General features: G+C 36.4%; 2 protein-coding genes and 1 long non-coding RNA gene across 3 annotated transcripts; all 3 read left to right on the top strand.

The window, feature by feature from the left end:
- Window positions 1-28,942: 28,942 nt before the first annotated feature.
- On the top strand, window positions 28,943-32,063 carry LOC132859274 (shaker-related potassium channel tsha2-like). Its single transcript, XM_060889965.1, has one exon. The coding sequence runs from the start codon at window positions 29,619-29,621 to the stop codon at window positions 31,062-31,064; it is 1,446 nt and encodes a 481-aa protein (XP_060745948.1). The 5' UTR covers window positions 28,943-29,618; the 3' UTR covers window positions 31,065-32,063.
- Window positions 32,064-32,148: 85 nt separating this feature from the next.
- LOC132859277 (uncharacterized) lies at window positions 32,149-45,544 on the top strand. The gene is made up of 2 exons (XR_009649725.1): window positions 32,149-32,945; window positions 40,283-45,544. It is a non-coding gene; the product is annotated as an uncharacterized LOC132859277 (long non-coding RNA).
- Window positions 45,545-57,909: 12,365 nt separating this feature from the next.
- kcna1b (potassium voltage-gated channel, shaker-related subfamily, member 1b) lies at window positions 57,910-60,648 on the top strand. Its single transcript, XM_060889964.1, has 2 exons — window positions 57,910-58,456; window positions 58,935-60,648. Exon 2 carries the CDS (start codon window positions 59,142-59,144, stop codon window positions 60,624-60,626), a length of 1,485 nt encoding a protein of 494 aa, XP_060745947.1. The 5' UTR covers window positions 57,910-58,456; window positions 58,935-59,141; the 3' UTR covers window positions 60,627-60,648.
- Window positions 60,649-72,089: the final 11,441 nt, after the last annotated feature.

Below are 72,089 nucleotides of genomic sequence, written 5' to 3'. Positions count from 1 at the left end.
CCTGATGATCTGTTGGAAAGAAATACTAATCGATAACTGTGTTACAACAATATACTGTATATGTTATATACAGGCACATGCTGCATTACACACATCACCTGAGGCACAGACTGCTTGATAGGAGAATGATTTTTCTGTTGCTTAACATAACATTGTTCTAGAATCAGGAACATGTAAGAATGTGGAAACGCTGACAAAACCAACCAAAATAAAACAAGGAGTATTCCGATTTTTTGTAAACCCAAGCATGCGACTGGAAAGGACAAAATTTTTATTTGTCCATATAATACCACTGTAATATGATCAGTATTGATATACACTGTTTGCCGTATATAAATAAAGTAACATATATATTTAAATAATGAACTGATTGATTTCATACTTTGACCTTTACTAGCTCTGACCAATGAAACACACAAAACCCTCAGCACTGATGGCTGATACTCCCAACTCCAAGATCAATCCACAACAGAATCAATATATAGAACAAAAGCAAATTATTATAAAAGCTATAAGTGGTTAAGGTCAGTTTAGCATCACTGAGTTTTCCACAGCAGACCTTACTAACCGCAAGGCTTTGATGCTGCTAATTTTAGCAACACCCCAACAACGAAGAAACACTGCTAATCCCACATCAGTGTTGTGTTGCTGTCCAAACATGTATGAGATGTTTAAACGGCTTATCAGATCCGGTCATGATTATCTTATAACATGAGCTAAGACTGTTGGCATGCATAATGCAAAACACCTCACCAACGGCTTTATGGCTTCTTGGTTATCTAAGCTGGTAGAAAGTGCACCAGATGGTACCAGTCTCAGAGCTGTTGTCTTAAGGTGAGGTCTATCAGAGACCATTAGAGTAAGCGGTGTGCAATAAATTAATGTTTATAAATGCAGATCAGTGATAAGAAAAGGAACCAGGAACCATAGCAGTGACATACTGTAAAATTATGAATTGTGCAATCCCAACTCTATCACCACCACCAAGATCAGATGGGAATAAGGGGAATAAAAATGGGTGTATGCTGGAGACATCAGGACATCATAATAACAGCACTGATGTATGAAGGGGAAAATGCACATTTAGCTGCAAAATAAGTCATCTGTCTGAAACAATGGATGGATGCTGCCTGGAAATTGAAGCTTGTCTGGCTCAAAATAACAGGCTGATCATTACCACCATTTTCTATCATCCCAGAGAGCAGCGCAGGTGCCAGTGGATTAATAATGATGCGCAGGATATCCACAGTTGTGCAAAACAACAGCTTGAAATCTTGAATTATATACATACAATCGGTGCTTAAAGAAATCCATGGTATAAATGATGTGGCAATAACATGGTCAAGCTTTGTAAAAGAGACCTTTTGTATCTCTGTTGACCCAAAAAGGTTGTGTGCTTTAAAAAATAAAGTAAAAAAGGCGAGTACTCTCTCCAACACTATCAGGTCTCTTGAGATGTTTTTGGCAGCCTTTTTTATTCACCACTGTTGCATCTCAAAAGTGAGGAAGTGATTTTCGACAAAAGGTCTCGTTTTTCCTTACTTCCTCACCACCCCCGCCTCTGTGCTTTACTTTCCCTATGCTGCAAATGAGCTTCTCTCTGACATTTAGCATTTTGAAATGTTGCCAGTTTAGCTGTCTAGTAATATTTGCGTGGCTGTCTGATTCTGTCCCTCAGTGCCGACTGCCCAGATTCAGCTCCAGACGTTGCTCATTGTGACCTAGAGATGAGGGAAGAAAGCTCCGAGCTTAGCTCCAATCAGTAGAGTCAAATCTCTTGGCAGTGGAGAAGAATGTGGAAAAAAATCCAAAACAAATGTGAAAGCATGTTTCAAGTAAGAAATAAATGACTACTCTTTCTGTAAATCTTTTAATCTATATGTGGTACTATATATTGAATATACTGAATTATATACTGAAACTTGGCAAGTATGCACTTGTTGGAATGAAGCTGTTTTTTTTGTTGTTGTTTTTTTTTAGCAACATCTGTGTAAGATGCACATAAGATATGTTGGTCTCATGGAAATTTCCATTGGTCAGGCTCTCAAAGGTCTCCTGAAAAAACACAAGTGATATTTTGACAACTTGTAACTTCTTATAATAACAAGATTTTGACTCATGAATGTGGACAAAAATACAATCCATTTCCCTGTAGGAGAGCTGCAATTTAATTGCTATAATAACTTTCAGTGTAGGAGAAAAGTCAATTCTAATGTACTGCTCAGGAAAAACAGTATACAATGAAAGTCAGATTTATTAAATAACATTTAGCAATACAACAAAGAAAATATTGTAAATATCACACATGAAAAGTGCCATAGTGAAAACATGTCTTTATTATCCAGAAGTATGTCATTGTCACTATTATGAAACCATTAGGGTTAGTCTTATGGCATGGAGTCTAATCATACAGACATAAAATTATTTTGTATACACATAAAAAATGTTCTACAGATAGGCAGAATTTTGCATCCTATATATTTTTAACATTCCATATCATTAACATCATTCCATATCTCTTTCAAATAGAAATCATGGTCAACAGAAAAGCTACACTTGATATTATCCTTCATATGAACTTTTACTCAAACCAGGGAATAAAAAATATATTGTTTTGAGTTTATTCTTTCTGTATTTTTTTTTTAATTAGATAATGTCCAATAACCTCCCACCAGGACAGAAATTGGGAAGGACAATGAATGCATGAATGAATTGGGAATGAATGTGAGCTTGGTTTATTCATTTCTAACATGTCCTTCATTTTTATGTATTATGATATGTGTAGAAATCCACTTCTTTCATATTTATTATGCTTACTATAGTATTTAACATAAACCTTCTCAATCACTTAAATTAAAATTACATTAATTAAATAAATTGTCCCTAAAGGTCACTTAATCGAGGGCTGTTCCTTGATAGCATCCTTCTTAGGTTAATAAGCACATTAGATATCCAATAAAATGAAGCTATTGAAATTAGCCACAGCTAAGACATTAAGGACACATGATATTTCTCTTCCTGCACAGTGACTAACCTTCTGCAGCTATAGATTGATCCTACATAGATACAGTACCATAAAGACTAAAAAACAGATAAAAAGACTCAGAAACAGATCATCTCTACTTAATACAATATATTTGTTCATAAACCTGCTGCAGTAATCTTAAAGACATCACTTTTCTCACCCCATGATTAACTTAAATATGCTCATGGACACACGTAGTACTATTTGGCTTTTCAGCATATTGTTGTAGCAGAGTAATGTTTTATATTCTCGCTATCTACGGTGTAGTTTCAGTCAGAAGACGATGAGTTCCTTTAGGTTATTCCTCAGTTTTTCCCTTTCCCTTTAACTTCTTAGAGCTTGAAAGCTAAATCCAGATTTCTGTAACAGTGCTATACAAATAAAATGGTCCTCCCTTAGTTGCCTATTTTGCAAAGCTGCCGCAAATAAATTTGTCATGCGACTGCTGCTTTAGTCTTGTGGTGAGTGACCTGACCAGCAATTTAGTGGCAAATTCACAATCAATGGCATGTGCTAAAAAGTCATCTGATTGATGGGCTCTGACCCCATTTAGAGATTAATAATAAACTAGTGAGAGAAAGGACCGCACAGACACACAATACAAATGTCTAGAACATTTAATTAGATCTAGGCAATCTTTCCTCCTGTTTTGGACTGCACATATGTCTGCACATACTATACTGTATTGAGTTAAGACAAAAAGAAAAAACAACCATAAGTATGCAAGGAATAGTAGTCATCCATGCCAGTGTACCTCATTAACTTTTTGACAGCATGACGCAGAGGGCTGATTTAAGAAGGAAATGAATGAAGGGCAAAGCAACAATGCAGAGCAATGGGGAGCCAATGAGAATTATTTATCATATGAGAGAAAAACTGTCACTGGATCACCCTTCGATGCAAGCCCTCTTGGTGCACAATGACCCAAATGTTCTACATTTATCTCTTTGCGTGTGAATTAGCAAACAATGCAATTTGCACGTTTGTCTGCCAAAAACACAGCTATATTAACAGGTGCATACTTAGCAGGTAGGTACAGACACAGAGGGTGAATTTCTTCTGGCACAACATCGAGTACTAAGCCAGACTGCCCCTCTCTGTCTAGACAATCTCCAGTCTCCAAGCTTAACACATGGAAATGCTTTCTATTTCCACATTTAGTTAGCATTAACGTTGACTAGAGTAATGATTTTATAAATCACTGGTAGGTTTGCCGAACACATGAGATGACAAAATATTTTATGGGAACGAGAGAATATTTTTTGGCAGATTATTCAGGATTGCCATTGCAAATGTAAAAAAAAAAATATTAAATATTAATAATATTCATATTATATTATATTAATATAATTATAGTTTTATAGTAATTAAACTGTGATTGGCTGCTGTGTACAGGGACATTATTCTGCCCAATTATAATACCCTAATACAAATTTTGTTTAAAAATTCTATGTAAATTTAATGCAAATATATATATAATTAAATCAAACTGTGGAAAATATTGATCATAAAATATTCTTATTTGTTATATTATTAGTATATTAAAATATAATAATATATTAAAATATTATTGTTTGTTGAACTTCTTTTGTCCAATGATGTGAGCTATAATTATTTGTCAATAGATAATCCGCCACCACCCGTCGAAATAGGCTACACAAATGGCACATTACAGTAATCAAGGGCATAACGTGCTATGAGGTAAACAAATGTGTCAAAACAAAAAGACATTTTGAAAGATCTTTATTAATATTTTATACACTTTATACTCTGAAACAAAACACAGTAAGAGTGTATTGTCAGTCCCCTACTGTGAAGTGCTTTTTTTGCATGTTTTTACAGGCTGATTAAGATGAATGAAGCTGAAAGTCTGATTGAAGCGAGCTACCTTTATGGTATAATGGAGATGCTGAAGGGTTTAAGTGTTTAAAAGAAATCCCCATGAGGAAGTAAATCAAGTAGAACCATCTCCATCGTAAGTTATGAGCGAGTCTCAAGAGTGAATCATGCCACCCTCTCTGTAGACTGCAAAACAGACACTATGAACCAATTCCATTTAACATGCTTTCTTTACTCTTATTTTAACTGGAATACTGGTATCTTAGGCTACAGTGGGCAAGTGGGTGTAAGTGTATTAAAACTGAACTTTTAAATATTGGGGAATTTTCCAGTAATCATCTGCCCATTTTCTTTTGCCCTTGTGCCCACTTTAGCCTCAGATTCCTGTTCTTGGCTGACAGGAATAGATCCTGATACAATGAACAATGTAAATGCCTTCTGCTGCATATTGTTGTGCATTCTGAGATGCTTTTCTGCTCACCACATTTACAATATTTACATTTCTGGCATTTAGCAGACAGAGTGACTTACATTTTATTTTAGTTTATACAACTGAATAATTGAGGGTTAAGGGCCTTGCTCAGGGGCCCAACAGTGGACCTGGGATTCAAACTCGTGACCTTCAAATCAGTAGTCCAACACCTTAACCACAGAGCTACCACATCCCTACATACCACGTGTGTAAAGCATGGTTATTTGAGCTACCATAGCCTTCCTGTCAGTTTGAACCAGTCTGTTTGCACCATAGAACTGCCACTCATAGGATATTTTTTGTTTTTCACACCATTCTGTATAAACCCTATAGACTGTTGTGTGTGTGAATCCCAGGAGATCAGCCATTTCTGAAATATCCAAGCCTGCCTTGAAATACACAAGCCACGATCCCACGCTCCCTCTGATCCTCTAGCACTGCTCAACTGCTCCCACCATCTCTCAGGATATAAGGAAGGTATACATCAAGAATCTTCTCTGTTCTGGTATCCAACTTGTGGAATGAACTTACCAGATATCTTAAGACCTACCTCTTCCTAGTGTACTTAAACTAGCACTATGTCTGCATGTTGTTCTTGCTGTATTACTTCCCAAGAGAGTTTTAGACTGATAGTATTCTTAGTCTGTGACCTAGTGAACCAATATTGATGTAATCATTGATAGAGACTTCAAAAGCACTTTAATGTAAGCCACTCCTCTGGATAAGAGAGTCTGCTGAATGTATGCAGATAAATAATAAGAAACAAAAAACTACAATCATTACATGCCGGATTAGACAAAAAATGAGAACATGACTTGCCACAGCAGTTCCTTCTCCTTTTCCTTAAAGCTTTATGGTATCACAGTCTGATGGAGACACTATGTGAGAAATACATCTTACCACTTGTAAAATGACAAATTATGCTATTTATTTGCTGTGTATCATTATTTACACTATTTATCATTATTTATTTATCAGCTATGTATATGTAAAAGGGGTGTTAAAAAAACACTAGCTCTATGCCAAACACAAGCCAAAATCAAACTAATAAAGCGAGAGCACAGAAAAAATAACCATAAGAGGGAATGTTGGTCACTTTGCCTGGAGAGCACATGGCCTCTGTCAGTTGGACTCAGCATTCAGTGCAAGCTCCTAAAAAGAACAGACCAGCTCACTTCCTCAACCAAAGGTATCTTCTTGAGAAAAGAGAATGAGAAAAGAAGGCATGAAAAAAAAGGCATTCCTTCTAACAAACTGCAGCTCATCTCTTCCAACAATCAAACTAACACACAGATAATGGAACGTGGTGGATATAGATTTGTAATTGATTGGACATTCGAGTAGAGTAACTCATTTCCAATAAATACTCTAATGTTGTGTTTCACTAACGTGCATCTATTTATACAGCTGTTTAGGGGAAATGTGAAGCAGTAAACTCATATGCTCTGAGCACCCAGTGTGCAAAAGTTGGCTATAAAATGAGAGCTATTAAATGAGCAAGTAAATTCGTTATCAAATTTACACACTGCATATTATAAGTTATGCACAGACTCAGAACAGATGACATGTCTGTTCTGAATTTGATGAGAGGGGAATAAACACTTAGTCCTCTGTCCAATCATCTTTAAATTTTTTTTGTTTTCAATTCAAGGCATGTTGTCAGTTCTTTTTCAGAAAGGATAAATTGAAATATAAATCTCTCTTCTTTCTTACTTAATGTCTCTATCCCCATGGCTATTCTCTAGGCTAATTATCTGCATTCAGCTAAATAATTTACATAAATGCATGTCTAAATGCATGGAATCAACAAGAGGAAACATTGTCTGCAATAGAGGATCTGCTACAGAAGATAATAAGACAAAAAAACAAAAACTGCTTGACATGTTAGTAATAAAACATACAGTATAGTCCTACAGTTTGTCCTGAAGACTTTCCCATGAGTCCCATGATGGAAAATCTAATGATGACTGAAACAAAGCACTGACAGTAGAGACTCCTTCCTTAAATATTAAACAAACATCTACTTTAAAGCTCCAGCATATCAATGATTTACTATTATCCATTTACTATTAGATTAAATGGTGTTTCCACCATACAGTACAAGTGTCACTATGAATGTGTTGCTATTATAGAATCAGTAAAGTATTAGAATGAGTGCTGCAATATAAACTTATGAAATTTCATTATTCATTGGTTCCAATTCATTGGTGCATGTGTTATGGTCTTGTTATGGAATATGGAACATGTAGCAGTTAACATAAGTGTGAATATTAACAGTGCCTCTTTGTATAAATTAAAGCTAATGTTTTTGTACATTTTACACCAAATAGCATAGACTTCTCCAATGCATGCTACATTTAAGATATAAATGAGAAAATCTTAATAACAGACACAACATACAGACACCGATTTGCAATTTGTTTTGACATCATTTAATGAATTCACTTTAGACATTAGATACTTGACTAAATAACACACTAATTGTTGTCGATCCAGCAAAGCTACTATTAAAAATTAATGCACTTAATCAGCAAACAATTAACAATCACTACACAATCACCAAAATGATCATTTTAATGCATGACAAGTCACTGAAACATGAGTCAGAACTCTTATGTCCAATATTAAACATTTCCTTGGTGCACTTTGAATGGAAAACTCATCATGGCTAATTAAGAAATCTTTCCTAGTTACCCACTGCATTTTTATACACAGTCTCTATTACATGTAATGCTACACTGACTGCCAGAGTCATGTCTGAGGTGCCAGATCCAAGTCATCTCAAAGCAGTTGCCCTGCTTACTTCTTAATGTCTGGAGAGTGTAAAGCAAACTGGATGGTCAACATCCGGAAACAACTTTATTTATTTTTGGTAGCATAAACATAAATTTTCTACTAACAAAAGGACAAAAGGTGGGTGGTTCATGAAAGCAGCCTTGTTTATGGGTGGTGAAGGATGAACCGTATGGCCTGGCAAAAGACAGAAATCCTCACAGGCGTCAGCAATTCAGATGCTTTGTATTGTTATCCTGACAGTGGGAGATGTGTGGAGAATGCTAGCAGTGTACGTAGCTATACTTAGAGAAGTGACTCCATGTGCACCTGTTGCTGAGCTCTCCATACATGTATTTCACTGGCTGCACTGTGACTGTAATCCTCACAAGGCAGATGGCAGCCACAGGGGATCAGATCCTGTTTAGGAAAACATACATATTAGATTTATATTGTGTACTTTTGACAGTAATTAAATAAAGTATTTAAAATGATTTTACAACACTTTTTAGACTTGTAATTTATAGTGAATTGACAAAATCATTGCTCACAAGAGAAAAACAATGCCTCAAAAGCGGTATGTATTGCCCCAAAAGCAGTATGTATTGCCCCAAAAGCAGTATGTACAGTATTGCCTCAAAAGCAGTATGTATCTCCCCAAAAGCAGTATGTATTGCCCCAAAAGCAGTATGTATTGCCCCAAAAGCAGTATGTACAGTATTGCCTCAAAAGCAGTATGTATCTCCCCAAAAGCAGTATGTATTGCCCCAAAAGCAGTATGTATTGCCCCAAAAGCAGTATGTATTGCCCCAAAAGCAGTATGTATTGCCCCAAAAGCAGTATGTATTGCCTCAAAAGCAGTATGTATTGCCCCAAAAGCAGTATGTATTGCCTCTAAAGCAGTATGTATTGCCTCAAAAGCAGTATGTATTGCCCCAAAAAAAGTTTACAGTTTACAAGCTTCCACAGTTTTAATAAAGTTATCGAGATATAAATGTAGTCAGGGTCATTTAATAAATGTTTCATTTTTGTTTTATACCAGAGAATTTCAGGTGAGTCTGATGTTCAGCTAATGGATTTAAATGTATGGAATTTAGACAGTTTTTCATTATTTGATTATTTGAATGACCTCGTAGGAGCAAACATGCCATAATAACTTAATAATATGAGAACAAACCTCTTTTCTTCTAATTCTACATCTTCTTCTACACGTCTCTACTACTAAATGTGCCTCTGTTTACCTCCCATTAGTTTCTAGAATAAACTAGGAATAATTTATGTAATATGGCCAGAAATTATTGTGATTGGTCAAATCATGATTATTTGTTCCCAAGCAGAAATTTTCCTAAAACAGATTTTACCTGGAGAATTTCTCTTGGTTGGGGTGAAATATATAACAAGAAGCTCTTTCTGCTTTTAACCTTCCTCTCTCCTTGCTATGACTGAAAAAGAAACTGCATGACTTGCAGCAGTATCCTTAAAGAGTTTTGACTTTATAATCTTTAAGTTTGAAAATGTTTTATAGAATAACCAGGAAAGGATGAAGAAATATGTTTATTTATTTATTTATTTATTACCAAACAGGCAAATAATTGTATTAACACCTCGAACAGCCCAAAGTACCTGCCAATACCCCTTTAAATTAATAGGAACCTTATATAAATTTGTTAATGTATTATTGTGTTTTTGCCTCTTCCAAAACCTCTCTGTGCATAACTGCATTTCCTCCTCTTTGCAAAGTAAAGACAGCCTGCTTAAGCAGTCCCGACAAGCCCAATTTACTGTGCTGAGTGTGAGTGACAGAAAGAGACCACACTACCCAATCAGGTTTAATTTCTACACACTAATGAAAAAGAAACTCACGGCTAATTTGTCTTATCCTGGACACCGTTTTAGACAACATTCGTTTTTTCTCTTTCCTATTAAGACAAGCTGTAGCTGTCCTCGGCAGTCACTGGTGGATAATCTAATATCTGCAGAAGCTGGCAGCATGAGACAGTTCATAACAGAGGCCCATAGATTGTAGTTGCTGACTGGTTGATGTGAGCACATGTTGGAAAAATACCCGAACCCCATGCCCCCTCCCCAGGTATTGCTTGGAAGGAAGCATAGTATCCGTAGCAAGATTCCAGTGGTGTCAGAATTGTGGCGCTATGTGAGAAAGGGTGATTCCCATCTATCTTTAGATGGGGAGACGAGGGAAATCTTATGAACCTCTGTGACAGGTGACAAAATTGAGAGGGAAGCACAGAGAGGTTTGGGAAGAGGCAAAAACACAATAATCCATTAACAAATTTATACATTATAATCCACACAATCTTGCCATTTTGTATTTTAAGCCCTCAACTGCACCACTCCTGTCTTACACATATCTTACTATCTCTCTTCCTACCTCTCTTTTTACTCCTTCATCCTTGTTTTGTGATCTTAGCATAAACTCAATCTGCTCTATTCTGTTTCATTCTTGTGTTCCCTTTCATTTGTCTCTGTCTCTCTTTCTCTTCCCTCTCTGATAATATGAGATGCTAAAATGGCAATGGCAGACATCTGTTCATTTGGTAAGAGCTAGTTACCTAGGATTCATTTAAGTTAAAAAATAAATCAATCAATCAAGACCATGAGCACAGTATCAATTTATTTTCCCATCAATATCAATAAAACATTTACATTTGAAAGAGATTAAATACACATAGAAGAAAATTTGACATGTACTGTAGCATCATAAGATGAGCTTTGCATCATATATGTTACTGGTAGTCATTTGTTCCTTGTCAGATGGTTAAGTTGGGGGACATGGTGGCTTAGTGGTTAGCACGTTCGCCTCACACCTCCAGGGTTGGGGGTTCGATTCCCGCCTCCGCCTTGTGTGTGTGGAGTTTGCATGTTCTCCCCGTGCCTCGGGGGTTTCCTCCGGGTACTCCGGTTTCCTCCCCCAGTCAAAAGACATGCATGGTACTGTAGGTTGACTGGCATCTCTGGAAAATTTGTCCGTAGTGTGTGATTGCGTGAGTGAATGAGAGTGTGTGTGCCCTGCGATGGTTGGCACTCCGTCCAGGGTGTATCCTGCCTTGATGCCCGATGATGCCTGAGATAGGCACAGGCTCCCCGTGACCCGAGGTAGTTCGGATAAGCGGTAGAAAATGAGTGAGTGAGTGAGAGTTTGTCAAGTTATTGATATATACTCAGATCTGTTTTTGTAACTTCAGCCTCCTTTCTTTTGCATAAAATGTTATATCATACTTGTAAGTGTTTTAAAAAGCAGTACAAATCAGCTAAGTAAGGTATAACATGATGAGGCATGCTGCTGAAGGAAAAGAATCACAGATAGGTTCCTGTCATTACTTATGTTATAGATCCATACACTTGTTCCCTCGTTCAGTTCGGTTTCCTCTCCCCTCTCAAAAATATCTCTGGGAGTTTACTGGCTATGATGAATTGCTCCTAGATGCACATTAGTGTGTGAATATGTGTGTGCATGGTTCCTGGAGATGGACTGTCATACCATCCAGAGTTTATTGCTGCCTCATGCCCATTGTTCCGGGAATAGGCTCAGGATTCTCCATGACTCTGATTAGGATGAAGTGTTTAATGAAGATAAATAAATACATGAGCAGATTTAGAAGAATCTTGGCTTCCTTGCTATGCAATCCTAAAGCAAGCGCCTGTGCTTTGACCTGATACAGTACTTGACCTTTTCTTGACTTGAGTAGCAGCTGGGATGATTTTTCTCTATGACTTATCTGCAGACATGAGACTTAATCAGAACTTTAGTATGAAACATATTCACCAAATTGTCAATATCTTTGTACTTGTTTGCACCACAATTCTGTAACATTGAGCCCACACACAAGAACTCACAAGAACAAGGTCAAACCATCTATAACAGAAATGTAGGCTCACACATCAGAATTTGATCTAGGTCATCCTGCAGGAGTTAATACAGTGCTAGTGATTTTACAGTGAAGAAAAAACTGCCCTTCACAATAAAAGCCAGTGCATCCTGCCATTAGTGTAGTGCAACACCTATGTACCCTGATCCTTTAGCTTCACACATAGTCAGCATTTTTTTATCGCCAGCACTCTGTGGCCTTCATGCACGTCCAGCGGTCACACACTGAGACCCATTCACACAAAGATCCCTCCTCACTGCTTCATCTTCTGCCTGAATGAATAAGTCATATGCTCCTACACAGTGGGTTATAATGTGCATAGCACCATTAAACCTGTCCTCTCGTATCGCTGATAATCTTTCACTGCCTGTTATACTCCTAGGGTTTATGGAACACTTTGCAAAGCACTTGTGGTTTGCCATCCTGATATGAAGCCTTCGAGCAACGTGAAGCCATAACTTTCTCTCAATAAACTGCATTATGATGTGGACTGGTATGATTTGGTTGTATGCCTGTTTTACCATTATGCGCCTTTCAACAAAAATTCTTCCAGTGTAATAGAATTAATCTAATCAGCATAATGGAAGAGAATCTGATTTAGATGTTAACACCTATAAAACCCCATATGTGTGCTATCCAGTATTTAATTATTTTACTGAGTCTGAGGTAATGGCTTTGACTTGCATATGATAGCTTTCTGGAGATCACAAAAGGACAAAGTGAAGGTGAAAAAAAAATGAAAGGAATGGAGAATAAAGCCACAGCAGAACACCTGTATGAGAGTCGTGGTGCAGCAGGGACTATTCATTACGTTATCTAGGGGGCCTTAGTGGGACGGTCGATATCCTGTAATCAAGATGGATATTTATAGATTTGTCAGCAAAAAATATCTGCCCAAAGAGAGTCGTTCCTGAAGTCCTTGGCTTCCATGTCTTGTCTTTTTATGGACACAAACAGGCAGCTTGTATTTAAACTACACTTCCTCTTTTACCGTAATACAGTAAAGCTTCATTTATAACCAGTGAATGCCTTTTTGTTCACTTGTTCAAGCACAGTGATGCAAAACTGTAAAGCAATGCAAAGCATCCGGACTGTTTCAGTGTTAATGATCAACAATTTACAGCCTTCAGGAACAGGAAACCTTTGTGAGGTGTGATTCAGAAAGGCAAATGAGAACTGCACTGCCCCAAGTCCCTTATTGATCATTCTTATCAGTCTCCATTGTGAAGCCTGCTGAAATTGAAGCCTCTGTCCAAATCAAATAGAGCACTTAGAGAGACAAAAACAGCTTCCTTTTTAACAACTGGCAATCATTCAACAACTTAAACTGATAGGGTGATAAACCAAGCTCTATTTGCACCAAAATGAAGGTGAATGCATCCACCCTCTCATGTAAAATATCACATACAAAACCGCTTATTTAAAAAATAAGGTAAGTATTCTCAGTTGGGAGGGAAACTGGATTTCCTCCTCATCTATCATGTGATTCTCTATGTTCTAACAGTAGATTGCACGTCTGGAGAGCTGAACAGAGGCTGGGCTGACTAATTTGTCATCCCTTCTGAAAAATAATGCTTTATATGATGAGTTACTAACTGCTTAAGCATAGGCCAAGCTAGTAAAGCTAGTAAAGCTGTCTTCCACCTCACACCTAGTGTACCCAGGATAGGCTTCAGATCTACCAATGACTATGACCAAGATAAAGTGGTTATTGAATATGAATAAACGAATGGCTTCATTATATTGATTAATGTTTTTTTTCCAGTTGCATTACTTTGTCTATAATGCTTCATGTGGAAATTCCTAAACTCTTTCCATCAACCAACTTGACACCTGTTAGGGTCTAGATAATCCACATTTGCTATCCTAAACAAGAAAAAGATTTAAACAACACAAGTTTTGAGTAGTGTACATAATGTGTCCTGTAAGAAGTTACAACCAAGACATTATACAAAATATCACATAATCTCAGACCGTCATTCTATATCAGGATTGATTCTGTTGATTAAAAGTGTCCATGACTCTTGACAGAAGCATCAGCTGCTGTTTATGAGGTCAGTAGAAATTAGCACTTTGTCAGCACACAACATTGTATCATGATAGTGATATCTGACACCAAGTGCATGTAGCAGCTGGGAGTTCCTTCTCTCTGAGATATATGACGGCATGAAGCTGCCAAAAGAGTTCTTAATAAAGGCTGAATACTTTTGCAATCATATATATCTTTGTGACTATATCACAATGTCAGAGAGAGAGAGATGTTGAAGGATGTTATTTACTAAATCAAGAGCAACAGTTTAGTGCTGCACTTGTGTGTGACTTCTGGCAATGCAGTTGTGCAAATTGGCCCTTTCGATTTCATTTCATTTTCTGTCTGTGGGTGGCTGGTGGTGCATAGGGCTGCAACAGGGTAGTAATAAAAAAGTTAAATCAGTGACATCAACAAAGGATAACAACAACAGTAACAAAAACAATAAAATCATAAGAACAACAACACTGAATAATAGGTCATTCAGTGCACAGCAAGACCTCGAGCCAGTGTCCATATTTCTTATTGCTTCCAGTTATCAGATCAGCCTTGAATGTGGCTCTCTGGCTCTGTACTTCGGACCCATTCAAAATCCAAATGAAATATTCTATTGTCCATAATTTGCTGGAAATTGTCAGAATTGGCCTGCACAGCAACAAAATTTCAGGGATTTGCAAAGAATCCCGAACAATGATGTCCAAATGTGCCATAAATACAATTATTGATTCAGAATCACATTTGTTTCCCATTTTTTTGTTTCCCTTAATTGTCTACGAAGCAGATATGACCATACTGAAATAAATGTGCAGAATTTATACTCGACGTCACAAAAGCACATGTCTGCAATTAAACAATTAAACATATAAAGAAATATTATTAACCAAATAGCTATATGCCTTACATACCATATCTAGGGCACATAGTGAAATGGAATTGGAAGAAGATTCAAATCTGGTATATCTAACATTATTAACATAGGAGACAAGGACATTGGGACATTGCCATATAAAGGACTTCAAAATTGTTTTGACCTTACATGTCACCATACCAGGCACCTAAAGGCAGGCTCATATTTCCAATGAGTCCCTGCCCATAGCAAGAGAACATTTCAACAAGGTATAAAATAGGTTTGCAGGGAAAGCCGTGTCTTATTTTGGCTTCTTGGGCATGGCAATTCCTGCTCTACATAGAGTTCTACTGAATTCAATGTTTATTTTCTCAATGAGCGTCCTTCGGAGTGACAAACTACATTCTGGTTGCCAATAATGTGTCATAAAGACCTGGAACCTGGAATATGTCTTACAGCAAGTCTGAGCTTTTAGTTTGCATTTCTCTTGACCACAGTAGTAAATCCTAGATAACTGAAAGAGTACAAGTGCATACAAGTTTAAAGTATGTAATTGTGAAGATGATACTTAAAGGGAAATCTATGCTTACTGACATGTATATTAATCTTCATTATTAACATGTGACTGTGGGAAATTGTACTTAGATTTATTTTAGTTCTTTTGCCACTGTGGTTAATGGTTTCCTTCATTTTATCCACAAAGCTGTTTGACTGCCTGCTACATTGCTTCATCTCTGCATAAAAAACAGAGATAATAAGGCTTCATCATTTATTCTAATCTGCCGTAAACACCATCATGCTCATCGTTTCTTATGTCTCCAACTAGCTGATCAGAAGCACTGCTATAACTCTGCAAAACTGTGTCACATAACTGCACTGCATTCTGAAACTCTGGTCCAAATTCTACTTTGAATTATTCATTGATATGTCAGCAAATGTAATATTGGTTTTAGGTGCTAACAGTTAAATCTGACTTTTATTAGTTCTGTTATGTATATATTAGTTTTCACCTCTTAAATTCCATTGAAACTGCCCTAAACATCCTGTGACGACACAGTGGCAAACATCTGATAACTTCAATAGAGGAACACTACAAAAATACCAAACTAACCTGTTAGTTAGTGTAATCTTTTCATGTATTTAGGTTGACACTTTCTTTACTACATAAAAATGAAATGGGGAAAATGTAACAATCTTCATCTTTTTAAAATTTACTAAAATAATAATAATTAAAATTAAAATAATATTAATTAGGACATCTGTTAATGTTAGTGTGCTGAATTACAAGGCTAATGCATTCTATAATTGAACATGATAATAAGCAGAGTATTGCGTAAGGACTGATATTGTGTGTTTCTTAAATATAGCTAAATTGGTGTAAAGTTTAATTTAAAATTTTGCATGTATAAAACAATAGCACGTATCTGCAAGAAACTTTTATTCACCTGTTTCTGTTTATCAAAGTGAAGTACAAAGTTTCTCAGATAAGAAATTTGCTTATAAGATTAGATAAGTGTTGTTTTTTTATTATTCAAATTACTATATAACATCAGCCATCTTATCACTTCATGTAAATCATTATGCGAACGGGACCAAGTTAGTATACCAGGATGTAACAGTCAGATGTAGAGTCAAAACTGAAAAACTGAATTAACGATATAACCAGGGCAGTGGTTTTAGTCTTTTTTTTTTTTTTTTTGCATTTTCAATTTTCATTTTGAACTGATCAGACTTTAATTCTTGCCATCAAAGCTAAAGAATTGTGTTGAGTTAACTTTATGTTTGGTAAATTAGCTAGTCGTTTTAATTTAGCTAGTTGAATAAACAAGATAGTCCATATTTACAAATTAGCTTCTTAAATATTCCAGTTAGTTAAGTATTCTTTCTGTTACTAATACATCTCAATATTCATTCCAAAAGGATTATTTAATAATTGCTAACCAGCAAGCCAAATTCTAGCTTGGCAGAGTTAACAGAATTTTTTCCTTATGACGGAAAGCTTATCAAGCAGGCTCAGACATGGTGAAATTGTCAGCACTTTCCATCCATTAAATATATTTACATTTAATCTTGAATTCTTTGTGTAAATACATTTTGAGACTTGTAGATACTTTTTTGGCCCAGCACCCATAGTTTTATTTAAGAATAGTTTATACCTTTATGCAAAGTGATAAAAGAGCACAGAGCTCAATAACTCAGTAACTCAGGTCAAGTTCCTTCCTCAGGGGGCCAGCTATAGCTCCCTAGCAGTGCTGGCTGTTGGTCATGATACAGCAGCCCACAGGCTCCTAACCCTGGTTCTTAAATACTACTATCCGGTTCATTTAGATCACTTCCACTTGTCATGCGTTTACCTGCTTCAGAATGGTACAGAAAGGGAGTTATGGTCAGATAGTGGACAGAACACCTTATTGATATATATTAAAAACACATCTCATTCTGGCTTACATGTCTAAATATAGTCTTATGTAAGAAGGCCTACTTGTTTGCAAGTATTCTTGCACAGTTACATGTCAGGTGTGATAGGTAACAGAGCACTTTGTATTTACCTTGAAGTGTGCCAAAATGTTTGACAAAGCTTCATGACTTTGATGATATACAAAATAAAATAAAATGTAAAAAAAATGCTGCTTTGCTGGTGGTTCAATGAATAGTTCAAACCTTTTTTGTCTAATGCCAATCTTCATGATCTTGAAGGAATTCAAGCAATAAGTAAAAAAGGAAGCACTTGTCCTTTTGGCCGTATATATATCCTGAGCCCTGCTTTACACCATGGTTTCTGTCCTAATTAGCTATCAGGACTTGAGTAGGCTACTTGTATTAGTACAGTGCTGATAAAAGCTGGAAGGTCGGTCATTTCTGAATTCACAAAAGAAGCAGCAGAGTTACCAAGGTTACAGGCAGCAGCTGATATGGTAGGTAAGCAAAGCTCGGGGGGAAAACTGAATTAATTTCACTTTGGACTTCCATTTCAGCAAAGACAGAGGCGATGTGATAGGGCCAGTCCTGTCATGCCTCATTGGATGCCATTTGGCTGATGGGCATGACAGAAGAGTGCACTGAGAAAATTGCACCTATCTGATAGGCTGATCTTTAGAATGATCATATGCATTGGCACAATGTCGACCCATGAAACATCACGGTTTATTACACGCAACAGATTTTTATTTGGATATTTATTATTGTTAGTAAAAGCTGCATCTGAGCTGAATGTCATGACAGCCAATTTATTGGAATAACAATCGGCTCTCTGTGATGGGCCTGTCCAGCACTTTTGCTTTAACACGTCAATCTGTGTCCTTACATAATTATTTTGGCAAGGCAAAGTGAATAAACACTAGTTTCTTCTATTGTTTGAACAGTAAAGAAGGAAGCTCAACCATTGAAAATCTGTGTAGTAAAAATCCGTGTAAAGGTGGGTGCTAAAACCTGGCACCAGGCAGATAGAGTATGAAAAAGAAATATAAAGAAGACATGGTTAACAGAACGCTCCCACACAAGGTTATGCAAATTACTAACTTACAGAGCCAATTATGTTCTTTTAAAATGGTTAGAGAGGCTAATTTTTACATGAGCCTAAGCCTAGATTATGTAACACAGCTTCTACAAGACTGTTACAAGATCCTACTGTATCACTTTATCTGGTAAGTGATATTTTTGTCTCTGACTAGCCATCAAAACAAATCAGTGGTGTTCTGACGCACACACACACACACACACACACACAATATCCTTCGGTATGAGCACATGGACCATCATTGGCATGCTGTCTTACACACACACACTCAGCATGTGCTTTGTGATCCGAGCACTAATGACTGCCTGCTTTGGCCAGCCGGTGAATCTGTCTACACAGCAACGCCAGAAAACGTGATGGAAATTGTTACCAAACATCATATGTGTCCATATTGTTTTCTCTCTCATGCATACCCTACTGGTCATTACAGCCACATCATGAACGGTTAGAACTCTTATTACTAAATAGATCCATAAAAATAGCTAAAGGTTGTGGTACTATTGATTTAGCATTTGAAGAGAAACTAAAGTAATATTGCTCTCAGTGAGACCATTTAAAGAATCATCATACAAATAATCATTTAATAGCATGACTTCATTAATGTCTAAACCCAATTACACACATAATTACCAATTATCACATCACTGAAGGTGGTATTGCCTCTTCACAGCTCCAGGGTCCCCGGTTTCACGTTATCCCATTGCTCATGTGGCTTTTCTCCAGATTCTCTTGTTTCTATCCACCTCCCAAACAATTTCATTAGTTGGACTGGCAACACTAAATTGCTGCCTGGTGTGAATGAATGTGCAAATGTGTGTTTGCCTGCAAATCATCATGAGTGTATTCTTGCCTTGCACACAGGGGAAAGTTCTGGATCTACCAAGACCGTGATCCAAAGCTGTTGCTGATGATAAATGAATGAATTGCTAGTACCTTTGAAACAGGATCTCAGTGATGTACTTCCTCTTTCTTCTTCATTACAACCAAAGCCAACCGAAGCTATGTGTGTTTTAAAAGTTTTTGAGCAACACTGGTTGATAATAATCGACTACATATAAGAACCCACAACATTACAATGTGATTGTACATAGCATCCTCTTTTTTCCCAGCTCTCCTGGAATGGTTGGTCATGGTTGAGCTGTGATCAATGGACTATAATTAGACATATGTAAAAGCAGTCCCATGCTAAAAATATATGCATCCCCTTCAGGACACTGTTTGCTTTAGCACTGACCGGCTCTACCCAGAGGTCACTGCTCTCCATCGCTCACTCCTGCTGTTAGGCCAAATTCACACAAAAATGTTCACACAGCGCTGTTCTGAAAAGGACAGAAACCCTCCAGAGGCTGAGTGGGCCACAGTGAATATTTAGAAGAAAGCAAAGCGTGCACAGTATAATAAAAATGTGTGTCACTGTTCAAAAATGCCTTTATTTCAACTTTCAACTTTATTATTATATAACTGAATGTACAGATGTTTAATATTGTACATTACACATAGAATGCTACAAAAAGTTACTGTAATTTCAGTAACTGCTTTATTCTGGTCTGTGACCTGGTGGAACTGGTGTCTGTCCTGGTAATATGGGGTGTCAGGTGGGAATACACACTGGATAGGACGGCAGTTGTTTCACTCACAAAAAATGACTGAAGCCCCTAAGGCTTCTGTCATTTGTCACACTGGGAACAGTTTTAATGTTTCTGTGTAGAGCGTAAGCTATCAGATTGTGAACCATTTGAGAACCAGTGTGGCTCAGTATTTACAGCACTGGGCTGCTGACTGAAAGACTGAGAGTTTAAATCCAAGCACTGACAAACTGTAGGGGCCTTAATCCAGACCCTTATTCATCAATTGTTCACTTGTATTCGGTCACATAAGATAAAAGCATTCTTGGGGAATTCATTTATCTAAGATGAGAACATTTATTATTTATATTTAGTAATCACATTGTCGTGGCTAGGGTTGGTGAGGATCCAGAGGCTCCTATATATATATTAGCTATTATAATAATTTACTATATATATAATATATATAAAATTTCCATAAGAGCATTCGTGAAGTCAGACCCTGACGTCAGGAGATGAGGTTTGGTGTGTAGTTTGGAGTGATCAGTGGGGTTGAGGTCAGGGCTCTTCCTGGCAGTAACAAGGTCTAATAATTTAATACAGGTTACAGATTCTAATGTGTTTTCAGTGATGATGAAGGCAATGGCCCCTAGTGGACAGTGAATGCCGTTCTCTAACTGTTATGACAGCTCTACATTGTTATTTGTGTGTGGTTAACATAACACACATACAGTGCAGCTGATTATATATGTGTCAGATACCACTGTTTTGCAGCAATTGAGCTATAATTCTGTTCAAGATAAAAATAATATTAAGTAATTCTAAAAGGTCAGGAAAGTCATTATTATTATTATTTCTTTACAGTTAAACACCCCAGCAATTACATGAATGAATCCTTTATTTTGTTTAATCATGTTCTATTAGCAATCAGATAACACTGTGAGAAAATAAATGCATGTTTTTGTTTGTAAGCTATAAGCCAGTTGAACCGGCGTGGGGAATCTGTCACATACTGTAAATGTTAAAAAGACACAGATTAATTAATTAATTTTAAGTGACTTTTTCAGTTCATTTTATATAAAGTCAAAAGGTGAAATAGATGTGTATTAAAGGCCCGAAAACTACAGGAGGATGAAGAGAGGTGGTGTTTTTGGGAACTGATCCAGAAAACATCAGTACAGAAGCTCCCATAACATCACTGACTTCAATTCACAAAAACAAATAAACACATTTACACACATGTCTGGTTGCATTTAACTGTGCACACTTTCCCTGTTAGTGAAAGTAAACTAAGTGTCTGTGGCATTCTCTAAACCTTTATACAGTAGTTGGGTCATTTGTTCAGTAATAATAATTAACTGAGCATTTCTATTACAGTCTGGCAAACACTAAAAAAAGGATAAGCATGTCACACTTATCAGTTTAATGTTAAACATTGCATTGATCGTATACAGCACATTTCCTCAATTCACCTAAAAAAATCCTGGTGCATTTCTGAGACTCACAGGTGGATATAACGATGTTTATCTAAATTACACCATCAAGAAATGAACATGAACTAATAAACTAAAAATGTCAATTGAAAAATCCTTAATACACATTTATTTTCTAACGCACTGACACCTTTTTCCTTTATTGTGTGATATATAATGAATTCCATATTTAGCAACATAACAGCAAGCTTTGCTCCATTATGTTATGCTATCAGAAACTACTCACAATCTATTTTGCATTGCAATTGGTAATTGTTTTAAAATGAAGCAGCTGACAACGAGTGGAACAATTTAGCGTTCTTCCAGCATTTACAGTGGACATTACATTTAACAACAACAAACAACAACAGTTTTTCTAATTTCCATAAAAATATGATTTAAACATCTTCAAAGGTTTGATCTTCCAAGTATGATTTCCCTTCTCTCTCTCTCTCTCTCTCTCTCTCTCTCTCTCTCTCTCTCTCTCTCTCTCTCACACCCCTTTGCTTTCTTCTTGCTTTATATACTACTGTAAATTTAATTCCCTGTAAACTGTGAATTTATTCACAGTAAAAAGATTCACAGTAATTTATCTAACATCCCGTTCATTCAACTGCATTCCAAAGCATATACTGTATACCTATAAAGTTTAGGTAATGTAAAATTTTATATACCTGTACAATTGCACCTATAAATGTGTACAATTTTCAAGCCCATGGGTTGTGTAAATAATACACCCTTTAACTGACAAGTAATGACTCTTCAAAGCAAATAGACAATTCTTCAAAAGTAGACCGTCTGTGACTTACTTCTGTGCATTAGGTAAGCATTACACCCACTTTTCACACAAAGATATACAGCATGTGTGTGTAGTGGAATAAAAGTTGAATGATTACTTCAGTGCACAGAGAAAAGAGAGTGGCTTTTCACAACACCACAGACGTTTCTTGAATTAACTCGCATCCCATAACAGGCTGTGTTATAGGAACTGCGCTGCTTTATAGCAAATTGAGTACACACTGTGTAATTATGCCGTGTTTAGGCATGAGTACTAGAGAGCAATGTGATTACCATTTGGTTGAAGATGTGTGTGTGTGTGCGTATGCATGTGTGTGCATGTGTGTGTGCGTGTGTGTGCGTGTGTGTGCGTGTGTGTGTGTGTGTGTGTGTATGTGTGTGAGAGAGAGTGAGTGAGAGGGAGAGAGAGAGAGAGAGAGTAGAAAAATAGAATGTCTTCTCATTTTGACATGGCACTTGTTATTGTTGCTGTAACAGCAGTGTGTAGTGTGTATGTCTGATCTTGTTGGTTTAGCAATCTGTCCTTAAAAAAAGTTTAAAAAAAGAGAAAGATTTCTTCTAACTGTTCACACTACTGTGATACACATCTCTTAAGACAGTTCCCAGGCACTTCAATAGCAAGCCACTTCCCCCAAAGCTAGCTGCTGTTTAATAACTGCTTAAGGCATTTCTATGAAAATGTTATTAAAAAAACACAGAAAAACAGTACATACAGTTTTAACATCAAAACATTTACGTACTTGTAAACATCTGGATAATTGTTCCCCAGCCTACATTTGCTTACTGTAAAATATGTATCACTGCTGTGTATTAAAATGATTTGGCAAACACTGCTCTGATCATTTTTGCACTTGTCTGTGTACTCCCATCAATCACCAAGCGATTTACTTGAAATAACACATTTTGTAGTTTTGAGGCTTACTGTAGCCTCAGGTCCTTGTTCTTGCCTGGAGCTGTAGTCAATGTAGTCTTCTGTTATCTGCGGTTAATTAAGCCACCACTTTTCCCATTCTCCTATGACCTCGCTTATCAAGACACCATTTCCAGGACACAGGCAAGGAACCTACCTGTCAAAAAATGGAACAGAACACATAATCAAACATTATTCTTTTTAAAATACCAAATAATTCAAGAAAACCTCTCATCAAACTCAGCTAAGCTTCAACATTAGCCTGAGCAGGCTTGTCTAAAACCACACGTTTCCATAGTAATTGAACTAAGTTAAGATCGGGTAAGACCTTTCTTTGTAAACTCTAAAGATTGTTCATTATTAGTATCCTAACATCCACTATACTTAACCATTTTTGTCACAAAAATAAGGTTCGTGTTTGCTTTTTGGATTGGATTTTAACTTGCCCTCAACCCACAAAGACTTGACCATAAAAACCTACATGCTAAAGGATTTGTTTTAGTTTAATATGTTTGTCTTTTTAATTTAAATCTAAAGCTATTCAAACTTGTGATACATGATCATGAACTGAATAATATACAAAACATGAAAATGTTTATCTCCAGCTTTCTTTTTTTCTTTTAACAAAGGAAGTGAAGCCTACATGATCTGTAAGCAATTGTCTGAAACTATACAAAGACAAAAAGGTTTGTGACTTAACGAAGCATTCAACTATGTAATTACGATAATTTCATTCAGCCCAAAATGTTTCTTATTATTATTCTTGTTTTTTTTGTGGGTTTTATTATTATTATTATTATTATTATTATTATTATTATTATTATTATTATTATTATTATTATTATTATTATTATTATTTTATAAAGACACATATTAATAACTGAAAGCATAATGGCTTTTAACATATTCCAACACCCTGATAAAGTTAATTGAGCCTGTGGGTCCATCTCAGTGGTGCTGCCTCCATGAAAACGCAGGTTTTATTGCAGGTGAAGATAAGAGTTGCTCCTACTCTAGCTTGCAATTAGGAATCACATCATGTTGTCAAAATGAGAGACCAAACACAGGGCAGAGCTTAGATCATGTCTTAGATGGTAGAAAAAAAACACCAGGAAAAGAGAAGTGCACAATTAGTATAAATTTCAAAAAATGTTCTTGCTGCTGCTTTGACTTAGAGATGTGTGTACTGTGCCTATATTGTGTATAGCTATCGTTACTTATCTGCTAGAGGAATATGTGACAGCAGGCTGACCTCATTTTATTATTGTTTATTATTTGTGATCTGATATGAGTAATGCAGGAATCATAGGTGGAGGAAGGAATCTGTAAATATTACCCAGCTGCTGTATGCAAAGGGAGCATGTAAATGCAATCTCATGATTGGCAAAAGCACAATGCATAAATCCAACAGATACAGGTCAAAATGTCACTTGGTTTGGTTCTGGGATATTCACATGCACCATCACTGAAGAGGTCAGAGGTGGAAAACCAGAGTGGTTTAAACAGACAGAAAGACTATGGTAACTTAAATAATTACTCTTTATACACATAGTGTTGAACATTCTCAACAGTTTAAACATTGCAGCATTGCAGATGGGGTACAACAGTAGAAGACCACATCAGGTTCCTCATCTGTTCCTCATCAGGCTCTATTGGGCGACGGGTAATTAAAGGTGGGCACATGAGGATAAATAGAAAAATATGTTTTGGCTCTGTTTTAAGTTAAAATATAAGTATGCTATACCTTATTTTATAATAAGTAAATATAATATATGTCTGGAGATGCTAATCAATAAATCTGACTGTTGTTATAATAATAGAAAGGCAAAGGAAGAGCAAACAATGTTATTGGACCAGTTATTTTTTGAACACAGGAATACAAATTATGGTGAATACCAGTGACATATTCAAGAGCTTGAACTGGGGTGGATGAAGAAATGATTTCTGTATGTTAATACAGCAATATAATGTTCTGCTAGAAATACAAGCAGCACACAATAGAACGCAGCACAATATTTAACACTCAATCATTTGATTATGAATTGCCTACAAAAATGGTACGTCGGTTTTAAAAACTGAACCATCGTGTAACATAAATTAACAGAAAATATAATAACAACTCTTTTTGTGGCTCAATCAAGAGCTCAGCTTTGCCTGTTTCAAATATGAAAACTATGCTTTTCTATATGATGTTCCATACAATATTAATGGCATTATTATAATATTAAGAACATTCAGTGTGATCAGCCCATTAGCCAAAAGTCCAGTCTGTTAGCTTATTTTAATGGCCATGGAAAAGAACTACATGGCAAAAAGCTCCTATCAAGCACTATGTATGTGATATGCAAACACGAGAGAGAATCCTGTCAGCCGTTGCATTCGCTCTATCAGCATGCAGCATAGAATGATTTAGGGTGATATGTAGAGGGAACGACCTTGAACTGCTGGTCTAGACGCAGTATATTAAAAGGCCCAATAATCTTAATAGTGCTTTTTTATGGCAAAGGCTCTGTAGGACCATTGCACTGTATATGTTCAAGAAAAAAAAATAAAATAAAATAAAAAAATATATATTATAAATATATATATTTCATCTGCCTATTATGAGCCTTTTATACATATCTACTGACCGTATATAAGGTGTAAGTTCATTGTCTGCATTTTCTGTCTGCATTAGAAATAAAACGAAGTATTTTGGTTCCATTTTTCCATTTTTTTCGCAGCTGCTGCACAAGATATTCCATGGGAAAAAGAAAGCTCTCTTGGCGAGCATAAGAAAAAAAAGCTATTTTCTGTGTTTACGTCACTCTTTTCTACTTGGCCTACAACTCTCTGGAAGGATCTCAAATTACACTCTGTATTAGTGCAATTCATAAGTTATGAAATAATTTATATACTGTATGTAATCCACTACTATAGACACACAGATATCATTATATATAGACAATATGTTATTTTACATTATATTTGATAATATTTGTTCGAATAAGAGAAGAGTTTATTTTCCTGTCAGCTTTTCCATGGTCCAAACTGTTAGCAATCCTGGTCATATTGCCTGTGTTATACAACGGCTTGCACACTGTTTACTATAATATCTATCCTGATCAATGTACTTCTTTGATCAATGTGTATGCCACACTTGCTTAACCCATTGCTTTCTTTATATTAATTCACCACTTTATTGATTAAAAAATTCAGTCCTTCAGATTAATAATGTCTTAAGTTTAATATGCTGTCTCTTCCAATGTCCTCCAGGAAAAACAATCTTATTGTTTACTTTAAATAGACAATTCTATTAATTAATGAATAGATCATATTTATGTATTTAATATGTCCTCAAATGTCATTCCACTGTTTTGAGTGTATTTTCAGCATAACATTTTATAGTTCTAGTAAGCAGATTTTATGTCTGACTAGACTAAATTCAAGCTAATATCAAGACAAATGTCCAGGGTCCAAGCTCAAAAACACAACCCCTCTGTTTTATTCAAACTCAGCCGTGTATGTGCAACTCCTTCACAAACTCTCGATTGCGTTTAAGTTATTTTTAAGGTCTGCATACTGATCATTTAGTACTAAATCCTCATTGATTGTGTGTAAATCAATTCTCAAATGCTCAAGTGAACAACTGAATTTACATTTACATTACTGACAGTTTGATTAACAGTGACGTCATAGTTTCATAATACTTTACAGTTTGAGACACCTAATGTAGGAAACACTTACTGTAAATATAGAAGAGGGCTATTTGATTCGCACAAACGTTCCAAGACACGTTGGTTCCATTTGTTTTGTGAGTTGACAAATGCCTCCATTGAACAATCCAGGTTTGGCTGCTGTTTTGCTGGAATGAAAACCTGCAGCCTCACTTGGCCTTTGCTTAAGTCGCTCTTCTCTACTTGGCCTACACATCACTGGATGAATTGCAAATGTCTCCCTATTTAAGTGCACTGCATGTAAGGCATGATATAATAACTGACACGCTGTACGTAATGGATTATATGTTATATGGGAGTTACTATTTCCAATGCCAGTAGCATAGGCACAATTTTATGCACAAATGGTACATTTCTGGAAGCATTTATTGTACCGTCAGCTATTCCATGGCCCAAAATGTCAACTGTGTAGGCACAATCCTGCACACATGGCACAGTTTATACACTAACATACACACTATTTAACATCTATCCACGTCTGATGACTTTCAACATTACTTTCCACTAGGAGTTCCAGCATAACTCTGCTTTAAACAGAACCTTTGTGCTCTGTTGGTGTTTACATAGACTCTATGCAAACATAATTGCTCAACCCTCTCCAAATCTGCACATATCATATCTTAAAAATTACATTCTCCATTCCTGTCATGCCTTGTTTCAGTGTTTTCTTTAATAAGCAATACATATGTAATAATTATCTTATTAGCTGGATTTAATTGAGATGAACATTGAGATGGCATTCAACAAAAGTTTGCAAAGGTCAGCCAGCTGATGCAATTGTTCTAGTTAGTACATAATTACTTTAGTAAATTAATCACACAGTGTTTACTTCGATTGTTAACCATTTTAAACTAAGAAGAAGTTTTTTAAAAAGTTGTAAATCAAATAATCTTTCTGTGTGATTGAGTTTTATATACGCAAAATTTTACTTAATGTCATTTGATAAAGTCAAGTTCCTGCAACTTTTTCCTGGAAGTATAACTGTGTCAATTTCTTTGAATAAAAGACAGAATTCATACGTTTCCTGCACTATTTTTGTTGACATGCTGATAGTTATGAAATTGTGAATGTAGGAAATTTCATATTTTTGGAAATTAACAAAGAAAGTCATGTGTACATATAACAATGCTACATGTTTTGTGGTTACATGGTTTCTAATGCAGCATTTTTGTAACTCATTTTTGAATTAGTTTACTTTTTAGAAGGACACTGGTGAGGGAATAATCATCAGATGTTTATCATGACTATAACATAAGTGAGAACAGGAACCAAATTGTCTCTTTAACAATTATTAAATCTCACCAGAAACTTTTAAAAAAAGAGTGACATATCACTCATTAATAAATTAAATATTGCTATCACTGGCAAATTGCTGTGTAGTAAGCAAAATAACATTAATTAAATGAGTAAACGAAAAGCTTAAGGGTTGTTGTAGCATTTGTACTACATCCCACCCCTGGACATTCATTATTTCCATATAATCACATGGTCTGGGGGTGTTTCTTTCATGTCTCCAAAAAATTAGGCAGTATATCGAGTGAATGGGACAACAGAAAGAGACGACAATATAGTTTGTCTTGCACTGTTTGCACTAGGTTGCACACAAAGCATTTTATATGGCTAGGACAAATTACTTTCATTAGTTCTGTAATGTTTTATAAAGCTCTTTACTTTTATGTAGCTCTGTGTTGTTTTATGTGGCACAGTGGTCCTGGAGAACGTTTGTTTTATTTCAATTTGTACTGCATCAGCTATATGTGGTTAGTATTATAATAAAAACTTCTTGACTTGATTTGTCTTAATAGAAAAGGGATTTTCAGACAAAATCTTCAATCGTTAAGTCATAATATTGAGACGTTATTTGTCTGTGCAAAATCAGGTATTACTGTACACACTCATCTAGAAGGTGTAGCAAATAACATGCCCAGCATATAGTGACACTTGAGACATAGCTTAAAGTACTTCAAAATTTGCTCTGAATTCGCCATGCGTTTGGTCCATTTGGCGTTCCATAAAGCACACACGCTCACTTGAATCTTGAAGTGACCGTGAAAAGTAACCAACGATCAGATCATTCTTGAAGAGCCTTGTGCAGAGTGGACATGATTTTGTGCTTGGGAGAAAAACCTTCACATACTAGAAACGCGTCTGAAAGTCTTAAATCCGATTATTTATTTAAAGAACGATCTGTGCAACAGGTAAAAAAACATTAAAACTCTCAGTGACTTTAATATTTTGTGAAATCTGCAAATTTCATGCATTTTAAAAGAATACATGTGCTGTATTTTTACTATGTTCTTGCTGAAGAAGTTGTTCTTGTTTTAATCACGCCGTGTTTTTGGTGAAATATGGTTGAGTGTATATTTGGAATTTGGTTAGTGCTTGCCCCTCTGGTTCAGCAAGAGCGTCTGCGCACGTCAGTCTGGGGAGGGCAATGAGATGCTACTTATTAATGCTGCGCGTGTGACAACAGCCAGCCAGGAGCAGTCCAGACCGCCAGCGCGCGGAGGCAGCGGGGGACAAAGAGCGCGCGCGTGTTTACCGGTGCGGTAAGAAATGCGTGAGAAAACAATGACGGTTTGAAAAAGCGAGTCGGGGAGAAAAACAGGGAGGAAGACAGAGAAGAAGCAGAGAGGAGAGACAGAGCAGAACCCCTGTGGTTCTTTCGAGAAGACACAACGCAGACCTAAAGCGCGCACCGAACCGGCGAGGCTATAGGAGCAGGCACCGAGCAGTGTCTCCCTGATTAGGGGCGCTGAGAAAAAGATGACTGTAGTGCCAGGGGAGAACCTGGACGAGACCGTGGCCTTGGCCGCTCTCTGTCACGACGCTTACGAGCCTGAGAGGGCGGACCAGGAGTGCTGCGAGCGGGTGGTCATCAACATCTCAGGCCTGCGCTTCGAGACGCAGCTCAAGACGCTCGCCCAGTTCCCATGCACTCTCCTCGGCGACCCTAGAAAGCGAATGCGCTTCTTCGACCCGCTCAGGAATGAATACTTCTTCGACCGCAATCGGCCGAGCTTTGATGCCATCCTCTATTACTATCAATCAGGCGGGAGACTTCGGAGACCTGTCAACGTGCCCGTGGACATCTTCATGGAGGAAATCAAGTTTTACGAGCTCGGCGAAGAGGTGATTGAGAATTTCAAAGAGGACGAGGGTTTCATTAAAGAGGAGGAGCGCCCGTTACCGGAGAACGAGTTCCAGAGACAAGTGTGGCTCTTGTTTGAATACCCAGAGAGTTCAGGACCAGCCAGAGGGATCGCAATCGTCTCTGTGCTCGTGATATTGATCTCCATCGTCATCTTTTGCCTGGAAACGTTGCCCGAGTTCAGGGAGGACACCAGGTCGTACGACGAGCACCTCCCGCTGAACGGCACGGTGAGCATGAAGAGACCGAATCCGTTCACAGACCCGTTTTTCATCGTGGAGACGCTGTGCATCATTTGGTTCTCCTTCGAGCTGGTCGTGCGCTTTTTGGCGTGCCCAAGCAAGGCGGCATTTTTCAAAAACATAATGAACACTATCGATGTGGTGGCAATCATGCCGTACTTCATCACACTCGGACTTGAGCTTGCCGAGCACCAAGGCAACGGGCAGCAGGCCATGTCATTGGCTATCCTGCGTGTTATCCGGCTCGTGCGCGTATTCCGCATCTTTAAGCTCTCGCGCCACTCCAAAGGCCTTCAGATCTTGGGCAAGACGCTGCAGGCGAGCATGCGCGAGCTTGGCCTTTTGATCTTCTTCCTCTTTATTGGTGTCATCCTCTTCTCCAGCGCAGTGTACTTTGCTGAGACGGACGACCCCGAGTCAGGCTTCAGCAGCATCCCGGACGCCTTCTGGTGGGCCGTAGTCTCCATGACCACTGTGGGTTATGGAGATATGTGCCCTGTGACCATCGGAGGCAAGATAGTGGGCTCGCTGTGCGCAATCGCCGGTGTGCTCACCATCGCACTGCCTGTACCCGTGATCGTGTCCAACTTTAACTACTTCTACCACCGGGAGACAGAGCACGAGGAGCAGCTTCAGTACACACACGTTACATGTGGTCAGCAGCCCCAGCAGCAGCCTGGCTACGGCGAATTCGGCAGGAGCGAGAGCAAGCCTTCCCTCTCCAAATCGGACTATCTGGAGTCAGAAGACGTGGACTCAATCAAGTACACAAACTGCAGCCCCCATAAAACCTACACTGGGAAACTCACAGATGTATGATTGTAAAACACAAACACAAAAAAAGTGACAACCAAACAAAAAGGCGCATTTCTGTGAGCACAATTCCTCATTCTGCGCTCCAGCTTGATTACATCCGGTTATTGAGCTCTGATTATACAAGCATCCTGCGCGCAACACGGAGTCATTTTCATTTAAAAACTCATTAGAAGAGGATTTATAAGACGAGGACACGGAAACGGGATGGTTTCTTTCTTTCATTCTTTCTTTCTTTCTTTCTTTCTTTCTTTCTTTCTTTCTTTCTTTCTTTCTTTCTCTCTTCCTTAAAACTGTCTTCCATGCTTGTGGTCATCAATATTTAAAAAGAAGAGACTGCATCTTTAGCCTCAAAGTATAATTATTTATGAAAACAACTAGGCTAAAGAACCAAGCCCAACCTCGCAGAATAGCACTTTACTCATGTTTTCTTAGTAATAAATAATTTATTAGGCTTCGCTTTATCTGGGGTTTAAAAGTTTACATATGATTTAAATATTCGGAACAAAGCGAACAGGACCAATATATCTAAATCAAGTTATATTTTTTATTATTATTATTATATATATATTTTTTACGCCTGGCGACTGTAAGGAGGTCACTCGTGTTGCTCCTTCTTGTTTTTCTTCCATGGCTGTAAAGTTCAGGTGTGATTAATTATGTGATTAAGTATCAGTAGGCACTTATCGACCAGCACTTTCCCTATACAGCTGACATCTTAAATACATTTCTTCCCATTTCAAAACAGGTTTTAATCGCCGTTTACACTTAATTTCCCCTGTATTTTAATTGATCCGAATCCAAATATATAGGTGTATAGCTAAGCCAAAAGCATCTAGAATTTAGGCCTATGATTCCATTTCAAATGGAATTAGCAACAGCCAGGGTTTTGGTTGTGAAGATGGCAAAATGTGCAGCTTTACCAAAACCAAGCGTTTCTAAACCTAGAGTGCCATCTATTGGACAAGAGAGAGAGAGAGAGAGATAGAGAGAGAGTGAGAGGTGGTGGGGGTAGGGGGGGGGGGTGTAGAGAGACACAGAGAGAGGGGGGGGAGAGATAGAGAGGGGGGAGACATAGAGAGGGGGGGGGATAGAGACAGAGAGAGGGAGGAGAGAGAGAGAGATGTTCTCAGACATTCTTTGGAGACGGAAGTGTTTCTATAGCAACCTTCCAGACTGTCCTGAATCTTCTGACATCAGGCATTGGCTACGTCCAAAACTGTACTACTTTACTAACTAGTAGTCTATATATGCTATCATCATCTATTTTTGTACAGTAGTATGTGTTTTGGACGTGCATAACGTTCTGCCTTAAGTTCTTTTTTCTGATAGACAACACCAGGTTGCTTTTAATGTTGCTGCTTTCTACATAACGCCGACCAAGTAATGTAGCCTAAATAGAAACACGAGATTAGATTAGATTAGATTGGATTAGATTGGATTGGAGTAGATTAAACTAGATTAGATTGGATTAGATTAGATTAGATTAGATTAGATAGGCCTATTCGGCAGCTATAGAAGCCCAAGTTATACTTTTAGCAAAGTCTAACTGTAAGCAACAGAACATTGTGGCTTAATCCTGACTTGACTTGTCGCTCCCTGTTGCTGTCTTTGGGCTCGGCGGTCATGATAGAAACAAATGTCATGTGCATTGCATCTGATTTGGAGACATTTTCACATCACAAAGGGGGAAAAATAACAAACGGAGGACAACCATCACTATGACTGTCATGTGCGTCTGTCGCGAGGCGCAGAAACCTGGAATCTTATTGGCTGGATTAGGAGTTTCGGCGACCAATCACTGATCGGTAAAGGGAAATAATGGAACCGCTTTGATCTGCTTTGGAACTTCTTTCCTGCAGAAGCTGTGGAGCAACTTGACAAAAGGTGAGCTGGGTTAAAGTGTGTGTGTGTGTGTGTGTGTGTGCGTGCGTGCGTGCGTGTGTGTGTGCGTGTTTCTAGCTGATTGTAGCTGTTATTTTTAATTACATTTGCCTAGAATATAGAACATTTGCAGTCTCAGTTAACATGTACTTAGCAATTGATTCACAACGAATAATTCATTCATTTTGATGTAAACACTAGATGGCAGCATTTACTAAGTACATACTATTAAATGTATGGCCTTCATGCACAGTTTCAAGTTCAGTGCTCAATGTGAACTTGTTCAAGTTCAATGTCACACCTGATCCAGCTCATAAAGGGACATGCAATGGGCAGATTAGTGGATCAGTATTATTGGAGTTGAGAAGCCAACATTATAATGTAAACTTATGTTATTGAGATAATTACATAGATTACTAAGTGAGCTGTTGAACTTATTTAATTAAGATGTTATAGAATCTTGCTCATGATCATTTACACAACAAAATTTCTCTCTTGTTTTGCAACCTCTTTTATAATCATGACCATCTCCACTGCAGCATAGTGTAGTTCACTAAAACCAACACTAGAGGGAGAACCTTTAATTCAGCAGAGAGAAAATTATAGTTGCACATTGCCACTGATCAAGGATGTGAAGTAAGATTAATAAAACATCATCACTGTGTGCTGTGGGTGGTCGTGCTTTGTAAAATACTGACTGTGCATTCTTTGTAAGATAAGTGACGTGTACTGAAAATTCCTGTACATCCAGACTGTATGACATGCTCTATATCAATTCTCTCATTCTCTGCAGCTCTTAACCATATATATATATATATATATATATATATATATATATATATATATATATATATATATATATATATATATATATATATATATATATATGCATGTTTATATACTCTGCAAACACAACTCTGTTTAGTTTCAACAAGGAACAAATTAATTCGATATGTTTATCTTTTGTCCACACTGTCCCTGTGTTAAAATAAAACAAAATAAAATAAAATAATCACAATCACACACATTATTTTTGTGCTCAAGGTACTTAAACTCATTTGCCTTCTACTTATAATCTTAAATCAGAGTGTGATCAATAGAACCCCTTCCTGTCCCAAAAACACAAAAGTTCCTACTCTATACAATACATACTTGAGAACGCAGTGTTTCTTTTGAAAATATCTACTCCAAACATGAACAACATAGAAATAAATGTGATAAGTCACATTAAATACCTAAATCATCCTAAAGACCTCAATAGTACCTTATCTTTAGCTGTTATACATGGTAAATACTTTGTTATTAATTAAAAAATGCTATTGGTTTTTAATACTTAATGGATTCCCTAACTACTCAAATATTAACCACGCCCTACATTCAGTAGAAGACTTCTGATTGGCTGATAGACAAGTACTGAACAAACTGAACAAGACAGGCAGGCATAATGAGAAAAAAAGATTATTGTGTCCAATTTAAACTGGACAGTTTCTGAAGAGAATTTGCCAAAGGCTGCAATTTTTACATATATAAATGATAGACACATTTAGGACAGATAGAGTTGCATTTAACTGCTATGAGCTAGCAGCTATAGTTTATATCTTAAAGCAGCTATAAACAGTTATTCCGTCACCTTTTATTCTCTCTTGAGGTGAATAAGAAAAAAAACCACATTTGTCATGTTACAGAGAAATCAGAGAAGTCTTCTGTCTGTGATAGGAAAGAAACTGACTATTACAAAATGCTGACATCTGACTCCTTCCAAAACTTACATAGAAATATCTGTTTACAGAAAACTTCACCATATCAACATTTAGACCCTGTTTTTTCTAACACATCTGAATTGATTTCTTTAATTATTATTAATTTAAATATTAATATAATGTATTTTATAATAATTAATATGTTATAAAAAAATAACAAATAAATAAAATAAAAAATAAATAAAAAGATTACTCTGTATATACTGTAGTTTTTCCATACATTTCATTTATATTATTTATTTTTATTCTTTTTGTAAGGGAGACGTGCAAAGTAAGAATTTCATTGTATGGACTAAACCATTGTGTTTTCACTGTGCACATGACAATAAACCTCTTGAATCTTGAAATTAATTTCTGACCCTAATTTCACTTTAATTTTTATATATTCTACACACTTTTTTAATCAAATGACGGTTTTTTGAATCAAATGAATCTAACACATTTGTGCATTACATGAAACTTTTTTCCCCACAAGAATAGATGCATATCTGTGGGCCTCACTAAGAATGAGGTTTAATGAGAACAATTTAAACACCCTGCTATGAAACACAAAACCTCAAAGAGCAAAGCTGGCAAAGCAGAAAATAGCATATGTAGCTAGCTAAATGTTTGTGTTAGCGAATCTACAATTTGTAACCAATTTCATATTGTTGAATAATGCCGTTAATATTTGACTTAATATTAATAATATTTTCCACTTGAATATGTGAAATTGGGGTGATATGTTATGTACCACACACAGAGCTTACTGTTCAGTGGAAAAGTTAATACCACACAGGAAATTCTAGTGGATGGTGTTTATGGGGTTTAGCTACTTTTCTCTTCTTTTAGGAATAGAAGATGACAATATTTTTCCCATGTAGATCTGTTTTGGTTTTAAACAAATGCAGACAAATTTTAGTTACACTTCATGTGCTTCGTGTGCTTAAATATTGTAAAAAGAAAAATAAATAAATAAATAAATAAATAAATAAATAAATAAGTAAAATAATGTAATTTAAGCTACTATAGTTCAAGTATAGATAAATCAAAAATTCAGCAAGTAAACTTTACAGTTGTGTTGGATTTATTGTGTACTATATGTAAAGTTGTACTCTAGTGTACCAGACACTGTCAAATTGTGTGGATCTGCAGATTTGTAGTGATACATTTGCTTGAACTGTGTCACATCCTGAGTCAGAAGCAGACAACCAGCATTAACTGTGTTTAAACAAGCAGTTTACCAGAGTAAAAATAGTGCATCATAGGTTTCCGTAAATGACGCCGCACTGATTCATAAGCTTGATACATGAACGTTACTAAGTGTTGCTCAGAAGTGACAAAGATTACAGCCTACTTAATTTCCTAAACTTTACATCAAGATATTACGGGAATGATTCCTCTGATTGTTATATAGCAGAGTAATTTTAAAAATAGACTGCCAGTGGATATCGTGTTTTTGGTAATGCACCTTAGATTGTAACAGAAGACTGTAAGAGAACAGAGTTGTGTCCTGAACAGCCACATTCCTACATAGTATTCTCTACACAATATATGCTGGAGTCAAGCTTACTATTAGTTATTTGTTTGAGAGCAGACTATCCATGCATATTTTCCATTTCTTCCCTCTGTCAGCTCCAGTTGTCATAAAATGATAAATATCTAACAGTATAAATCACAGCACGTAGGCCAGATTTTGAAACCTCACAGCACCTCGGCCATCCTTCATGATATATAGTAGTGTTTAAATTCTATATGGTGGAAATAATGGCAAGAGATTTAGCAATAAATCATAACAAGGTTAACCATAGCCAGTGTAATGGGATGGGTTTCACTTATCAGATTCACACTGGGTGCAGCTCTCTGAAAGGCACTATGCTAGAGAGCCTAAATGGAAATTATGTAATTTAATAGAGGGCATATTTATGCTCTGTAGGGCCTTCAGTATAGGAAAGTCAATGAAGCAAAGAACCTGTATCAGACAGAACACTAAAAAAATGATACACCACATCCAGTCACAGATTTGATCATATATTTATATGTCTTCTATATATGTCATCAGTAGATTAAAAAAAATAAATAAATAAATATAAAAATAAAACACAAATGATATTATAATTTTATCATGTGTGATCATTTGATTGTGCCAGAGAAATCTGAAAAGAAAGAAAAAAAGATGAACATGTAAAAATCTCCTCTGTACCCCCTTTAATAAAAATGGTTTAAAATAGCAATGATAATTTGTGGATAATTTGCATGATGTGGATTTTATTTCAAACTTAAATTGTTTTCTTAAATAAGGCCTCTTTTTCTCTCTGCTCTTTGCTCATTGCTACTCAGAATTCAATTCTACGGCATCTGCTACTATTTGTTTTGTCATTTTCTGTCTGCAGTCATTTCCCTTAGGCAATACATTAATTTAGTCATACCGTAGTGATGAACAGTGGACAATGAAGGCACAAAATCAGACTAATCTATAGGGATTAACAGTAAATGCAGTGAAATTTAACATGGTTATTTCATGTGTTGGTTACATTGGGAATTACAGAGGATGTTGTTATTATTATTATTATTATTATTATTATTATTATAGTTCCAAATGTGTCACACAAAACCATGTCTCACCTCTGAACACCCCCCCGTCCATCAGAAATATTTCCACACATGCCAAAACTGTTTGTTTCCGCTGTTGTAGAGACGAATTGGCAAAGACTCCAGCTGCATAACAGTTGATTCCTTTGTGGCATTTGTGGCTTTGTATTGTGTTACAGCTTGTCTGGAACACAGTGGTGTCCTGCTGGTACAGGTATTAATATAGATTATGCATAATTCAGGTTTCCACTGTTTTTTTTTAAAGAAATAATTTTGCAGCACATTTTCCAGGAATTATTAAAACATCATCTTAAAGACTGCCTCAAGAAGGGATCACACTTTTAATGGTTAAGATTAGATTAGTGTAAAACCATCCGTGAACTTACACGAAATGTAGAATGTGTTAAGAATTCAAGAATATACAGCTTTTGACATGATGCCACTATTTTAGTGTGATTTAACATATAAGCTATAAAAAGTAAGTCACTATTTACACTATATGGTCAAAGGTTTGTGGACACCTGACCCTCACACCCTGCTTGTTGAACCATTTCAGATTTACTTTCCCTTTTCTGTTATAGCAAGGTCCACTCTTCTGGGAAGACCAGAATTTTAACCAGAATTTGGAGCATAGCTGTGGGAATTTGAGAGTTCGTGAGGTCAGGCACTGAAGTCAGGTGAGGAGGCCTTGCATGTAGTTGGTTTTCAGTGGGGTTGAGCTCAGGACTCAAGTTCAACCACTCCAACCGTTGTTGTCATGCTATAACAGCTAGTTCCAGTGAAGGGAAATCTGCAGTACAGTATATACAAAAACATTTTAAACAACTTTGTGCTTCCAACTTTGTGGCAACAGCTTGGAGAAGAACCACATATGGGTGTAATAACTGGGTGTCCACAAACCTTTAGTCATATAATGTATGGGTCTACATTAGTCATTTGGAACTCATATATTGATTAAAATCATTTCCAGACATATTGCTAAGTCATATCTGAGTCATATTAACTACTCAGTTGTAGTCTCATAGTTGCATGACTTTTTCCAGGCTTGTATTCTTTGTCCAGGATCGATTATAAACCTTAATATAAGACAATGGACAACTGTGTGATCTAATAGGAATTTTGTGAAGACTTTTCCTTACAATTTGTACTAGGATTTCTAACTGAATAAAAATTATTCATGCAAATAAAAAGCAACAGTCGATCGTTAATTTAAGTAGTTTGTTAAACTATTACAGTATGAATTACTCATACAGAATTTGTGTGTGTGTGTGTGTGTGTGTGTGTGTGTGTGTGTGTGTGTGAGTGTGTGTATGTGTGTTTGTTTGGGGGGGCACCGGCTTACTAACTTGTCTAATATTAGCAGTTAGCATGTATGAGGCTATGACGATTTTCAGGGCAATTCAGAGCATTTTACTTCACAGATTTCTATGTGTGTAAACAAACCAAGTAATATTTAAAGCAACTAATTACCATTTAAAGAGTATGATCATAGCTTGAGAAAATGGTTTCCTGTAAGGACTGTAGAGATTCTCATGCTTGTTCTTTACCAGAGCACTGGGAACATTTTGTTGCTTTCTCGGTTGCTGGTGCATGCTGACATTTCTGTGTCAGAGTTGTGCTATGGATCTCCTCAGCAGCTTTTAAAACGCTTTTATGATGATATCAATCTCCTGGTAATAGCACACACAAAGCTACGCTTACACATGTAACATTCATGCAATGTTCAGATGACAACTCATCTACATATTAATAATAAATGAACCATCAATTGGTTTCACTTTATATAATCACGCTGCTCATGTTTCAGGGCTTTTGAGTTAGCTGTACTGTAAATAGCTGGTTGGCTACTTGGTTATTAACATCCACTAATACAGTACATTAGTTATGTGGTATGAATATTTAGATGCATGTTAGTGTCACATAATTTCTCGAAGAATCTTACACTCGTAGTGTGGAGCAGAGAGCCTCAAGAAAAGGTGTAAACTAAACCAGATCATTGTAATACGAGTGCTAGCCCAGTGGTTAACCACCTAATTACTCAACGTATTATTTGTTTGTTAATCCTAAAGCATTTTATTCGTTAATCCTATTAATTATTCAGTAATCACACTGACATTTGCAGGAGATAAGAGGTATGTAGTTACATGACAAATGTGTGAAACACTGAGAACACTTTAGACAAGTAAGTCATCCTCTCATGTCCACCTCGTCCTGAGACCTTTATGGTTAGCTCTAGTTTTGAAATGGATATTTGCATGTTTTATTCAACAGCTTCTCTTAGACGCCCATCGTGTTCTTACTGAACAGGTTTTTGGTCTTTTTTTCAGTGCAGGGAAATGTGTTGAAATTCTGGTCTATGGACTTTTCCTTTTCACTGGTTCTGTAAGATTAAGTAATGCAAAAGTGTATTAACTTGCAGAAATTATAGGTCACACATCGTCAAAGTAAAACACTTATGATGTGGTGGTGTGATACTTCCAATTCAGTAATAGAACACTGCTCATTTATTTTTTGTTTTTTTCCTTATTTTATAATATTTAATGTTGTGGACCATTAATGAAAGCAGAGAGTTCCTGTTATCACCATCACATCTTAACATGTGTAACATCTATAAACATTTCCTTACCAGTCTCTACAAGAACAATCTCCCAAGATGAAAGACGTAGTTACATCTATATAATTGTTATGAAGCTCTGACACTCTTTCCTATCAGAACTGATTTATAGAATATTTTTCCCCCTTTCTGACAAATCAGATTAGAGAATTCAAAAGTATTTGGTATAAATACCATGATGACATGGTGCATGCACTTACAGTGGCTTCCATGTTTTCCAGCACATGTACTATCTGTGATATAATGGGAATATTTGAGAATTGTGTGTTCAGGATTTTGTAATAAGCATTTTCCCTACACGTTGTGTTCATATTTTCAATTGAATCCAAGGACAAATGAACACAAAAGTTTCAGAATTCAGTTTACAGTTTCATTTTTTTCTCTTTTTCCCTCAGGAGCAGAAACCTTTTCAAGATCAAAAACTGAAAAGAGCTAGAATAGTCAGTGGAATCAGAACAGCCTCGCCAACGTGTGGATTTGAAGATCAACTAGAAGAAGAGGTTGCTTCACACGTCAAAAGTCCAATCAAATAAAAAGAGTGTGAGTATGGTCACATTCGGTGGAGAACCATAAACAGTTTTCTTGCAGGAGCTGAGAGCACCTCTAAGAATCCATGATATTGGGATAATTTTCACCCATGGAGTCTAAGTGAATTTCAAGATGAAGAAAAACTGACACAGTCTAAAGATAGCAAGTGGCTTACACACTGAACTGAACTGATTTAGTGGAGAATTTACTTGAATTACAAATCATATTCATACATGATTTAAGAGACACTGTGTTCCTGATGTATTGTAGGCTATAAAAACAGGAGTGTGTGAGTACGAGTGTGTTTGTATGTTCTCACAGATACAAATCAAAAATATGGCACATAGAAAAGTTGCATATCATCTGCTATACCAAAACATACGATTGCATGTTTGAAAACAGAGCATGCAATCAGACATAACAATTCGTCAGTTAAATGCTTCAAATCTGTTCATTAATGAATATGGAAGCAATAGCAAATCGAAAAAAGTTCCATTGTTTGACAGCTGAGGATAACATTGTTAAATCTATATCTTTGAATCTTTCACTTTTTTATGGACATCAAATCGGTTAGACTGGTGACACTTTTTTAAACATGCCTGCTGAATTCGGGGAATGATTTTTTTTCTTTCTCATTAAAGATTTTGCCTTCAAAGAGTGGATGAACGTTAGAATATTCAGATCATCTGAACAGCCTCAGTCCCCCTTTCAACTATGTTGGCACAGGGCAAAAGCTGCAAGCTTGTGATTTTACATTATTTTTTCTTTTTTATGACCTGTTCATATTGTTTGAAATAACCTGTAGATCAGAATGCTGTATCACCTGTCATGTAAAGCATCTACCTCAATGTTGTGATCTTCATTTCTGCCAAAAGATTCACCCTGGGAAAGCAGCATGGGTCATGTGACTGGGCCATCATTAAAGCAATGTGTTGTTTATTCTGCCGTGCAGTCAGAAGCAGTTATGTATCTTGTTCAAAATAGCATGACTCACTTGTCCTTATTGTCCATTCTAGACGGCTGTTGCCTATGCATTGCTTACTGTTGTGTCTACATACAGTATACTCTCATCCATGCCAGTGCCACCTTGTATCCTGTTTGGTACAGTTATGCAAAGTCTTTAATTCAATATCTGACCTTAATCAACAGGTAGGTTGTAGTGTAAGGGTGTCGTTCATATCAGTTCAGTGTCGTTCATCGGTACATTGCACAGCATCCAACTGTTAAATCTGTTTTTTTGGTGTAGTGTATGTCAAGCAGAATTAATATTACACTGTATTGTATATAATCTGTTTCCATCCAAGTCAACTTTATCCATATAGAAGAGAAATCTGCAGTTATAATATGCAACACGGAATCTACAAATACGCAAACTAAATCTATGGAATAATGGATACAGCATTCAAAACGCACATCTCTACACAAATGTTCTGCAGTAAGCATAGTTTCTTAAGCCAGCATGTTGCTAAAGTATGTCAAAAGCCTTCCTATATGATGGCAAGAAAGACAGAGATATGGATTTCTTTGTCCACATATTAGCTTAAACAGACATGAAGCAATGGGACTGTATGAAGAAAAGCAATAGTATAGAATATGATGCTTTTCAGTCAATATACACCTTGAGGTCTTCCTAGAGGAAGCAAAATATCTTTTGTTTCCTGTAAATACGTATTTTCTTATTTCCCCTGCTGTTCTATTTCATCTATACCTATTTTGATAAATATTTTTTTGTATTTTGTTTTACTGATGATTGCATATGGACTGTGTAGAAGTTTGAGATGGTGATTATTGGCTTACTAATGATGGATGGATGGATAGATAGATGGATGGATGGATGGATGGATGGATGGAAAAATAAATTTGAAATAAGTTATTATATAAGGGGATGGGTATTCAATTAACAACATATTGTATAACTGTGCAAAGTACCTTATCATATTTTGCACATATACTCACCTAATTAGGACGGGCTTATGACCATAGATTTTAGTGCAGCAGGACAACACTGAAAATACTAAATTATATCAAGTGCTCATCACATCTGCCGACTATGCCATAAGATACTATCTGGTGAGTAACAACATATTAGGAAGCTGAGCGTTCATACCGAGTCATGTTCAAGATGGAGAACTTGAAAAAGTTACATTTTCTACAAGAGAATTTGCCTCATTTCTAAAGAAATCCGACCTGTTTCAACATCTCAGATGTGCATATCTTTTAATCATGGCTTTAGTAATATCAGATTAATAGTTTAACAGTTCAAATTGTGCAATTAGGATCGTTTCTATTGGCTGATATTTGAAAAAACTTCAGCTGTTTGATACAGCAGGTATGATTTCTAAAGCAGTGTACAATAAATAAATACAATTATTTAACTGTCCTTTAATCTTCCCCTTCTTATTTAAAATGTCTATAGTGATATTCTGTCTATTCGTGATTCCGGTCTCAGTGGACCTCTGTTAGTGCTAGCTGTATGTACCATTTTGACTCTATGTAACAAAACAAGTCAATCAAATTCTATGAAATAACTACATTTAATAAAAAAAATTGTTGGCCACTCAATCAAGAAAATTAGTATTTCAACAGAAATTAAAATTAATTGCATTGTAAATGAAAAGTTAATATTTAATAAATGGCTGATGTATATGATTAACTTATTATTTGCCCCACTTGTTCCCAAGAGCAAGCCACCAAGCAAAACTCCATCTTTTTTATAGAAGCCTTTATTTTGTCACATATACATTACAGCAATGTGAAACTCTTTCTTCGCATATCCCAAATTAGGAGGCTGGGATCAGCCATGATACAGCTCCCCTGGAGCAGAGACGGCTAGGGGCCTTGCTCAAGGGCCCAAAAGTAGTAGCTTGGCAATGCAAGTTCTTGAACTCCAATCCTCTAATCAACAACCCAGAGCCGTAACCGCTTGAGACACCACTGCACCCTGCAAAACTCCTTGATATTATAAAGAACATTTGCTTGCAATACGTTCTGTGAACTAGAGTGGTTTAACTGCATTGGCATACATGTTCTGATGTGTTCAGTATGCCTTTGAACCTATATGAATGCAGTGCTGTATGTCAAGATGTTCTAGAGCTTTAAAAACAAAACATGATTTCATACTGGACCGAACAAACATCAAATATCAATTCATGGTACTCCCTACTCTCTATTTTCAAACTATTCCAGATCTTGAGGGCTGCATATATTTAGCCACCACAAAATGGGATTAGCTAACTGAGATGGAGCATAGCTTTCATCAGCTACTGACTGACCCAATTACAGAAAAAGTAGTCGGGTGTTATTAGTGCAACGAGTTTTATCATGGCTGAAGTTAAGGTGATGAATTTATCCTGGGGTGCATGCAGTCTCTATCAGTTTTACACAGTTCTTCACTAAAAGGTGAATATGTGACTGCCCTTAAGTATTGGTACACTTGAGAGGCACAAACGTGTTGCAGAGAAACTCAAAGTCCTTTGACAGAAATTGATCTATAAAATCACAGATCTTTAAATGTGGACACATTCATATCTCGCATGCTTTTGCACAGTAAATCTTTTTCCATCTGTCTCTAATGGGTGTACAATTGCAGAAAATTAATCATATGGCTTAATAGGGATGTGCAATGCTATATTTCCATAGATATGTCATGTTAATAATGATTGTACATGATACAGTCAGAGATTTAGTCATATATTCAGCGTGCAATGGTATTCTTGTGTACTGTATGTATATGCCATCTTGAAAAGCAAACGGTAGATTTAGATCATATAATGTAACATTTATATCCAGTTCATTTCCACCTTCTTTTATACATCTATATTTTCTGAAGCTGTCATGAGGAATGATGTTGAGAACAAAGAGTTTATGCAGTTAAATCTTTAGACTATATTTATAGTTAGCTATGAGCAGGTTCCTAGTTATGTATGGTGAGCAATAATGTATGTTATAACCATGAGCAAATCATAAGAACATTGTGCAACAAAAATGGTTAAGCTGCAACACATTACTGCACACATGCTGTCTGGCTGTATTTGCATACATACCCTTAAATGGTGCCTTACATACAGTATATTGTGTCATATTGTTATTTGTTATCAAAATCTCATTGATCATAGTATACATAGAAGTAGTTTATATGTGCTGTTGTTTAGATGATGTAGATGTAGATCCTGTGGATTGAAAGGTGGACGCTAGATGCCTGATCTATCAACATCACAATAAAACAAAGTAAATAGACTACCGAATGTAAAAGTCCTCCAGGATGGTATTCTGGCACAATCTGTGTCTTACAATATTAAGATCCATTAAAGATCAATTTGGAGACTGTCATATTCCATCGAGACCTCTCAATGCTTTATCATGAAAAGTACCAAAATAAGCAAATTGATATGAAACCATAACAAACAGCCAGATTTCTAGAGGTTCCCAGCATTGTAGATCAGGCAAAACCACACAACACATACATAGTCAGTTTATAATGAGGTCTGACCCTACCTCCCACCTTAAGACTGTGTGATTTTTTTTTTTAAGGAAAAATAGTTACAAAACAGTATAATGTAAGCAATGGCTTAATCCAACTAGAAGAAACTGCATAACTTTTCTCTTTAAGAATTTGCTGTCAGGAAATAAAGCATTACTAAAACGCTGGTGCATTTCTGAAATTTCCACATTACATTTCTTCAAATTATTGCAGAGACTATATTGTCCAGTATTCAGTCCTACGTGATTCTGTGTTTATGTGTACTTTCCGCACATGCAAGCATGTGCTAATGCAGGTACTGGCCTACAGTGGAGCCTTGTCCATTTATACCATGTTAACACTGTGCAGTCTTTTATCATACATGAAGTATGAGCTTCAAGTATCTCCGTGAGTGGTCACTGTGTCTCGTCCTGCTTCTGTACTGTACCATTAGCCATCATTCGTGACGTGTTTTGTAGTGTCTTCTGTCTTGTTTAGGTAAGATGAGTGCGTGATGGATTAAATGTGTGGTTAAATATGTATATTGTGTGAAATACAGTAAATTAGCATATACTGGTAGAGAGTATATTCTACAGCTAAAATAATGTATATATGTATGATCTGTAAACGTACATAGCATATGTACGCAATAAAATCAATTTGAATAAAAGTGCTGTCTTTTGTCTTGGAATCAGTTTATGTTGCCTGCTATGAACATTCTCGTATGTGGATTTGCCAAATTGCTCCACTGTGTGAATGGGTGAACCTTTGTGTGTTGTGCAGAGAAGGAATACTCTTGTCTAGGTTGTGTTCCTATCTTGTCCCCTGTGTCCTCAATATAGGCTCAAGGTATATCACCATCTTGTCCAGGATTTAAAAAACAAAATAAAAAAAAAGTATTGAAAAAATGCAGTACTGATACCTTCATGTGAAGGTTTTCTACAAAGCATATTCATGAAGTGTTAATATTTTACAACATAATACAATAAGGACTACTATGATATTTAATATATACCGATAGTTCAGGAACTTTCTAACAGCTCCAGTGTGTTTGTGTCTGTTCCAAAATCACCATGCATAGAATTTACTGTGTCCTTTTACAAGAATATACTGTATATAACACGACATCATTCCAATGCAAATTTCAATTATGAATTGTAATATGGAATAACATAATTACCTAATTATATGTACAAATATGAATTAGCATTTTGCATGTCAGATATGAATTTAGATTACATCTCAGTTGATTATCCTGTTAGTCATTACTACACTGATTTATCTTGAACAAAAAAATTGAAAAAAGGAATAAAACATTAAAACACTGGTTTGAACATAATGTGTTATATAATAACTGTATTTACTGACTGTATGTAATGATTATTAAATGGTTGTAGGGCAGGTGTTTTCTTAATGTTTAAAATTCCTACTACATACAAGCACCACATGGTGGAGATTGCAGAGCATCAGAGAGGAACAGGAGCAAAGGAATCAATGAGATAAGTGTTGGCCAGCTGCCCTTCACTTTCCCGACAGTAGAGTCATGTTTATGGGAAATTGGGATAAAGAAGTGGATGTGTGTGTGTTTGTGTGTGTGTGTGTGTCTGTTGTGTGTGTGTGTGTGTGAGAGTGTGTGAGTGTGTGTATTTGAGTGTGTGAGTGTGTGTGTGTGTGTGTGTGTGAGAGAGAGAGAGAGAGAGAGAGAGAGAGAGAGAGAGAGAGAGAGAGAGAGAGAGAGAGAGAGAGAGAAATAAGACCCTAGTATTCAAATGTAATGATTTCACTTAAAGAAGCAAGCTGTTTACTTAAATACCAGTGTAAGAGGTGGATGACTTTGACTGTAAAAAAAAAAAGTCCAAAGTAAGACAACCCGGCCTCAGACCATATAACCTCTAAACAATTACATTTTAAAAATTAAATAAGAAAAATGAAATACCTACATGGACATTTCCCCATTTCTGAATTATCTCTGTGAACTCATATAGGAAACAAATAATCTATTATTAATTAATTGTTATAAAGACTGCAAAAACATCTAAAATCTAGACAAATCACACATCCTAACTGTATGTATTTCCTCACTGTTACAGTAAGCTGAAAACTGATTAATAAGTGAGAACGATATTAAGAATTCATTAAAAGCACAAAGCTATTATAGCATGTCCTGTAGAAAGGTCTTTAGGGAATTCCCTTCCAGGCCTGGACTACTATATTTAGAAGACTTTTTCACAGAAGAGGATTAGCAAATCTTTTTTTTTTCTTCGTAATAGACTCTCAGTAACCCAATCCATGGAGTCACTGAGGCATGAGTTCAAGTGTATATAAAATGCAAACAAGGGACAAACTTGCTGGAATCTAAAAAGAAATGGACATTTTGTGCATTTTAGGATGGTGCAAGGTGTAACTTAGATAAATGGACATGGTAATACATAATGACATAAATGTTTGCCTGTATTCTTCTTGATTTAACATTACTTGCTTTGTGGCTTATGTGGCAATGTGAATGTACACATGGGGATGTATATACAGTACATTATAAGAATGATCAAAATGATCAGTGCAGGTTTTTTAATTTTTTAATTTTAAATCCTGTCAGATCTGGATATAATTGGAACTTGTTAATAAGGATCACTCTTCCCTTTCTACCTCATCAGTTTTTTTTTTTCATCAAGCCACCACCCTTCTATTACTCTTTTACTTTTCTGCTGTGAACAATTTTCAGTACCAAAAATAAAAGAAAATATTTCAAATATTTGTCAAATATTTAATACAAACAGTATTGTGTCTGTAATATAAAAATGGTGAAAATAGTTTCACAAAAAAAAAACTTGCACTTAAAAGTTAAAAATCTGTTGTCAAATACACATATGTAACAATTAATTTCTGTTCACAAATACTCATATACACTCTCACACAGCAACAAATGCAGGCTGTTGGTCCTCACTTGAATTCCTCCTGTCAGCAGTCTCTCTTATTCAAACTCATTTCACTCAAGTGAAATGAAACCATTTTGATCAATTATTAAAGAGGTTTGAGACAATGCGTTCCACAGTATGGATGGGTCTGATCGAGGCACAGTGAAACACAACCCTACTGAAATGTTAATGCAATCAAAAATGTATTCCCTTCTCTGCCATTCAGCTTGGCGCCATCACATCTCTAGCCTCCATTATGGCACGTGACATTAGCTCATCACTCAGCAAGAGCTTTAGGGGAATGACAGAAGACATAAGCCCAGTTGACAAGCGCACACACACACACACACACACACACACACACACACACACACACACACACGCGCGTGCATGCACACACACCCCAAAAACACAGACATACACACACACATGCCTATGGCGTTGGTGCAACACATTGTTCATTTTGAGATATGCTGATGAAGGAGAAAATTTTAGAAACACTGCATGGCTGTGAGGACAAATCAACGGCCAGACTCTTCAGATAGTGGATTGCAAAGTGATGCGAAATAATTTTAAAGTATATATGTTTGGAAGAGAAAATTTAAAGCAGAGCATCCACTAAGTACATGATTTATATAAGGGCATGAAAGGATAGACTTAGGCGGAAAAAAGTGTGCTATAAAATGATATAGTGATCGTGTGTGCAAACAAACTAACACATGTACTGATGAAGCTCTGTTTGTAGTCACTGATGCTACAGTGTTGTCTTACATTCTATGTTCAAAAGAGTATCTTAGGGTTAAATATTAGTACCTCAATTAAAACCTTAATTTCACTTTTGATCAAACTTTGTTCACTGGTAAGCCAGGTTTTATGTCACTGGGACAAAGTCATCCTATTAGTAGCAGTCACTATAATGAAACATAAGTGACTGCTGATTTGATTACAAACATTAACTTGCTAGGTGGTAATTAGGCTTATGGGATACCAGAACTACTGTAAGGACATGCAGACAGTGAGATTAAGGCCCCATACACATGTACATGCATATTTTTAAAAAGAGTTTTTACCTCTGCATTTACCCACACAGGAAAATGCAAAATTAATTTCCAAAATCATTTAAAAATGCTCATTAGTCCAGTGATAAAACATCATACTGTTATGTCAAATGTGTTTTGAGTGGTAGAGAAGGCTAAATGAGGCAAAACACCAGTACGGCCAAGTTCAAAAACAAACAAGCAGGAGGATTCATGTGTGTGAACTGAATATAATGTGTCTGCTGGGTTCTTATACAAAAACTCCTTTCAGCATTGCACATATCATATTGTAGTGTCTTTGCGTGAAGGTCTTTGCATAATAATAAAACAAAGTGTCCAAAGTAACCACAAAATGCCAATATCTAAGTAATAATCTAAGCAGTAGTGTTAATTTTATCACCTATTTTTAATTTAGTCTTAGTCTTAGTCTTGTGCCAAATGTCCTTGTTAGTTTTAGTCATATTTAGTCATTCACATATTTTTTTTTGTTAGTCAAGTTTTAGTCGACTAAAAGTCTCGTCATTTTAGTCTAATTGTAGTCAAAAGAAAACTCAAGGTATCTTAGTCAAGTTTTAGTCGACTAAAAGTCTTTTAATTTTAGTCTAGTTTTAGTCAAAAAATTGTAGTCTTTTTTAAAATAACACATTATTACTGAGATTATTACTGATAAATATTTCAGTAGAAAAAAAAGTGTTTCACATATGTTTCACTCAAACTTGACTGCACATCACATTTTTACTTTATTGATACTGCTTTTAATCGTAATGCAAAGACCAGTCATCGGGACATAAGCTGTCATGTACAATAAAAGAGCCTGCGCAGCGACAGGAAATATAATTTAAGACAAAAAGCCTAGACGGTGGACTTGCGCTCAGGAGTTTTTTTTTTGAGCGGCGTGTGGACGAATTGTTTCTTCGCACACACTAAACAGCGCGAAGCCGCGAACTTGTTCTGAATATTTTAAAGGCGTAACAGCTGATGAAAAAGCAGAGACAATTGTAGACAAAAATGAAGAGAGATTTTATCTTAGTTTTTATTTTATACAAAACATTTTCGCCTCATCTTTTTTCGTCAACAATAATGCATGTTAATTTAGTCTTAGTCAGCGTTTTTGGACAGTGGTGCAGTCTTGTCATCGTCTCGTCTTAGTCATGAAAAAAAAAGGTTGTTGACGAACATATTTCGTCTCGTCTCGTCTGACGAAATTAACACTACGAAGCAGTCATGATAAACGGAGTCCTAGCACATTTGTAGCATGCACAACATTGCAATGAGCATGTACAGTTTCATGCTGTAACATTTTCAAAAACAGAGGTTTTTCTTCTTCACATGAGAACAGTAAAAAGTCTTCATTTTTGGGTGAAAAAAAACTAATTTTCTTGTAGATTGGAGACCAAAATGAGGAGAAATAAATGTTTTCTTAAAATATTGACATATCTGTAGGCATGGCCTTAGACTTTCAACATCGCAAGTTGTGATCACAGCACTTACCCCTCCACTAGGCATCCTAGTATCAATTCTATCACAGTGAGCACAGCAGGACCCGCTAGAAAGTCTAAATAGTGCTGCTGTGCTTTCACCTGCCTAAATTACGTTACTGAAACAAATACCACTTTAGCTGAGGTGAAAGTCACATGGGTATCATGCCATGGGATGCAATTTTCCACATCAAATGTACAGGCTTTGCTACCATCACTGAAACACATGGATACAGTATACAGTATATTTGCAATTTATTACAACACTATACTCTGCAAGTTTACTCATTTCCAGATGGTAAACACAACAGCAATGATATGAAAACTACAGCATGTTATTCGCTATGCATTACTGCTAGCGCATGTTTTTTTTTGTTTATATTAATAAATACCAATCCAATCATTATATAGCTCAACTAGAGGCTGCATCATATGGATGTAACTGAATATGTACACATTATTTAGAAAGAGCAGATAATGTTCTAAACATATATTGGGCTATTTTTAGAACGTGGCCCAGACAGGTTCACATGGCATCTGGTTGATGACTTCTGGTTGATTAGTGAGTCTAGAGGCATGCATCGGGACCAGGATCCCACAGGACACAACTAAAAAGTCATGCGAGTGGGAGGTTTTCATCGTTATGCTGGTGAGCAGACAGACATAAATCTTGTCGGGAAAGAAGACCAAATTCATCATTTACAGCACTGAGTCATAATTAGCAATGGCCAGGTTGGAACTGCAGTTAAAAATAAGACTGCAGGTTGATTATATTTTGGGAAATAAAACAACTACACTTGGTAGAAACCCTTCTCAAACAGGATTTTTAAAAATCTCATTATTGATGTTTAAAGTTATCCATCTAATTATTAACAGATTTCCAAATGCTTCCAAGCCATTTCCAAGGTATTCCTGTACCACCAGCCATGACTTTGTCAACGTACCCACACATGCACAGTCATGCACTTTCTCTTACACATGCACACATGCACACATGCACTTTCTCTTACATGCACACCCCCACTCTCCCTCTTTCTCATACGACACCACCACACTCCTCATTTCTTGGATTCCCTCCCCCTACATCTGTCAGTTCTTCTCTCTCTTTCATTGGCTGTGCTAGAGCACAAAGCTAAGAATAGCTCCCCAGAGTCCGGCCTCAACAGCCCCTGGGGCACAAGTGCTCATCTTGAAGGGCGTTGTGCGAGTACGTCTCTTCCCCACATGCACATACTATTGGCTTTATAAATAGAACACAAGTATTATATAAGCGCTTTGTGAATGAGACTTTGGGGGATGGAGGTGGAGGCGCCTGCATTCATACAATAACTGCACTTCATTTCACACATTGGATCCCACTCAGATGGAATGATGGAGTCTCTGAACATATTTTTGTGTGTATGAGTACATACCCTCAATGCAAAAAAGAACCCCAACAATTACAGCCTTTTCCTACTGAGAAAAAAACAGTGTTTGAGAATTAAGATAGAGGCATAAATTAAATACAGTACTGTCTCTCATATGTGGAACACCGTTCCCCTTTAAATGCATGTGAAGGCTGTCGCAGAAACTCTCTACTACACTGCTGTTGCTAGGCAAAATCAGAGATCTGGAGTTCCACACCAGCAGGTTTACTGCATATAATACAGAGAGATGTGATATATGCTGTATGAATCACAGGCTGTGTGCCACTAGCAAAACATTAAATATGAAGAATTCCTTTATCTATTCATAAAATAAAGAAAGGTTCACTAGTGTAATAGTCATATATTCTCTCGCAAATTAATAAAGAGATGGTTGGTTATAAAAGTTGTAGAGTGTTATAACAAGGTTTCTAGTTGATTAGTTAGATGATAATTTGATCTGCTCATTTGAAGCAGATTTAATGTCAATTACCAGGCACCTGATCAAAATGATGAAGTTCTTCCTGCCATGTTAGTGATTCATCACTTAGTCAACACCCAACCGTAAAAAAAATATGAAATTTGCGAGATACCACAGCACTAAATTACTACAATGGTCACAGTGCCTGAATGAGTTTGTGTTTGTGTGTGTATGTCTGTGTATGTGTGTGTGAATTGGCCATAGGGCCAATTTTAGTAGTCAAGCTACCTGCTGCTGTGTTGTTGGGAAGCTGGAATATCAGAGAAAAACCTTTTGCTTACCTAGGGAGAAAGTGTGAGCAAAACTCTACAAACAACAACCAGAGCAGAGAATCAGATCCGTGTCCCTGGAACTTTGAAGTTGAACACTACCTGTTATGCCTCCATTCTGCTCACACCTACAGTATATGAATGTGTACTAATACACATCAGCACCAATCTATCACTACAAACTACCATCTTTATGCCAAATGCCAGCACCTACCTTTACCAGTATTGACATCTCTGCCTATTTACTTACCTACAACACATTCTAAGATGCTTTCTAATGTTTTTAAAATTCTGAAAACCTCTGCATAACCCACTCTACCCTTTTACACACATCTCTCATAAAATGATTTGTAACCAGTTCCAAGACAAGTAGTAGATCTTAGCCACCAAAGCTTACAATAATCTGCCCTTCTTGCAGTGAGAAATCAGCCAAATGCTTTTAAAGCCATCTTCAGCCATGGACAGCAAATCTGACTCAAACCTGAATGCTGGGTTAAAGATGTAGCTCTGACTGTCACACAGCAGATTTACTGAGACTACAATCTTTATTAAGTTTTCCAGTTTCTGACCAATGCACTGGCCAGCATAGTATTTTACTCTCTAAAAATAAGGAAAAGATTATTTCGATTCAGGGTTAGAAAAATGATGTTAAATAATTAATCTTTAATTGAAATAATTAACAATGGAGTATTCTGCCAAAAATATACTTAAGTGAAAGTTAAAATGTCGCTGTAGTAGTTAAATGTACTCAAACATTAAAAAAGTAAAAAGTATGATGAAATTAAGTAATGTTCTGTTTTATGTGAAAATGGATTTGTATTACTTATCTAAAATGCTAGAAGAGGTATTTTATTGCAACTATGCCATTTTACCTGAAAGCATCCTTCAGACTCTATATGTTTGTTGGTGACTAACATAATTTGCTGGATTTGCTAGTCAAGCAGGATTAAAAGGCTATATCTATATAAAGGTCAGATCAGAACAGTGGCATTGACATAGAATTAAGAGTATTAATAAAATGTAGGTGTTGATTAAACTAACAAAGTCCTTGTATAGAAAAATGATACAGGTTATAGAATAGTGTATTGTAACTGTTTGGTTTAATTATTTTCTGCTTTTCACTGGTTTGATCAGTGTTTTGTGTTTTATAAGCCTGAATGCACCACATTTCCATGCAACCTTCCTCTGTGAGTCATGTTCAATGAGCCATATGTGATTTGGGTTCCTCTTGAAAGCAACCATCAGGGTTCTCCTTTAAACAGCAGAATAGCAGGATAACTCAGTCAAAGACACTCACATAATAAGTAATTTCATGGTTGGTAGCTCAGAAAGAAGCAATGAAACGATAAATATACAATATATATAAAAAGAGAACTCTTTAATTTATGCTAAATCCATGTTCACACATTTCATGCTCTTTATTTACTCTGGTAATAATATTCATAGATACCAATTCCTTTAAAAAAAAATTTAATAAACCCCACACTGTTATCCATTTAAAATTAATTAGAGCTGCACTGTAAGAGTATTCTTGAACATATCACACTACAGACATTTGTAAGCACTTGAGTGGAATGGTCAGTGACCTATAAAAGATGAGAGGTGGGAATAAAATGATTCAGAAACATTTCATCACATTGTGCTCCACTGAGTAAAAGGGTGCTGAGACACTGCAGCCTGCCAAGAACCGCAGATGAGTTAGCATTCCCCTCATTCTACTGACATTCTCCTCACACTTTTAACATCAAAAACACTGGACACAGCTACCACTCTACATCGTGTGAATATTGTCTGTAACAGCTAAAACAGCTGACTATTGTATGTACACCAGCAGAAGCTTGATTATATATATATTATATTACCCCATTAATGTTAGATGGATTTAAAATGTAGGTTTCTGGTTTAGAATAAAATCTACGGCCAATCTGATTATTGTTATTTTTTAATTCTAATCAATCTTTAAATATTAATACAATAGTTTTATCAACATATTTTCACACGTAAAAGCGTAGTTTAGATCAGGTGACAATCGCTTGCATGACCTTGTCCTATAAGAAGCAGAAATAATGGCTTGCTCTGTGTTAAAGCTATCACTCATAGGTATGTTCTCAATTCTGCATGCACAGCACCAGTCGGTTCTTTTTATCTTTCCCTCCCACTCTATCTCTTTCCATTTCCCTCCTCCTCTTCTCTCTCTCTCTCTCTCTCTCTCTCTCTCTCTCTCTCTCTCTCTCTCTTAGCTCCTTGTTACCATGGAGAAATGTGTGGAACATGCTGTATATTTTGAACCCTCTCTCACACTCTTGCTAACTGCAGGATGTCCCCCACACAGTGCTGTAAAACTGGGGCAAGAAGCTACAACTATCAGGCCTATGTAAGATCAGTGTGTGAGCTCATGTCCTGGCTCGCGTTAAGGAAGCTACATGGTGGGAGTCTGTGTTAATGAATACATGCCGAGAGAACGAGTGTGGTGAGAGCTGAGAGCTCTGCAGGAGCAGTGTGTATTATTACCAGTAGTTTACAAAAACTGTTATTCAGGTGATCTCTGTGCAGCACTGATTTTTTTCTCTTCCATATTGAATTTAAAGCACAGCTGTTAAACAGGTTGAGTCATTCTTCAAAAGAGATCAGCAAAATAGACAGCATTCATAATTAGCTGAGCAATTCAGCATTCTAGATGACTGCTTAATTAATATATTGATGTACACCAACCAGGTCACAGACTTGGTAAAAATACATGATTGGTATGTTCTTCAAATAAGCATAAATGTTGTTAGAAAGACATCATAATATAATTCAATGTAACCCATTCTACTGGTGTTGGTTGAAATTAGATTCATACTACTGGAATTGCTTTTAGGATAGACCAGTCACCTCACAGTAGAGTAGTATATAGTGCCTGGGATGTAACATGCTGGTTATAGATCAATTAAGGAAATCAGACACTTTGAATAATAATCTAAGCTATGCTATTAAGCCATATGTTTAGACAGACCTAGATGATGGGCTCATTTTCTGGACCAGGTTTCTCCAGCCATCTTCCAATACACAAAAAATTAACCTGGATTTTCTTTTTTGTGTTTCACATCAATCAATAGGTGCTCATTCATTGGTGCAGGATTATATAAACTTCAACAAATACTTATCTTCATTCAGTTCTCATATACAACTTCATATTTAAATGCCACCAAAACACTAATTATCTATTTTGAGTGATCAGTGATTTTAAAAATGTCACGATTTGAAACATATAACTCGATGTTCCACTGATTTGCTCACCTTCCTCACAGTCACGATGCAGCAGACTCACTGTCCCATTTAGCTATATTGTTATTATTGAATCAGAAATGAGAACTACAACAATTGCTAATAGAGGTCCACTGGGACAGGATTCATAGTGCCCCAGGCTCAGAGGAGGAGCAGCAGACAGACAATTAATGACAGGGTTGCCAGTTTGGGCTAGTTTTATAATTTGAATAAAATGCATTACTTTTCTTTAAAACAGCAAACTGTCTGTAAATGCAGACATTGTATCAGATGCAGCACCATTTGGAGTGAATGATATATTTTTCAGAGAGGAAGAGAGAGAAAGGGGTTTATGGTGTACATAATGTCAGTACAGAAATACATCAAAAACATGTGTGAAATACTTAACTGCCTAAAACAGGGTTGTTCTATTAATTCACTGGATATTAGCCTATAGTATAAGACAGGTGTTATAGACTTTTAGGTTTGTTTGAGGCTATGTCATCATTAATGCTCCAACAAATCTATGGTCACAATCCAATACTGATTAGAACAATTTCTGGCAGGATTCAAAGGTAAACAATCAAGGTATTACAGATTCCTCATAGAGGGACAAATGAGTCCCCCCCCCCTTTTTTAAAGAAGTGCAGTGCAGTGCAGTGCAGAGTTCAGACCTAGTCTGTCAGACATGATCCAAAATATTGTCTTTACAAATAAATAGTGTCTTAACAGCTCTTTGTCTGAGCTAAATCAGTATTTGTTAATAAAGCAGTATTAGTTTAGCTGAATCTAAACTTTATAGGTTTGTAGATTTCTAAGACCAGAAAATCCATATACAAGATCAAATGCATTCCACTGTCCAAGGTGCTGAAATCTGCCATTTTTTTGTGACTTGACCTTGTTTTGGAACTGACCAACATGGTTTGGACTAATGGCATCCCTAATAAAATCCACTATAATCCTTCAGCTGAGATCTTCTGAGATTTTGGAGAATCCAAAATAATTTTAATAAGTCACTGTTTTGCTGATACTGTTGTTGTTGAAGCGTTTGACCCAAAATATGTAGATTATGTAAATGATGTCTATAAAAATATGAAGATTTTAGGGCACAACAATGTTTAATAGTTTTTCATTTCCCATGTGCCATAAATAAATATGTTAAATAAATGTACAAAAGTGATCCTTGAGTTCCAATTTGTGTCATTTAAAGATACACTATATTCACTGTACCATATAATAGTTACAAATCATACTCCCAGTTACTCCCAGTTTACTGCACAAGTATTTGGTGATTCATACTGTTACTGACTTCCTCAAAACAGTGTCAATATTCTCATGTAGCTCTTATGAGAGTCTACAGTTGTATATTGTGCTGATCAATTTAGAATTATGGTGTTATTCAAATCATATTCTTATTTAAAGGACTGATGTGTCCGCAGAATATCATCTCAGGCAAAAAGGAGCCATACCTGTGTTGACTGAAGAACAAAACCAGATTAATCAAGTGGGATGAGGTGTGGATTCTGCTAAGGTGAAATGAAATCCTGCCGGCATAGCACTGGTTTGTGAATAAGACTGAAGGCTTCTGCTCTAAAACATCATTCAGTGCAAAACGTGTAATTCGATCTAGGCTCTTGACGTCTTTAAACAATGTCTACTCAAGCCAGCAAATCAATACAGCAGACAGTCCATATATTGTATGTATATGTGAATATGTTATTAGTCGTCTGACTTCAAGAAGTGCGATTCTAAGCAAAATGGAATGTCAAAGCAAAATGCGTTTTACAAACAGCCTACGGGGGAAAAAACTTTTTTGCACATGCGTCGACGGCAAAAAAGAAAGCTTTTTTTTTAACACGCGTTAATACATGATCCGATTATTCCGTGCTTGAGTTACACATATATTTTAATTTACATTTACTGTAAAAAACAGTAACTGGCCTTTAACGCGGAGGAGGGAAGCCATCGCTTGCTCAAGTATTTGTGGGCTTGTGGCGTGGAAAGCACTTGTGTTAGCACTTGTGTCTGCATTGCGTCGGAACCCCCTCCTCTCTCTCTCTCTCTCTCTCTCTCTCTCTCTCTCTCTCACTTCCTCACCACGCTGAGTGTGCGTATGAAAACCTGCAATGTGCTTTAACATCACCATGGACTTATTTTCTCTTGCAAATCTTCATTCCTCCCACCCTTCCTTTCTCTCTCTCTCTTCAGCCTGCTGGCGTATGTGTGCTAAAGAGAGTGTGTGTGTGCGAGTGTGAGAGAGAGAGAGAGAGAGAGAGAGAGAGTGTGTGTGTGTGTGTGTGTATGTGTGTTTGTCTCTTGTCTTTGCATCTCGGGACGTCTGTGTCTTTTTGATTTGCACCGAAGAGGGAAAAGCTGTTGAAGCTGCGCCTCGTTGGAAAAAATGCACTCCACACGCTGTCATCGGTATCATTATGTTCGGCATGACTTCAACACCCCGTTTTAAAGACTTCACTTGCCTGTTATTGCAAACTCGGATTGCGTCTGAAACGGAACATGGGAAGCACCTCTGTATGTTAACGAAGACAAAGCAGCCGATTAATATTTCAAGAAATCGTATAGTGCTGCGCGTACTGCAGTAATGCTGTATTCATATTGAAAAAACAAGGGGGGGCAGTGCAAAGTTGGAGCACCGACAGCACACACACACACACACACACACACACACACACACACACACACACACACAGGTGGAGTGCCCCGGTATCGAGGAAGCCCTGAAAACCTCGCCAAAGGTAAGCGAAAAAAAACCCCACTTCACTATGTACTGTTTGTTAGTACCACACTGCAGCTATCAGTACGTCATAAGACCTGCTTGTAAAATTTCCAGTGCTGCATTAACACCTACAGCGTTTATATAAGCACTGCAACGCTGTATTTGACGTTATATATTCTTTAAACTCAACATTGAAGATTGCTTTTGTAATATAATAATAATTAAGCATGGTAGTGTAAGGTGCAATACACTACCAATTTTGCACTTAGAAGGTGGACAGGAACCTTAAACTTAAATGCTGACACATACATTCTGAAGCTCCTCTTAATTGCATACAATCCAAGAGATTACTTTATCAAGCATTATCTGTCTTAGACAGGAAGGAACAATTTGCTGACCAGGCAAACCTTGTGCAGGCTTTTTCTGCTGTGATATCTTCTGATATCTAATTACCATCCTTTCTCTCCATCTGTCTGTCTCGTTTTTCTCCGGTTGAGTGGTGAGTGAAAGAAGATGATGCAGTGGTCTACTGGAACTGGGAGCAGTCGAATTGGTAGTAAAAAGGAACCATATGAGTTTTCTCTTCTTATGGGGCTTGTGTCATAGCTTTTGTAAACAGTGGAGAGCAGAGACAATACAGGAGCTGGATGTCTGCTCATCTAGCTTCAATATTTTTTCTGGTATTGTGAGCCTAAGCTGCAGAAATGACTGTGGTGGCAGGAGATAACATGGATGAGACCTCAACCCTGCCAGGGCATCCACATGATCCGTACCAACATGACCATGAGGACCACGAGTGCTGCGAGCGTGTTGTTATCAACATCTCAGGCCTGCGCTTTGAAACTCAACTCAAAACACTTTCCCAGTTCCCAGACACACTGCTGGGAAATCCCAAAAAGCGGATGCGATACTTTGACCCTTTAAGGAATGAATACTTCTTCGACAGGAACCGGCCAAGCTTTGATGCCATCCTCTACTACTATCAGTCAGGTGGGCGGTTAAGAAGACCTGTCAATGTCCCTTTAGACATGTTCTCTGAAGAGATCAAATTTTATGAGCTTGGAGTAGAGGCAATGGAAAAATTTCGTGAGGATGAGGGCTTTATTCGTGAAGAGGAGCGTCCACTGCCAGACAATGAATTTCAGAGACAAGTATGGCTCCTGTTCGAACACCCAGAGAGCTCAGGCCCTGCACGAGGCATTGCAATTGTGTCAGTAATGGTCATTCTGATATCTATAGTAATATTTTGTTTGGAGACCTTGCCAGAACTCAAAGAGGATCCACAAGGGCGTTTGCAGACTATTGGGAACAGCACTTTTTACTACAAGCCAAACATTTTCACAGACCCCTTCTTTATTGTGGAAACCCTCTGCATCATTTGGTTCTCATTTGAACTGATTGTACGTTTTTTTGCTTGCCCGAGCAAGGCAGCGTACTTTAAAAACATGATGAACACGATAGATGTAGTGGCAATCATTCCCTATTTCATCACGCTTGGCACAGAGCTTGCTGAAGATGAAGAGGGGAAGGAAGTAAAGGTATCGGGTGAACAGGCCACATCTCTGGCAATCCTCAGGGTTATTCGTCTTGTCCGGGTGTTTAGGATCTTCAAATTGTCAAGGCACTCTAAAGGACTGCAGATATTGGGGCAAACGCTGAAAGCCAGCATGAGAGAGCTGGGCCTCTTAATCTTTTTTCTTTTCATCGGTGTCATCTTGTTCTCTAGCGCAGTGTATTTTGCAGAGGCTGAAGAGAAGGAGTCCTTCTTCACCAGTATTCCTGATGCATTCTGGTGGGCCGTGGTGTCAATGACTACCGTGGGCTACGGTGATATGTACCCTGTGACCATCGGTGGCAAGATTGTGGGTTCCCTTTGCGCCATTGCTGGTGTGCTCACCATTGCACTTCCCGTCCCTGTGATTGTGTCCAACTTTAACTATTTTTACCACAGAGAAACAGAAGGAGAGGAGCAGGCACAGCTCCTTAATGTGAGTAATCCCAACATTGCATCCGACTCAGACTCCAGTCGACGCAGCTCATCTGTCATAAGCAAGTCGGAATACGTGGAGACAGACGATGACATGAATAACAGCATTGACAATTTTAGGGAGGCAAACCTGAGAACTGGGAACTGTACTATCTCAAACCAGAACTGTGTGAATAAGGGCAAGCTTCTGACCGATGTGTAATTCTTGTTTTATTTTATTTTCAAGAAACAACAAACATGACTTAATAATAAGGGAATGCTTTAAATAGGCCTAGGTCAATGCATTATTGCATTGTATTTGCTTTACCAATACAAGGAATATATTCATAAGCCACTGAATTTCAAAATGCTTGCTGAAAATAAAGATATTGTAGATAAAAAGGAGATGAAATACAGTTCCAAATGGAAACTCTGTCCACCTGACAGTGTGATGAGCAGGAAAATAGACTAGACATGGATTATTATATCTATAGCATCTGGAATTGAGTTCCTGATTGAGTTCCAGATTCTGATATGTTGTCCCTTTTTTGGGTGATAGGTGCAGTTGATCTCAAGGTTCACTGAACAACAATGCACCTCATTATTAATGGAAAAATCATGGCTTCTTGCCAGTGCTCATATTTCTCCATCAGATGCTAAAACTCTTATTACTATAAGATCCTATTCCATGTGAAAAATAGAACATGGCTTTTGGAAGTGTATAAGCATGTTGAAATATTCTTTGGTTATCAATCATGGCATGCTCAAATCATTACCTCAATATTTTCTCTATTCATTTACATATTGCCCTCAGATTTCAGACTTTGGTTTTGCAAAATGCAGTGCTTATGTTTTGTTGCTGGTATGGATTGAGAAATGAATGTTTAATCGTAAGGTTAGTGAAGGAGCAGTGAAGCTTTGAGGCCTACTCAACTCAGGTACTATGTATCTTGATATCATTTCAGCATGGCACCATTATTAAAAAGATCATAATGGATCTTTTTGTATATACTTGTTAATACTGGGATCCATACCAATTTCAACAATATATTTTGAAATAATATAGAAGTATATTGTAATGGCATTTATTAGCAATGCCATTCCACTCTGAACAGTATTACATCCACAGTTAAAGGGACATAGAGGTAAAACCATGCACATTATAGAACTGGCAATTAATAGAAACTGTTTAAAGATACGTAAATTAGGTCTTTGTAGGATTCCAGGGTATCTGATGGTCAGTGAGATGAACTTTTTGTATATGGCTGATTCATTAGGCTATATCTACACCTGTCAATGCAATGCTTTAAAAGTCAAACAAATGCATTCATGCTTGTCCTACCAACTTAACAACAATCAGTGAACTTCTTAAAAGCCACTGTACAGCTCTCATTAACTACCCTTTACTGCTGAAACACAATTAAGAGTTACAACATATTAACCAGTCAACTTTACACGTAAAATATTTAGTGTATCTGCTTTGACATCTATGCTGTTTGAAGATATACATATATTACTCTGTATATGTTGCATATAGTGCCTTTAACCCCTTTACTGACAGAATTTTAAAAAAGTGCCTCCATGTACAATAACATCAGTTTTACTGTGCAACTCCTTTTAACTGTATGATGCAATGTCAAGGACCAATCTGATTATGATTTGTACTATAATAGTCAGAATATGCACAGGAAAACAACGTTTGGTGTTTCTGAGTCCATGACAAATTTCAGAATGAACAAGGTTCATCACATGGCTTCAGTGTGCAGAAAGTCATGATTTGCTGATTGTTAAAATCAAATCTGCTTGACAAGGTGTACAAGGGAAAGTAAAAACTATTAGACCTCAGAAAACCAGTGGGATATCCTTGTGTTTGCCCTGTCAAACATTGTACATAAAACCTGGTCGATGAGTTAATCCGAGAAACAGTAAATGTTGTGTAGAGATGAGTTAGAAATATATATTTTTCATCTTTTTGGATGTCTGTCCATCCATCTCTTTTATTTATTTTTTTTAGTGTCCGTCTACCTCAATGTGCTCATGTATGAACTAAAATCCCAGAAGCTTAACATCCTGCTAGGCATTCTACCACTGCCTTTTCAAACAACTATTGAAGAACCTTTATCTGCTAGTTTATTCAAAATAGTGTAAAGATTTGTGACACTATTAAAAAAAGGTGATCAGTTATCAAAATATAATCTGAGGCACCATAGGTATTCCCTTTTGCAAGAAATGTTCAACAGATTTTTAACACTGCCAGGAAATATAGCAACCTACTGCACAGAGAAAACAGTATATTTATCCATATAGCGACAACTGATAATTAAAGGGGAACAGTAACAAATACTTTGTAAACCAGACAAATAATGCTAGACTGGAGATTACACTGTATGATATGCTGGGCTGCATGTCTTTGAAAAGCAGTTTGCTAATCTTCTCAGAGGAAGAAGCCAAGTTAGGAAGGAGTTAGATTGTTACTGCTAGAAAAAGCTGCAGCACTTTGTCACCTGTAAGTGTATAAATAGATCTTATAAACCAAGGAAAACAATGTAGCAGCAGTATTCTTTAATCTCCGGAAAGTACAAGTGTTTAATAAGCAAAGTACTGTCCCTATATATTTCTATAGAATAATAATACATAACTTTGATAGAGGCCAAAGCTGTAGGAAGGAACTAACTTAAGAAGCCATTACAGATAAACACAAGGACCAAGAATAGTTCTATTTTAACTCTTCAGTTTGGATGAAGAGCATGACTGAAATTTAACTGCCATTATATTTTAAAGCATTATATATATATAACTAATTGCATACAAAACTGAGCATTATACCTAAACTATATATCACACAGGAAAGGTGGAAAGCATGACAAAAGCATTTAGCATTTCTCATTTTTGTAATTAAACTGCAAATAAAGAAAATGCATGGGGCAAAATTTAAATAAGACTTCCATAAAAAAAATTGTCATAATGTGGTACAATCTAAAATTATTTGAATATAGAAAAATTACTTTAATATTTTAAAAACGTGTATTGATTAATCATTGCAAGAGGAAAACTGTGCTCACCTCTTTTTGTTCTTCCTCATTTGCATTATACCCAACTGTAGTTTGTTTGTTTGTTTATTTATTTATTTATTTATTTTTATTTTTCTACATCAGCTTTAATAATTATTATGTAAGCTTTAGTGCAGAGGGATTCTTTGGTGTCTTTACTCAACATGATAGTTAATGACATGATATGTTCATGCATCCTGTTGCCTTTACATAGAATAAATATATGCCCTAATGTTTAGTAATCTTGCACAAAAATCATCTGACCCATACTCTGAGATGCTAAGAGCCATGACAGCAGAGTACCACAAAGTGGAATTTGGTCTAAAAGAATTAAAATGTATTGAATTGCTGGGCTAAAATTCATTATCTGACATAATATTTATTATTCCACCCATGTCTCTGTTTATGTTTAAAAATGGTTAATGTGGTGAGCTTTTGTGTTCATTTAACTGCTTAATTATAGTCTGCATGGAAATAAAAACAAGAACTGCATGATTCAAATAATTAAAATGATGAAAATCAAGCTGAATCAACACCCACATGTTTTTATTTTTCAATTTAATGCCAAATTATTATTATTATTATTATTATTATTATTATTATTATTATTATTATTATTATTATTATTATTATTATTATTATTATCATCATCATCACATCTTTGTAAGTACATACACAAATTTTTTTCCCATACATAGCTGGGTGTTTTATCACAGACTACACGCACACTCAAACACACACACACACACACACACACACACACACACACACACACACACACACACACACACACATACACACGCACCCTGTTCATCATATGATGCTGGTGAAGGCATAGTCTATGGTCTATGCAAGGATGTTCCTCCCATGTCCATCCTATTGCACATCTATATCAATAAATATAAATGCCTATAAATATGATCTCTACTGTCTTTCTTTCCTGAAAAAGATTATGGAAAATGCTGAATTTGATCAAACGCTAGGATTCCTATTGAAGCCAGATATTAGCAAATGTATTATAACTGTGGACACAAAATGTTACCTGAATTTTAATATAACACTGAATAACTGTTGTATTGAGGGATGAGTAGTAAGAAGTGAATCAGCTCAAGAATCCAGAGTCTCATGGTACAGTACAGTCACTAATCTTCCAAATCAAGTGCAGCAGCGTACCTCACAAGGAAGCTCCCTAGATGGCTTCATGTACAGTTTGCTTGGAAACATCTGGAGATCCCCCAAAAAGGAGCTGAAATGTTTGCTGGGGAACTTTATTTAAATTATTAAGGGTAGTTATCAGGCACTTCAGGAGTCACCTGGGAACTCTTTTACCATTCCATTGGATTTTACCATTTTTCTCTTAGTGTGGAATCACAATCTTGGTGATTTAAACTAAATCCTAAATAGATCCATAGGGGGAAGGTTTGTCTCTTGCATTTGAAGCTGTTGTCTCTTGTGCCACACAAACTTTAAGCTGTTCAAGTAAAGCTAGGGAGTGTAGACCGAGGCCCTCTGTATCTCTCTTTCTCAATGCATCTGTATGTTCATTAAAGACTTGAGCTTCACCACCATACTGTTCACCAGTCTGTTCATTGATAAAAGTACATTTTAACCATAAAAAGTATCCTTTGTATTACTAATAGGTTTTTAACAATAGTTTTGAAACTGCCCAATTTTACCATGGATTGTGTTTTGTACTTTTTGTACAAAATTCTTTGTTTTGTAAGTAGCTCTGTATGTGACTGCCTATTAAGTGACTAAAATTAATATGAAATGTAAATAAATGCATCCATATTTTTATCATCCTTATGTGTAATCGGTTGTCCAATAAGCACTGTTTATGTGTCTATATTGCTTCAAATACCCAAAATAGATAAGGCTTAAAACAAGAGCCTTTTTTACATGTAAATAAATAACATTTTATTAAATCTATTTTTGAATGGACTTTTTTGTGAATTTTTTTTCTCTCCAAATATGGTCATGGTTCTTGTACTCAAAATGTTATTCTTCACATAAGATGAATTTATGAAGGTAAACAGTACAGTAACTTGTAATTTGTAAATTACAAAGGAATTAATGTAAAAAAATGTATGAATACAAATAAAATAATAAATATTATTTCAAGAATCAATAATTAATAATAATCAATATTAATATCAATATAATGGATGTATTAGTATTATTATTAATTATAATAATTATTAATACTTTATTATAAATAAACAGTTTGTGGTCACTAGCCTTTCAGTTATCATCTACTATACCTTTAGTGTACATACCTGGTTTTCAGCTTGTTACCAAGAAATGTAGCTTATATTACAAATTCCCATCACTTTGGCAACAACAGCCTCCACCTTCTTGTAGTGATCTTGATCAGTGATTGTTACTATATATGTGGAAAGACTAAACAGTTTTTGCCTTGTCTCTCGGTCTAGGAACATATGTTGACATGATGATGGGCCAATGTAATTGTGACCCTGCTGGTAATTATGAGCAGACAGAAAGACAAATTCTGCCAAGCTGATCAAACATAACAGTGTAAAGTATATTGAAAAAAAAGAGATAAATTATCCCCTGTTTTTTATGCTTAAAGGAAAGTCTGTGTATGTGTTTAAAGACATATGTTTTGAACTTTAATTGTCGTAATTAAGTTTTTTTTTTTAACTATTTTTATTTGTTTATTTTTTTCTCATATGCCAATATATCGGAGAAAGACATTGACTTTTCTTAGTGTAACTATGTCCTTACATTGTTTGCATGAGTCTACAAGAGGCCACATTTTGGCGTCCATACCACCTAGTTGCCTAGCAACATGACTGTAACCACTTGAAATGTTTTCAGATTCCCATTTTGAAAGCAGAATTTTAAACGCACCAATTTCAGACAGTTTTACTGCCAATTGCAACTACTACAATTTAATAATCACAAACACTACATGTTAATTAGTACCAGTAACAATCAGCCTTGGCAGTCTCTTACTGTACAGTAAGTATGTATTTTTCTTCATCAAGTGAACTAGAATTCTAAGTGCAACTAAATCAGCAAAAGCCATGTGGCAAAATGTGTTATTATGAGATGAATGATCTGAGGAGATAAAGAATAAAGGTCAAATTCTGTAATTTCAAAAAGTATGTATTGTGCAAAAAAATAGCATATTGACCAAAGAATAACATACCCATGGTGCAGCATGGTCATGGTGGAGGCATGGAGTTACTTTTTCCATCCAGAACTTTATCAGGGTGTATACTATCCATTGTACACTGATGAGAATTGCATGTAATGAGTACAAAAAAAGGTAGATTATTTCTTTATCATAATCCCATTGGATTATTAATAATAATTGAATAGCCTAAGCACATGTGGTCCAAACAAAGAACATACAACACAGAAGTATAGAAGGGTAGATGAGGGTTTTTAATTAAGAGGGTTACAGCAGTTTACAACATGTGGTATTTAGAGGAAACATGGCATGAACCTAGTAGGGTATCACAAACATGAAACAGTATTAAAAAAATAAATCGTGAAACCATCTGCATAAATGTCTTTAAGTGAAGTGTCTGATAGTTTGCCCCAGAATCTCTTATATAATCATTGAGACCTCATGATATAATGGACTGCTCAGCCCTAAATGTTGGCAATCTAGTGATATATTTTAGAATAATATCAAACATTACAACTAGCTATCAATGATCTGAAATAACAATAATATGGTCACTACATCCAAGTACTTGCAAATGTCTCATGTAGGTGGTCCATTTTATGCTTCATACACAAGGGTGGGAAGAAAGACAGCTTTGTGAAACATAAGGTAGGAGTTGTGTTGAACTTTAAGGTCATCATTTTCAAAGACTCAGTTTGGAAAAGGCCACATTTGTGTAGCTTAGGTGGTTGTGGATTTCATGGTCTCCTAGGTCTACAAAACACATTCACATTTAGGTGTGATTAAATATCCTTATAGCTGTCAGACTGTAGAACTGCATTGGTGGTGGCTGATAGAGGAACTTGGCTTTCTTCAGGTTCATGGATAGGCCCAGGGATTCGTTGTGTGCTGTAGAACTTGCTCAGAAATGTAAGTAATTGTGTTGCCTCTTAAACAGCAAATGTTGCCAGTATTCATATATGAGACTCATCTCACTCATTTCTGACTTTTTAGTCAACCATTTGACATTATTTAGCAGTTAAGTGTTTAATAACAACAGATAGCAAAATATAGCAGCTTTGATAATGGTTGATGTGATTCTACTACTATAACAAACTGATTAACAAATCAAAATCTTTAAATACTGTAAAAGCATTACTGCTACTACAAATAATAGTAGTACTACTGTTAATAATAAATAACCAGTGTAAAATAATAATATTTTTATCTCTACATAATTAGAGTGAGACTCATTATATAACAATAATACAGTGATTATAAATTGTGTATATTTATAAATTGTATAAATAGTATGTATAATTGCTACTACAACATAATAACTATTTTAATCTGCTTAAGTCATATTATTATACATTTCTTTGTTACAGTATAACACAAACCTTACTCATAACTCTTCAATCTAAAGCTCATCTTTAAGCAATCTGTAAACAAAAATCACATAAACCACATGTCATGTAACATGGAATTATCAGATTCAAAAGGATTCCTTCTGTGCATACCTTTCATGTCTCTTAGATTTTAAGATAACATCCCATGCCACTTAGTCTGGACATTGACTACAACCAAATCAAACAGGATTCCAACAGATAAGTGGGAATTTTAATGCTGGTCATAAATTAGACATCAAGAACATTTGACACAAGTTCCTTCCCCACGGAGCCACTTCACAGTGTGGCATCCAAAAAGCAAGAGGAGAGAGCATGTGGGAAGCAAGTCACAATGTTTTATTCATGGATGGATTTGGGGTGTTGATAAAATCTTAGATAAGTCCCTTGAGAACAGTGGTGGGACCCATGATTTACCACTTAAAATCCCAAAATCTGTTAGCAGTCCAGACTTTAATTCTTCCCTCTTTTAATTACACACCATATGCTTCAAAATAATTACTGAATAATCAGCTGAGACTTTATGGGCTTAATGCGTGTTTGACTGAATTCCCCTTCATCTACTGTAAAGTCAGGTATAGCACACAACAGGATGTGCTCTTACTGGAAACTAATCCAAACCGCTAGCACACTGAAGTAGATTATTCTCCTTTCCTAAAATATGTTATTCCTCTTATACCACAGCACAACACATACACATTAATGTTGTATTACATTAAATATGTAAAACAAGCTAACACAAGTAATAGTAACAACAGCAGTCATTCCCATACCAGTCTTTTCATTTTTTTTTCCTCTTTTGATGTTACAAAGAAAAGAAAGGCAGCTTGTCGTGTTACTAAGAAGCACAAAGTTTTCTATGAGAAACCTTACTGTCAAAGTGTGCTGACACTTGGGACATTTTTTTTTTTTAATTTATTTATTAGTAGGCATGGATTATGTGGAGCATCTGCCTGTGAATTTTCTGTTACTGTAAAAATAACACAAATTAGAACCAAACCCAATTTATTTAAATTTATAATGGTTTCATAACTAACAGATTCAATTATGACTCTAGATACTGCCAGGATTGAGGATATGCTCACTTGATTTTCAATTTAAATTAGTGTAGTATGAGCACTGGCACACTTCCTATTCAACAGCAATAATAAAGAGTGACGTTTTGGTGTAAGACATAATTAAGTCTCTCGTAATGATGACACTGAACTTCAGAGTTTTGCTATTCTACCATAAAAATATAAATTCCAGATTGTTAGAAAATTATGATACAACCATAAATATGTCATGTCTAAGTATATGTGAGATTGTTGAGGCAAAATCATTATAGAATTTTTGCTTGTTTCCAAAATGTGAGCACTTTCTATGTATGTATCCAGATGTTTTATGAAGAGCCAGAAAAGGATGGTTTAGTGGAGCCTCAGGCATTGTACATGTGGCGTTAGTGTGGGAGTAAAGTGAGCGAGAGAAAATGCAAATGCAAATAAAAAAGCATAGAAAGCAGCCACAAAAAGAGGAAAGTGAAAAATACAGAGTGAAAGTCCCTGAAAATAGAGAATTTATGCTGCTAGGAAAGAACAAGGAGGAAAATACATACACATGTACATATAGATGTACACAGCAGCATGCAGAGGCACAGCTGAGAGCTGCCATGATCTTCACCCGTTGCATTGTGGGACTTCAGTGTTGCACGCTGTGCATGGCAGGATGTGGGGAGCTTTTGGCTGCTCTACACAAGCATGACTAAAAATTTAGAGGTATCTTTTATGCCAACATATGTTCACACACTGGGCAGTCTTTTGGCAGCAGCTCAACAGTTTACAAACTGTTCCCCTATTTAGACCATATTTTATAGATGAAGGAAGAAAATTAATGATCCTTAACACCTTTAAGCATGATTGCTAAAACAAAACAGAGGCATATCCATGTGATTTTGGGTGTACCTGCACTCCATGGCTCATCCCTCTCCTCCTCCTGCTTCACACAAATATGCTCACTATAACGATTTCAACAACTGAAACAGCATTTCAACAGATTTCATCATAGTGCTGGAATATGTACTGACTGCTAACCCAAAACCTACTGTATCACTTGTTCATGTCTTTTTTCTCTTGCTCACTCACACTCCACATCGATCCTCCTACACATTCCCAAGCACTGCTAACCCCCACCATCCTGCCTACTAGCAGCACCCCCCCCTCAGTCCACTTCTCCTCTCCTTTCCTCTCCTCTTCTGGCTCTGACGGCCCACTCGTGGGCTGGTTGCATAATGCCCACGGCCTGTTCAATTACTTAGAAATGCTTCATGGCTGTGTTGTTTGAGTGAAAATCAGTAAGTTGATCTGGATGAAACTTAAGCCTTTGTGAAGTAGACTTTTTGCTCTTTCTGCTGTCTTTGTTTAAATATAGTCAGGATCTGTATTCTGAAAGTAACTTGCACTGAAAAACCATTGGTATCAGATAAATGATCCATGCCAAAGAGTATGGTTTCCACGATTTTCACAAGCAGGGCAGCCAGGGCAAGGCAGGTATGAATCATACAGAAATACATTTACAGAAATGTACTTATGAATGCAAGTAAGCTATGCAAATGTAAATATAAATAAATAAATAAATTTTTTCATTATCACCACCCTCTTTATCCTGGCCAGGATGGCAGTTTATGCAGAGCCTGGAAGCACTGGATGCTGTGCAGGAATCCACCCTGAATGGGATGGCAGTTCATCTTGACAAAAGAAAATATTTATATATACATTTTTCTATTGGAATTTTCCCTAATTTTCTCCCAAATTTATTCATTAACAATTTCCACACACACATGCACGCACACACACATTTTAGCTGGGCTATAATTAACTATATATGACTAACTGCAAAACTGCAAAAATCCCAGCTTGTAGGCTGGGACACTGCAAAGAAGAAATAAGGTTTCAAGCTTGGATTATTAATTCATTAAGTGTGTAGACATACTTTAGTTTAATCATTAATTTCCAGTCTAAACGAATCTTATCTATGTAAATTAAGATCATCAAAGTCATCGTAAACACCCCACATGACAAAAGAAAATGAACTAAATGGACATCTTCCAGGAGAGTTCGTGTTCTGATGAGTTTCTTTTACTTCAGCATGATAGGTCAGTTACATGCTACATTCAGCTTATTTACTCTTATAATGCTTTAGATCTCACTTGAACATTATTCAACAGATGGCAGGAAGCAGACAGAAATGTCTATACAATACAAGTGGATTTCATGCTGCCTATTTTCAGCCGGACAAGATACGACCATTCACATCAGCAATATTTATAACAGCATGTCAGCATGCAGTATGTGTTGAAGCTATATATCACTTGGCAGACTGTGATTCCAGCAGTGCAACCCTAGCTCTCTCTTGGCAGAGGGCATATGGAAGTATACTGTTACCTTGTGTGTGAGACTACATGAGAGGTTTGTCAGGTCACAACCCTGTGAATGACAACAATGATACTCTCTTCTTTTGGAAGCTTCTGGAAAAGTTACATTGCTGTTGTCGAAATAAAAACATGTGGTGGATAAGTAAGTTTTAATGGATTTCAAAGACCATTATCTAATAACTTCTTTCAGCAAAACACTTTCTCTCTCTCTCTCTCTCTCTCTCTCTCTCTCTCTCTCTCTCTCTCTCTCTCTCTCTCTCTCTCTCTCTCTTACATACACACACACAAACACACACATATACACACTTTGTCAGGACCTTACAATGACACAATTATTGATGTAAACCGTTAATACAATGATTGCCCATAAACCCAAACCAGTAACAAAAAGCTAATCTTTTTATTTCTCTTTCAATTTTTAAAAAAAAATAAAATCTGTAGTTTTTTTTTAGCATTACTGCCAGATATTTTTTATCATGCAACATTCAGCACATGACACAGACTTTATTTCTTACAGCTCAACAGAACATTTTATAACTAATAACACTCTAAATACTACTAATAATAACAATAATATCTTGTAAGTCAACTGCTGCTGCCATTCCATATTTATTTGTCACTCTCAGATCAGTGTTAACATTTCAGTATCATATAATGGATATACAGATATATAGTTTTATATATA

Source organism: Tachysurus vachellii, chromosome 16, assembly GCF_030014155.1.
Source record: "Tachysurus vachellii isolate PV-2020 chromosome 16, HZAU_Pvac_v1, whole genome shotgun sequence".
NCBI lineage: Eukaryota > Metazoa > Chordata > Actinopteri > Siluriformes > Bagridae > Tachysurus > Tachysurus vachellii.
This window is presented reverse-complemented; position numbering and strand designations above follow the sequence as displayed.

What these genes read in the sequence shown, in the direction of transcription:
- LOC132859274 (XM_060889965.1), top strand. Translation starts at nt 29,619, where the DNA reads ATGACTGTAGTGCCAGGGGAGAACCTGGACGAGACCGTGGCCTTGGCC.
- kcna1b (XM_060889964.1), top strand. Translation starts at nt 59,142, where the DNA reads ATGACTGTGGTGGCAGGAGATAACATGGATGAGACCTCAACCCTGCCA.